Source organism: Lipophrys pholis, assembly GCF_963383615.2.
Source record: "Lipophrys pholis genome assembly, chromosome: 2".
Taxonomy (NCBI): domain Eukaryota; kingdom Metazoa; phylum Chordata; class Actinopteri; order Blenniiformes; family Blenniidae; genus Lipophrys; species Lipophrys pholis.
This window is the reverse complement of record NC_137636.1, coordinates 34,565,711-34,637,799: the sequence shown is the minus strand read 5'-3', so window position 1 is coordinate 34,637,799 and position 72,089 is coordinate 34,565,711. Positions and strand designations below refer to the sequence as shown.

At 44.0% G+C, this 72,089-nt stretch overlaps 3 protein-coding genes across 3 annotated transcripts; 2 read left to right on the top strand and 1 right to left on the bottom strand.

The window, feature by feature from the left end:
• Window positions 1-11,845: 11,845 nt before the first annotated feature.
• On the top strand, window positions 11,846-14,932 carry fgf4 (fibroblast growth factor 4; the record flags this gene model as incomplete). Its single annotated transcript, XM_080458899.1, has 3 exons — window positions 11,846-12,134; window positions 14,027-14,130; window positions 14,756-14,932. Exons 1-3 carry the CDS (start codon window positions 11,849-11,851, stop codon window positions 14,930-14,932), a joined length of 567 nt encoding a protein of 188 aa, XP_080315025.1. The 5' UTR covers window positions 11,846-11,848.
• Window positions 14,933-33,918: 18,986 nt separating this feature from the next.
• On the top strand, window positions 33,919-42,148 carry fgf19 (fibroblast growth factor 19; the record flags this gene model as incomplete). Its single annotated transcript, XM_080458636.1, has 3 exons — window positions 33,919-34,129; window positions 34,204-34,307; window positions 40,927-42,148. 3 exons carry the CDS (start codon window positions 33,919-33,921, stop codon window positions 41,203-41,205), a joined length of 594 nt encoding a protein of 197 aa, XP_080314762.1. The 3' UTR covers window positions 41,206-42,148.
• Window positions 42,149-44,558: 2,410 nt separating this feature from the next.
• Window positions 44,559-60,607, bottom strand: LOC308128277 (apoptosis regulator BAX). Its single transcript, XM_080493425.1, has 6 exons — window positions 60,406-60,607; window positions 55,206-55,254; window positions 53,854-54,015; window positions 51,608-51,740; window positions 50,384-50,488; window positions 44,559-45,707 (listed from the first exon to the last, which is right to left on the bottom strand). The coding sequence occupies exons 1-6, from the start codon at window positions 60,476-60,478 to the stop codon at window positions 45,609-45,611; spliced, it is 621 nt and encodes a 206-aa protein (XP_080349551.1). The 5' UTR covers window positions 60,479-60,607; the 3' UTR covers window positions 44,559-45,608.
• Window positions 60,608-72,089: the final 11,482 nt, after the last annotated feature.

Below are 72,089 nucleotides of genomic sequence, written 5' to 3'. Positions count from 1 at the left end.
TTGCCGTGGGTGCCGTGCCAGATTCTTACACTGTCAAAACCTACCCTTAGATATTTGATATTTGAACATTGATTTTATTTTTTAAAAATGTTACTACTCTATAAACAATACACAGTGTATTTGTTTTTTTGCCATAATATCATCCACTGATATATCGCCTTAATTACTTGTAAACATGATCAAAATTCAACATCTGTATGAAGGTGTAGAGTTCATGCTTTACTTGACAATCTAATAAAGTGGCTCTACAGCCCCTCTGTCATGACTCTATAGATCAGGGGTCCTCAATATGCAGTGAGTAACCTGTCTTGCCTGCGCCGGCCATTTAGCTGCACATTAATGTGAAATAAAATGGAATTTGTGAGGAAAAAAATGCGTTGCTCTGCCTTGTTTGTACCTCATCTCACACCGTAGTCGGAGCCAGAGCGCATATGACTTAATTACGTAAATGCGTGCTCCGCTCGGACAGCCACGCATTTCAATTTCACAACCCGTGAAACCATCCGTCATCGAGCAGCCATCCATCCATCAGTTGTCCACCGCTTATCTGGGGCCGGGTCGCGGAGGCAGCAGTCTAAGCAGGGATGTCCAGACTTCCCTCGCCCCAGACTCTTCCTCCAGCTCTTCCGGTGGGACCCCAAGGTGAGAGACATAGTCCCTCCAGTGTGTCCTTAGTCTGCCCCGTGGCCTCCTACCAGCGGGACATGACTGGGACACCACCCTAGGGGGGTGTCCGGGGGGCAGCCAAAGCAGATGCCCAAGCCACCTCAGCTGGCCCCTCTGGATGTGGAAGAGCAGTGGCTCTACTCCGAGCTCCTCCCTGGTGACTGAGCTCCTCACCCTTTCTTTAAGGGTGCGCCCAGCCACCCTACGGGGGAAACTTATTTCAGTCGCTTGTATCCAGGATCTCGTTCTTTCGGTCATGACCCAAAGCTCATGACCATAGGTGAGGGTAGGAATGAAGATCGACTGGTAAATCGAGAGCCTCGCCTTTTGGCTTAGCTCCTTCTTCACCACGACGGACCGATACAGTGACCGCATAACTGCAGACACTGCACCGATCCGCTTGTAGATCTCACGCTCCATCTTCCCCCCACTCGTGAACAAGACCCGGAGATACTTGAACTCCTCCACTTGGGCCAAGGGCTCTCCACCGTCCTGAAGAGGGCAAGCCACCTTTTTCCAGTCGAGAACCATGGCCTCGGATTTAAAGGTGCTGATCCTCATCCCAGTTGCTTCACACATGGCTGCCAACTGCACCAGTGCACGCTGAAGGTCCAGGTTTCATGAAGCCAACAGGACCACATCATCTGCAAAGAGCAGCGAAGAGCTCCTGTTGTCCCCAAACTGGACTCCCTCCGGTCCCTGGCTGTGCCTAGAAAGTCTGTTAGATGTTCTGAACGGAACCGCTGACAAAGGACAGGCCTGCCAGAGGCCAACGTGCACTGGGAAAAGGTCCGACTTACTGCCGGCAATGCGAACCAAACTCCTGGTCCGGGCGTACAGGGTCCGGACAGCCCTTAACAAAGGGCCCCGGACTCCATACTCCTGGAGCACACCCCCACAGGAAGTCCCAAGGGACACAGTCTTCTCCAGATCCACAAAACACATGTGGACTGGTTGGGCGAACTCCCATGAACCCTCGAGCACCTGGTGGAGAGTATAGAGCTGGTCCAGTGTTCCGCGACCAGGACGAAAACCACATTGTTCCACTTGGATCCGAGGTTCGACTAACGGCCGGATCGTCCTCTCCAGTACCCTGGAATAGACTATCCTGGGGAGGCTGAGGAGTGCGATCCCCCTGTAGTTGGAACACACTCTTTGATCCCCCTTCTTAAAAAGAGGGACCACCACCCCGATCTGGCACTCCAGAGGTACTGTCCCCGACCGCTATGCGATGTTGCAGAGACATGTCAGCCATGACAGTCCCTGAACATCCAGAGACTTAAGGAACTCAGGGCGAATCTCATCCCCTCCCGGTGCCTTGACACGGAGGAGCTTAGCAACTACCTCGGTGACTTCAGCTTGGGTAATGGACAAGTCTACCTCTGAGAACCCAGCATCTGCTTCTTCAGCGGAAGACGTGATGTTGGAATTGAGGAGATCCTCGAAGTATTTCACCCGACGACATCTCCAGTTGAGTTCAACTGCTCCAAACAGTGTTGGTGAAAAATTGCTTCCCCTTCCTGAGGCGCCGGACCGTTTGCCAGAATTTCCTCAGGGCCGACCGATAGTCCTCCTCCATGGCCTCCCCGAACTCCTCCCAGACCCGAGTTTTTGCCTCCACTAGGGCCTGGGCTGCGGTACACTTGGCCTGCCGGTACCTGTCAGCTGCCTCGGGAGTCCTAGGAGCTGACAATGCCTGATAGGACTCCTTCTTCAGCTTGACGGAATTCCTTACTTCCGGTTTCCACCACCGGGTTCGGGGGTTTCCGCCACGACAGGCACCAGAGATCCTGCGACCACAGCTCGGAGCAGCAGCTTCGACAATGGAGGTGGAGAACATGGTCCACTCGGACTCAATGCCTCCAACCTCCCCTGGAATCCGTGAGAAGCTCTCACGGAGGTGGGAGTTGAAGACTGCGCAGACAGAGGGCTCGGCCAGGTGTTCCCAACAGACCCTCATGACACGTTTGGGCCTGTCGAGTCTGTCCGGCTTCCTCCCAACCACACAACCACAAAGTCTATCATCAACCTCCGGCCTAGGGTGTCCTGGTGCCACATGCACTTATGGACACCCCTGTGCTCGAACATGGTGTTCATTATGGCCAAACTGTGACTAGCACAGAAGTCCAATAATAGAATACCGCTCGGGTTCAGATCGGGGAGGCCGTTCCTCCCAATCACCCCCTTCCAAGTCTCACTATTGTTGCCCGCGTGGGCGTTGAAGTCCCCCAGTAGAACAATGGAGTCTCCAGTTGGAGCACTATCCAGCACCCCTCAGGGACTCCAAGAAGCTCGGGTACTCTGTACAGCTGTTCGGTCCATAGGCCGAGACAACAGTCAGAGACCTGTCACCTACCCTCTCGTTCGCCGGGGTGAACTCCAACACATCGCGGCTGAGCTGTGGGGATATAAGCAAGTCCACGCCAGCTGTCACCTCTCACCGTGGGCAACTCCAGAAAAGTGGAGTGTCCAGCCCCTGTCGATGAGCTGGGTTCCATAGTCCAAGCTGTGCATAGAGGTGAGCCCAACGATATCTAGACAGTATCTCTCAACCTCCCACACAAGCTCAGGCTCCTTCCCCCGCCTCTGTGGGTGGTGGGCTTGCAGGAGGAAGAGGAGAGGTCCGCATCATCCTTTTGGGCTGGGCCCGGTCGGGCCCCGCGGGCAATAGCCCGGCCACCAGGCGCTCACATACGAGTCCCAACCCCAGACCTGGCTCATACAAGAGTCATACAAGGACTCTGTGTCTACGATATGTTCGCATTGGCACAAAAGAGCAACAGTGGCATCACCGCTTGTTTCATGGAACCTTGCCAAAGCTAAGAAACCATTTGCTTTAGTGTGCAATTAATATGGTTGATGCAGTTTTAAGTTACGACAAAAAAAGCAAGAAAATGGTTGTGGAGCTGTTAAAGGTGTGTTTACACAGAACAACCATAAGTTTGGCCCGAATCTCAATTCCTGACTGTGGATCACGATTTTGACCTGAATTCTATGATTCAGGGCCGAGGCATCACGCACAAATCTGCACGCTGCGGCGGGCTGCTATATATATATATGTGTGTGTGTGTGTGTGTGTGTGTGTGTGTGTGTGTGTGTGTGTGTGTGTGTGTGTATGTATGGCTCCACAAACACCCCAGTTATTCTACCATCAGCTGCTGTACAGTTCACACACTCCAGATCAGAGCACCACCTCCAGATAAATTCCATACAGTTGTGTCGAGAGGAAGATGTGGCAGCGGAGCGAACAACAAGCCCTCCAACTCAAACGACTCAACAAGAGCGAATGCTGTCATACTATATAATGCATCACCACGTGTCACAACTAATCCACACGCTCAGTCGCAAACTTCACAAGTACAGGTGATTCTTGATAATCTTGGAAGATTTATTGGCAGGCATAAAGATGTTCCAGGGATATCAGGAATGTCAGGCCCATTTCAGAACTATATTCAGATGCATTAGGTCACATTAAGAATGTCAGGAATGTGGCTGGAATGACAGGAAAATGATATTGGTAACTGTCAGATAATACTGCGACAAGAAGAGTGGAGGATTTAGTGGAGGAGTGTTCTTCACCTCTGATCACTGACTTAAAGAAACAGAATCCAGAAACAGACTTTCTGATGAACATCTTGACCTCAGGATTGAGACGACAGGATACATCAGAGGGATTTCCTCATCCCGTCACTTTTCTCACTGATTGGTGAGTGAATTCATTCGTTTTTGTTTATTTGGCCACTAACTGGTGTATTATAAGAAAAAATACAACAATAGTTCTAATAAGTTCATTTATATAGCAGTTTTTATACTTCAAATACAACACAGCACAATTAAAAACAGTAAATGGACGAAATGAGAACAGAAACAAAAGCAGCACTGAAACAACAATTATGGAATTTAAAACGTAACAAACTGTAAATCTCTCCCTGTATTTCTGTCTCTGTCTCTCTCAGTGTGTAAATAATTAGATAGTTGGTTTTACACTTTTTTTCAAGAGGCTTTATTTTGTGACCCTCAACACAAGTTTTTAAAATCCCAGGCTTAAATTATTACTACAACCACCTTGACTACTACTAATCATAATAATAATGATAACAACAATAATAATAGTAATAATGGTAGCATCAGCTAAAACATCTGCAATTAAAACAACTTTTACCAACATCGTGCAAAAAACCTGCAGCCGTTCCGGCCCTGGTGTGGCATGCTGGTCTGATTTTGGCCCTCGGGGGGAAATAATTCAGGACCCCTGATCTAATGAATGATATCACAGAGCAGTTCCCTTCAATGATACATAGTCGAAAGAAATCAAGTTATTCATCACTGTTCAATTAAAATTAGCTTCCACCATAGCCTGAATGACGTTTTCTTCGTAGGCAGAGAAATTTCTGCTTTTTTTTTTAGGTGGAGTGCCGGTGATCTTTTGGGTATCCATTTTTGCTAAACTGGAAGTAAACAAAATTTGGAAGTGTGGGATATGGGGATGCTCAGCAGTGACATTAACCTCGCTGTTAACTTTGACGGCGGCGTTAGCCGACAGCATGACTAACCATGTTTTGAACAACGCACAATTAACGGTCAGTTAGCTAACAGCCGGTTAAGAGTTTAACCGTCCGTTAAGAGTTTAACCAGTGGTTAAAATAACCGAGTTTTATGTCCTATGGGACCCCGATGTGCTGGTGTGAGTTGTGAGGTTTGCTTGAGCCAGAGTCAAAGCATAAGTTTGAATGCATTACTCCATTGACTTAACATTTAACTTAAGATCGCAGGATTCTACAGAAATAATAAATTGGTGTAAAATCTGAATGTCATTTAGGAGCAATCCAACATGGGAAAGGTGACTTGGAAGCAGCTAAAATTAAATATAAAACATATTTCAGAATGAAAAGGCATATATGCAATGATTACACCTCACTTTGATGAGAATTTTAGTATTTGAAACAATGGAGGCTTTTAAATTTAAAAAAAAATTATTCAGTAGATACTTCGAGTAGAATAAAGAGTTAAATCAGTAACAAAATGTTGTCTGAACTCTGTTAATCCTACTGAGTAGATTAACATAGTGTTTAGACATTTCTATTAAAGTGGAGTATTTAAAATGTGAGGATGTGTTCATCAACACTCAATAGATTAATAAAATACTACACACACACACACACACACACACACACACACACACACACACACACACACACACACACACACACACACACACACACACACACACACACACATAATCATTTCTTTATTTATATGTTTTTGCTTAAATGTGGCCCATGGAAGTGCACATTACTCAAGTTATGTAAAATATAAATAAGTTCAAAGAAATGATCTACTCGTTGTCATCTATTGAATCCATTTATCCCATGTTGTGTTCTGTTTCATCCATCCAACTTCATAAAGAACAAACTTGTCTGGCCAGAAAAGGACCTGGCAACAGGTGAAAACCAAATACCAAAATATTCTGCAGTCTGGTAAGTTCATTTATTGTATCCTAAATAGCAATTGGAGATTGTTGAGATTTGTTGTCTGCTGACAATGAATTTCTTTACGATTCTACCAGTCAAGAAAAAAGTACAGTGCTGAGGAGCTGGAGATCGATTTAAATAAAGGGAGGTACAGTCATGGAGGGATCCAGGGAGGTACAGTGATGGGGGGATCCAGGGAGGTACAGTGATGGAGGGATCCAGGGAGGTACAGTGAATGGAGATATCCAGGGAAGTACAGTGATGGAGGGATCCAGGGAGGTACAGTGATGGGGGGATCCAGGGAGGTACAGTGATAGAGGAGATCCAGGGAGGTACAGTGATGGGGAGATCCAGGGAGGTACAGTGATGGGGGGATCCAGGGAGGTACAGTGATGGGGGGATCCAGGGAGGTACAGTGATGGGAGGATCCAGGGAGGTACAGTGATGGGGGGATCCAGGGAGGTACAGTGATGGAGGGATCCAGGGAGGTACAGTGATGGAGGGAGGTACAGTGATGGAGGGAGGTACAGTGATGGGGGAATCCAGGGAGGTACAGTGATGGGAGGATCCAGGGAGGTACAGTGATGGAGGGATCCAGGGTGGTGCCCTCTTTTCTTTTATGATGAATGTGGGACATCTAATTGACATTGGAGAGGTAGAATGTAGAAAGTGGACTATACATTCCACTACCAGTGCGAGACGCTTTTGAACCTCCAGAAATGGTTTCAAGTAATAATCTAATTAACTGCATTGAGACGCGTCTAAATCAAACCTCTGACAGCAATTCAACTAGCAATCTTTATTAGTATTGCAAGATAACACTCGGGCTGACAGTAATAAGACCAAATGAAAGATTGTTGATGTTAAAAAGTAAAGTCAGAATAATTTGGAACCCTTCAGAGCCAACAACAAAAAAGTCTTCATTTTCTTTGCATATTTTGAAGAGACAGTTAAAACATATTTATCTTCTGTCAGTTCCATTGTAGTACAAATGTCTTTGTACTAAAAATGTCTCAAGTGTTGAAATATAATTATTTTTCCTTTTTTCTCCTCTATCATCATCCTGTAGGATTTATTTTAAATATATGTATTGTATTGTACTTATTTGAGTGTGGTCAGATTTTTTTGTCTCTTTTTGAACCTTTCAGTGTTGGTGCTGTTGGTGTTGTATTAATAGGGAAAACATTCCAAATAACCAATAATAATAATATTAACCAATATTTCCAGGCTTAATCTCTTAATCCTGGTTTTGTGCAATACCCCTCAGCCACAACAACAACAACAACAACAACAACAACATTATATATATATATATATATATATATATATATATATATATATATATATATATATATATATATATATATATATATATATATATGTGTGTGTGTATATATTTATATATATATATTTCATTCTGTTCTTTAAGCGATATCATGATGTTAACTGGGATTTTTTTACACTATAAGTGGCGGACCGTCAGGGCCTACAAGGCCTTCTCTGCAGGCCGAAGAAAAATATCAGAATCACAGACTGATGTTGATTATATTTTGTCCATTAATACTTATTAAATAATTCCACACTGTCCGCTTCTTCTCATAGCTTCTGCCCCGGCCGGCTGCGCTGCTTCCATGTTAAAACTTTTAACCAATCACAGTTCAGCCGTCACCTGTTGCCGGGTAAAGAAATCTGCCTGAAGCCTTCAGATTCAATTCTGCAGCCGTCTGCAGTGTAAAACAAGCGTCGGTCACTCTGCTGCTTCAACCAATCAGATTTGATATCTGCAACTTTTGTTTATTATTATTATTATTATTGTTATTATTATTGTTATTATTATTATTGTTATTATTATTATTATTATTATTATTATTATTATTATTATTATTATTATTATTATTATTAATACAATTTACAAAAGGTGACATTAACATAGCAAGAGGCTTGAGCTATGTATGCCTACAAAAGTCGGCCTTTCACATCAGTCGTTTCAGGTATACAAAAAAAAAAAAAATACAGAAAGAGAGAGAAAGTAATTCTATAATACAATTTACAGATCAAATTCAATACAGAGTTCTTTGGTCTTCACAGCTTTGGAGTTGGTGCAGTGCTTTACAGTGATTATGTGTGATGACAGCAGTGATTTGAATACTATGAATTTAAGTTTCTGGTTGAAACATTTAGAGCAGTGTATATGATATATGATATTTTGCTAATATTAAGATCAGGTTTATCACAAAGGATTTTTTTTGGAGGGATGTTTTTTCCATAAATACCAAAAATAACATCTTTGGTTTCAAATTGTCTGTAAATGTGGTGCACACCACAATGTCCACATTGAGCTTTCCAGTCACAAACAAACATATGTCGTTCCAGAATATGCGATGACAGAAAAAGCACAGAGGATCTACATCCAGGCGATATTTTGAAATAACACTGTTTACAGGGTAACATCGATGTCAAATCTTCAGGCATTCAGTATTTCCTGGGCAGGAGCCAAACACAGTTCCAGTCTGTGTCCCTCAATGCGCTGCGCCATACAAAAACAGATGCTGGTTTGCTGATGGACTCCCTTATGAGAAGCTCTCTCATACATTGATTATTGGTTTTATTGCTCAAAAAAGGGTCAGAGTTACCAAACACAAGTGACAGGTCATCATTCGTCGTGTGCACATAGGAGGACATCAACATTTTCACACCGGAGGGGAGGGCGTCCATCACAACGGCAAATTCTTTGGACAAAACTGGAAAGTTGTATTTATTAAGAAATTGGCTAAATGAGTAGGTGATGCCTTTTTTGTTAAAAAGTTGATGTACATGAAGAATACCAAAGTCAACCCATTTTTTAAAGGAAATAATTTTACGTTTGAAACAAATATCCTTATTATTCCAAATGTAATACTTGTGAGGTGAGAAATTGTGTTTGTGAACTAATGACCAACATAACAATAGTTGTTTGTGAAAATTGGAGAGCTTAACCGGAAGTCTTTCGATGCTATAATTACATTTTAGAACAAAGTTTATTCCTCCTTATGCTTCAAATACATGTGTTGAGATGAAATTCCAGAGTGAGTTTAATAAATATCTTTTTGTCCATTAGATTTTAAAAGATGAGTGTAATCTATTACATTGAACCCACCAGCACCTAATTTATTAATCATTACATTTTTTTCTTATAAGATGTATTTTTTTCTCCCATATAAAATTAAACAGAATTTTATCACCTTGTGTATTTATTTTATTAGAAACATCTTGAGTAGAGCTACATAGACGAGACTAGAAAGGCCTTCAGCTTTGGAAAGTAGGATTCTACCTGAGATTGATAAGTCTCTTTGAATCCACATATTAATATTTTTTTGTGTTCTTTGCACAAGACGACTAAAGTTTTCGTTTTGTCTTTGGGTTTCATCTTTCATAATAGTAACACCCAGGTATCTAACTTGTTGTTTCACAGGAATTCTGGATATTTGTAAGGCACTACGAGATTTCACAGGGAAAAGTTCCCATTTATCGAGGTTTAGTTTGAGACCAGAAGCAAATGAAAATGTATCTAAAAGTTTAATCGCATAATCTGTCTGAGAGGAATCTTTTAAGGAAAGCGTAGTATCATCCACAAGTTGACTTAAGACATATTTCTCTATCCGCTATGGTGATTCCTTTAAGTCTACTATTCTTAATAGAATTTGCCAACATTCAATATTCAATCTTTGAGTTGTTCCATAGGGTAAATTTTTAGAGCTGTTTCAGAAAGCATATAACGTACGAAAGGATTTTTGGAACGGCTCGCCAAACTGAAATAGATCTAAAGTTCTAAACACAAATCCATGTTAAACTGAATCAAATGCTTTTTGGAAATGTAAAAATAAAATTAAAATGTCTTCATAAATAAGATCGGAATAGTCTAATATGTCAAGAATTAGTCTTATATTGTCAATAATATAGTAATATAATTAGACATAAAACCATTTTGAGATTCTTCAATAACATCATTAAGTACTTTTTTTTTATTTAGTTGTGGCAGATAACTAAAATTTTGTAAACATTATTAAGTAGGGTGATAGGACGCCAATTATCTAAAATTAAAGGATCTTTTTGAGGTTTTGGAATTAACGTGATTAAACCCTGATATTGGCGACTCAGGGTCTTCGCGAATGCCTAGGGTGACGTCGGCATATTCAAGCTCTCTGATTGGATCGTCAGAGAGTTCATTTTCCAGCGCTAGCTGACTGCATCGGAGGTGAGCTGCACGAACAGAAATATAGTTGTGTTGATTTAATAGAGGTTTTATCAACCTACAATGGATAAAGGAGAAGATAAAGACATTTGGTTGCAGATTTATTGTCAAAACCATTTTTAAGATGGACTTTTCCAAGAGGTCTTTGAACGCACCGCAGCGCTCCAAGCGCATGGAGGTCCGGTGCAATTTACTTGTGCTCATAACAACTTCCTTGGCAGGATTCAGGATTATGTTATTTGCCATTATATTATTTCCAAAACCACGAAAAACTGACGTTTGTCACCCTCCTCAACCCCCAGAAGTTTTGGGAATAGCTGCCGCTTTTTTATGCAGCTGCAGCAGAAGGAGAGACTGAACTCAGATTTTTTTTCATCGTCATAAACAGTTTTCATCATAAACAGTCTTCATCATAAACAGTCTTCAGAAAACCAGCCAGGTCCACCACTGGTCATAAAGGTATTTATTCTGGCTACACGATAATCTATCTGTAATGCAAAAGCTTTTTATACATTTCTGCATGATAACTTGGTTTTGTTGCCATAAAACAGTTATTGAGGGTTGGATTGACTCAGAGCAGCACCAGTGAAGGCCGAGGTCTGAAATGCAGGGCCCGTCACTGCACTATATATATAGTGTATAAAATCCCAGTTTACACCATGATGTCACTTAAAGAACAGAATGAAATGATTTAAATGGGAGATGAAGAAGATTTGGCAGGCTGAAGCTTTGCTCCTGCATTCTGACTGTCAAAGAAACAGGAAGTGTTTCCTGTCCAGGGTAAATCCATCCTGTCCACACAGACGGAGCACAGACCTAACAAGTGTTTCAGCATGAGAACCGACTCCAGTCATGGCCAGCGCTGACAGCATACTTATCAATCTGCAAACCCTGCATTTAGTCTGACCATTGTTTTCTTTAAGGGCCTGGGACATGATTTCCCCTCGACCAGTCTTAAGTTAGCCCTCTTTTTTTATTTGCTTCAATTGGACCTGTGTTTTTTCCTGTTATTGTTCATTTATAGAACTGTCTCCACACCACGCTTTGTTAACTTGGCTGTTTCCTATTTTACATCCTCCCATACATAAATTATGATATTCTGCAGCTGATAATGAAAGTCTGACACAAAGAGCTTTTCTTCCTGATAATAGGGCCTTTATTCCTTTATTTTCTTCATACTTGTTGCTGGATTTGCCGAGATAAGCCAGCTAATGTGGCCAGTGTGTTTGGTTTGTGAGCTTGTAAGTGGTGGAGATCTTCTAAGTGTGGAGTTGTGATGTAATGTGTCTGCAGGTATAAATATAGAGGCATGGCTGCGCTGCGTCCTGCAGATCCATGTCGCTGCTGCGCTGAAGCCAATGCGCCTTCGGGTCTGGGAATGAGCGCAGCGTCCCCGCCTGCGTCCTGCTTCTTCTCTGTTCTCTGGAGAGCCACACGCCGGGACACTGCTTCAGGAGCCGGACCCGGACCCGGACCCGGGATGGGCTCTCTGGCGGCCCTGCGGACCGTCCTGGTCCTCGGCCTCGTGACCGGACTGGTGGGTTGCGCCCCGGGCCTGAACCGGACCGCGGATCGCTGGGAGGCCCTCTACTCTCGGTCCCTGGCGCGGATCCCGGGGGAGAAACAGGAGGTTGCCAGCAGGAGCGGTGACTACCTCCTGGGCATTAAAAGGTCGCGGCGGCTCTATTGCAACGTGGGGATCGGCTTTCACATTCAGGTGTTACCGGACGGGAGAATAACGGGAGTACACAACGAAAATCGTTACAGTAGGTTGGATTACTTTCAAAATACACACAAGCAACAGATGCCTTCCTTCTACAGATTTGTCAGCTTGGAGCAGTTTGATCAAATCAGAAACTAGAAGCATTAATTACAAGGAATGTTTGAAGTTAGACAGTTTGGCTGGGAACGTGAGAAAAAAAAAAATCAGTTGAACTGTAATTACAGCACCCGATCCACGACTTTGATTTCACTTCTCCCTCACTCCCGGACCAGAAAGACCCTGGAAGTGTGTCGATTCACCTCAGACTTCACATCTGGAGCCGCTGCGCTGCAGCGCGTTGCGCGTAAACCAGCGCGCGCAACGAGTCAAAGCCGCGCAGAGCGCACAGATTTCCACAGCTCACTCACACCGGCTGCAAACACAAAGACTTACAATGTGCTGTTAATCTCACTTCTTTCTCAGGATTCAGAGGACAAGTTGTCAGAATAAGATCACAGTCAAGATGAATTTATTCCCCCTTTTCGGTCTAAACCTTTTCTAAAGATGAGTCTGAGAATCCGGGACGTTTAATCAAGATCATGCAGTGAATATTTGGCTTAAACCTTTAATATGCTTTGTAAGAAAATCTAGAGGTGAAATTGACCTCTTAAGCATTTTATAAAGACACAGACTCCCGAATTTCAGTGCTTTAACTGTGAATTTTCTTGTAAACGTCGCTGGCACTTCACACACACACACACACACACACACACACACACACACACACACACACACACACACACACACACACACACACACACACACACACACACACACACACACACACACACACACACACACACACACACACACACACACACACACACACAGAGAAACAGGATTCTTGGAAGGAGACACCTTCTTCAGCCAACACCTGTATTCTTTGAAAATTATCCAGATTTTTTCTTTAGTTGCTTTTTTAAAAAAAATTTTAAACCCTGAAACAGAACTGCAAATATCAACACAGATACTTTAAACTTTCGGACTCAGGCTCTTAAAACTGTTTAAAACATCCAGCTGCATTGACTTTTTCAAACAGAGCTGGACTCCTTAACATGAACCCCGACTTTTTAAATGCTTGCTCATGTGGAATTGTTGGGTTTCTCTCTGTAAAAAGCACCGAGAAATGACTGTGTTGTTTTTGGTTCTACACAAAGTTGAATTGAATTGAACTGAATTTAAACATACTCTTTGAAATACACCGGACTTTTTTGAACCAGAGACATAACCAAGTGAATTTCTCTGAAACGTCCCTACAATCAGCAGTAGAACAAGTTGAAGAGGCTACAGTCAGACAAGAACGTGCTGTTGTTTTTTCTCTGCTGCCTCTGAACTATTTTGAGACAAGACATAAAAATTCTGGAAGATTCATTACAGAAAATGTCCTTGTGGAATTCAGGACACTGTGAGGCATATTCACATAAAGGCAGGAACAAAGGACACGCATGCACACGCACACACACACACGCACACACACACACACACACGCACGCATGCACGCACGCACGCACGCACACACACACGCACACACAATTCTCACATTTTCATATGTGACTGACAAATTCAGCACATTTGTTTAATACCTAAATTTATAAATAAGAACAGGCTTACACACACACACACACACTCACACACACACACACACACACACACACACACACACACACACACACACACACACACACACACACACACACACACACACACACTGACGACTGCTCACCTGTCATCATGATACACTGCTGCCTCAGCGTTTTAAACATTAAAGTTATACCCTTAACATTGTGTGTGTGTGTGTGTGTGTGTGTGTGTGTGTGTGTGTGTGTGTGTGTGTGTGTGTGTGTGTGTGTGTGTGTGTGTGTGTGTGTGTGTGTGTGTGTGTGTGTGTGTGTGTAGGTCTCCTGCAGATCTCCCCGGTGGAGCGGGGGGTGGTGACCCTGCTGGGGGTCCGCAGCGGACACTTTGTGGCGATGAACAGACGAGGGAAGCTGTACGGCTCTGTGAGTGAGCAAGCACATGGTGCTCTTCACTTTTCACTTTTTACATCCACAGATCAAAACGTCAACATCACAGTGTTTAGTGTTCTGGAATCGACACAATCAATCAACATCTACAGTCACTACATCCCTGATTGTGTCATACATGATATTTAGACGTGAACCACAGACGTCCACAAAACTACAGTTTCAATATCCAACAGGGTGGAGTAAAGGGAAATTCTCACATGTAAAGAAGGTTGAGTCACGTGAGGAATATTTTCTAGAACCTTCGGAACACACCACACACACACACACACACACACACACACACACACACACACACACACACACACACACACACACACACACACAGACACCCGGTGGTCGGAGCTTATTATTCGGAGAGGAAACAGCAGCCTGGTGTCCCGAGTTCTGCCCCACTCACATCATTCATCCTTTCACAATCTCAATTTTGCAAAATCTGGCTGGTAGAGCAATAATACAGTCCAATAATAAAGCAATTGTCTGATAGTTATCAGAAGGAACAATTCAGACTGAACATTCCCTCCGAAATGTTCCCAACATCTTTGTTTTGTCTGGGCGTTCAAACAATCAGCATTTACAACTTATCTCTATTCTCCCTCAGCTCCACTACAATAACGAGTGCAAGTTCAGGGAGAACCTTCTCGCCAACAACTACAACGCCTACGAGTCCATGGCCTACCCGAGGATGTTCATCGGCCTGAGTAAGAACGGCAAAACAAAAAGAGGAAACCGAGTGTCACCCGCCATGACAGTGACACATTTCTTGCCGAGAATCTAGAGGCGGAGCAGCTCCGCGCCGTGACACTCCTCCACCCCAACCTTTATGCAAGTGTATCATGGCATGTAATTACTCATTTTTAATTCAACTACTGTTTTTTAAGGTGGGTTTGTTATTCTCTCTTGGTGGGGGCTTCAGCCTTATTTATGGTTTCATCCTCTAATTTATCAGATATTCGCTGCTATAGAATGAAATCCAGCTCGTCTGTTTGGCATGAATGGTAAAATACCGACGTCATTCAGGAGGGTGGAGGTGTGCGTTTCCTCAGAATAGAAGTTTTCTGAGTCTGAGCGTTAAAAAAAAACTAATGAGGTGTTTGAAGGAGACGTGGCACTGATGGCTGAACACTCTGTGGGGGACCGGAGTCTGACTGAAACAGCTTCATCTTACTTTAGAGGGAGGAGGAGGAGGAGAAGGTAGAGGACGAGGAGCAGGAGGAGGTAGAGGAGGAGGAGGAAGAGGAGGATGAGGAGGAGCAGGAGGAGGAGGAGGAGGAAGAGCAGCAGCAGAGAGTCAGTGAAGCCCTCAGGCTCCACTGGGCTGTTTATAGCTCTGCCAGGAGGCTGAACTCTGAACTTTGCTGCCGTCAATCTCAGCCAGATCTCAGAGTCGATAGTCGGAGGAATCTTCTGTGACGTGAAATAAGAATCTGTGAGTGTGAAGTCAAGGTCAGAGAGCTGGAGGCGGCGGACGGAGCCTCGCCGGGGCTCTGCACTCACGTTTTTCATGTCCAGTGGGTTCCGTCCGGAGAGGTTCGCGGGCGTCCTGTGGCGGCGCAGTGGGGGGTTTGTTCAAGTGGAGTAAATATTGTCCACGGCAGGTGGAGAGTCAAAGTCTGTCTGCAACAGGAAACGTCACAGGAGCAAATGATCTGAGCTGGGATTTCTGCTCCTCACGTGAAAGTCTCACACTCTGACACAGAGACTCTGGACTTCATAAACTCTTTAATTGTACCAGCCGAGCATGACTCAGCAGTATTTTTTGTCATTCCACTCATGGACAGAAGGGAGATACGAGCAGATTGAATGTGTGAGAGATGATCCCTGCTATATCTGTCAGCTGAAGACACACCACTCGCTCACATGTTGAAGGACTGACAGTTCCAGAGTGGTGAGACAGCGGGACTCATCGTAGTTGTTGATGGACAAGTTGGATAGGAGCTTTGGTGTCCAGACGATGAGCAGCGTTGGAAGACAAACCGCTCAGCAGCTGTACCGATGAGTCCAGGCGTGTCTGGATCACAGCAGCGACTGAACCTGGAGCACGAGAGGCCGTTGTTCTGACTCTGTCTCCGCTTCCCGTCTCTGGTAACTGCACCATATTTAGCACTCAGACGTGAGAGGGGCTTCAGACGGAACATGAATCCCCCTCGGACAGAAAGCAAACAGTCATCTCATGTCGGCGTGTGAAACCCTGGAGTCGCGTGCAGGAGCTCAGTGGTCTGTTGTCCGGCTGCAGAGCAGCTCCCCGGACACTTCACTGAGGATACACACTCTGTCAGGGTGTCGGTACGATGTGGCTCGTCTCCCCGGCTAACTGCAGCTCGGCGCTGGCGGCCATGTTGTCCTAGTTGCTCCTTGTCACGTTCCTGCTATCTTTACCCCGTGATTTACTTTTAGAAAGGATAATCATGGGAGAAATATTCACGGACAGCTGTTGAACTGTACTATATGGTAGGGCCAGTAACCCTATATTTTTCTTTATATATTTTGTAAATATAACCTCTCAGTAACTGAAGGTGCTGGCGTTCCAGTTTCAAACAACAGAGCTGGCGGAACATTTCTGTCTGAAGGCACAAAGTGCCTCACGCCACCTTGTTTTGGTGGATAAAGCCAGGAGTCGTCAACAAGTCAGGTTCAAAAGGGTTTTCTTTTGAGTTTGAGTTCGGAGGTTTGAAATCTCAGTTTCAACATTCCACATATGTTGTACATAGCTTTACTCTGTATTTTAAATAGCTGTATTCTCTGTAAAGTGTCTTCATTACATGTGACGCATCGGCAGGAAGGCGGGTCACAGTGAGTGCACACGCTAACTATTCACTTGCAAATAGGTCAAGCAAATATCATGCAAACCGTGTCTGTGGTGGGATTATGTCATGAGCCCTGCAAACCTGCGTGGAACCTGGACCTAACGTGACTCAGGAGCAGAAGTCATTGTGTGCTGCCCACAGAAGATATGTCTCGTCTTCCTCTGAATGTCCAGCTCTCTTGTTCAGGTTGACTCTGAATGTTCAGGTGTTCTGTTTAGACTGGAGCTGTGTTCAGACTGGACGTATGTTCAGACTGGACGTGTGTTCAGGCTGGACGTGTGTTCAGACTGGACGTGTTCAGGCTGGACGTGTTCAAGCTGGACGTGTGTTCAGACTGGACGTGTTCAGGCTGGACGTATGTTCAGGCTGGACATGTTCAGGCTGGACGTGTGTTCAGACTGGACGTGTTCAGGCTGGACGTGTGTTCAGACTGGACGTGTGTTCAGACTGGACGTGTTCAGGCTGGACGTGTTCAGGCTGGACGTGTGTTCAGACTGGACGTGTGTTCAGACTGGACGTGTTCAGGCTGGACGTGTGTTCAGGCTGGACGTGTTCAGGCTGGACGTGTGTTCAGGCTGGACGTGTGTTCAGACTGGACGTGTGTTCAGACTGGACGTGTGTTCAGACTGGACGTATGTTCAGGCTGGACGTATGTTCAGGCTGGACGTGTGTTCAGACTGGACGTATGTTCAGGCTGGACGTGTTCAGGCTGGACGTGTGTTCAGACTGGACGTGTTCAGGCTGGACGTGTTTAAGCTGGACATGTGTTCAGGCTGGACGTGTGTTCAGGCTGGACATGTTCAGGCTGGACGTGTTCAGGCTGAACGTGTTCAGGCTTGACATGTTCAGACTGGAGCTGTGTTCAGGTGTCCAGGTGTGTCTGGTGTTCACAGCTGGCCTCAGCCTGCTGCAGCTCCTCTGCTTTGCATGGAGGCATCATGTTTTCAGGTGAGGTGGTCTGAGGGCTCCGTCAGCCGCCTCCACCCACCTGCTCATTTGCCTATCCAGCTGCTGCTGGAGCCACCGCCGCACTTTCAACACACACATCCTGCAAGTGTCCTGGCATGTCGCTGTCACAGAGTGAAGAAAAGACAGGACTTCTGTCTGAACGCAGTCCAGTCAGAAAGAACCAGAATTCTGGTTCTTGGTCGTCCCTCTGACCTGAATCCAGTCCACAGTGGTTCTGATTGTCTCCAGACATTTTGAAGGAGCAGTGCAGTGGCTGGATTTCTATGTGCTGTACCTCATCGCTGAGCTGAACTGTTCTTGTATGTCTATGGAAATGTGCTTACGAGCGTCTGCCTTCAGGGAAAGCGACAATATGAAACTGTCTATCTTTGATTCTGAGTCCTGTGGTCTTATGAGGATTTTATTTCTTTTATTAGTTGTCCTGTAGTTTTATACGGGCCTTAATAAAATGTTATTGTGTATGTGCTGTGCACATGGATGAAGTCTGACTTAAGAAAAGTTGACAATAAAAATATGATCCCTCAAATATATTGTTCTGTTGTTTTGTGAAGATCTTTTTATTTAGGACTTCCTGGTTCATACACGAGAATATCAAGGTTCACAGGCAACAGCACATGACCTTATGATCATAGGCGAGGCAAACAGTTTACATGGAAGACTTTATATAGTCATAATCATATTCAACGTTATACACATTCAGCTGTACTCTTTAGATCCACATGCAGACCAGTGTTGCCAGATATGGCGGTATCCCCCAGTTGCGGAACCAATTTCTCTCATTTTTTAACTTTGTTTATTTCGTGGTTCTGCGTGTTTATGGCGTGGTCATTATTACACATATAACAGTTTTAGGATTTTAATATGATTTCTGCACAGACTGAGATTGATGATATTTCTGTGTTTCCTGCATTTACACATAAACCAGCTACGACTCACCACAAACTAAGATTCCTGAAAGCCTCCAGCCACAGTGGAGTGTCTCCATTTGTATCTAAAGGGGGTAGATGGAGATTTACATCCCAGTTCATGACTCCGTGTTTTTTCCAGGATTCTGATTGGCTCTCATGGCCTCATGTGTCTCGTTACACTGCCCCCTACAGGTTTGGCTCCTCATAGCAGCTCTGAACCAGGTATGCAAGCCCATGTCAATTTAGATTTTCAGATGTAGACAGAAAATATCTGTTTTTGTTAAAACCTGGGTACATGTAAACATGGCCTCCCTCCCTCTCCCCGTGTCTCACCCGGTTGTTGTTCCCGTACCCCCGTCTAGACGTCCTCAATGTTTCCCTTGTGTCTCTACTTTTGTGTTTTGGATCCTCAGTTTGTTTTTGGACTCTTGCTCAGATCACCTCCTGGGGCCTGTACTCTAACTCTGGATTTTCTCTTATCGAGGTAACTTCAGGATTAACTCTGGTTTTTCCGTACTGCAACGCTCATTCACTTCTCACCGGGATAAATCACGCAAGGCATACGTGTGTGTGTGTGTGTGTGTGTGTGTGTGTGTGTGTGTGTGTGTGTGTGTGTGTGTGTGTGTGTGTGTGTGTGTGTGTGTGTGTGTGTGTGTGTGTGTGTGTGTGTGTGTGTGTGTGTGTGTGTGTGTGTGTGTGTGTGTGTGTGTGTGTGTGTGTGTGTGTGTGTGAGTTGATGTCCAGTATATCCATTATAGGACTTTCTTCATCCTTGACTGTTTTTATTATTTATTTATTTAACATTGTTATTTTTATTAATGGGTCGTTGTATCAAAATAAAGGATCCATATATGCCAGTATTTAGTGAACTTGCCTCTGATAAAGTTCAGGTGAGAACGTTAGATTTCTCATGCGCTGTATTTCTGCTACGGTTCCAATCCATTCCTCCTCTGTGGGGGTTCCCTTCTTTAGCCATCTCCTTGTTATAGTTTCTTTAGTGACTGCCACCATTATTTTAATCAGATATTTATCTGTGGTTTTGATCGTAGATGAGATGTTGCCAAGATATATTGGACAGAAATCATGTTTAATGTCATAACCCCTTATCGCTGTCATCACCGTTGTCACTTCTGTCCAGAAGGGTTGGCTGACAGGGCAGTCCTAAACAATATGAAAGTGACCTGCCTGGGAGTTTCCACATTCTCTCCAGCAATGTCCCCATCTTGGTTGTCCCCCTTGACAATGTTTTACTTTTGAAGTGGTAAAAAAATCCAATTATATTAATCCATGTGAATTCCCTCCATCGTTTTGAGTGTTCTAATTCTACCTCTCTCTCAACCTCTCTCTCGCTACCTCTCTATCTACATCTCTATCTGCCTCTCTCTCTACCTCTCTATCTACCTCTCTCTCTACCTCTCTATCTACATCTCTATCTACCTCTCTCTACCTCTCTATCTACATCTCTCTCGACCTCTCTCTCTACCTCTCTCTCAACCTCTCAATCTACCTCTCTATCTACATCTCTATCTACCTCTCTCTCTACCTCTCTATCTACATCTCTATCTACCTCTCTCTACCTCTCTATCTACATCTCTCTCTACCTCTCTACTCTACCTCTCCATCTCCATCTCTCTCTACCTCTCTCTCGACCTCTCTATCTATATCTCTCTCTACCTCTCTCTCGACCTCTCTATCTATATCTCTCTCTACCTCTCTCTCTACCTCCCTCTACCCAGATCAGGGTCTGTATCCTAACCCGAACCAGGGTGTGTTTCTTTCTCTCCACCCAAACTAAGGTTTGTGTCCCCCCAATACATCTCTCTGTCTAACCTATCCTTTCCTCTCTTCTATCCTCCCCTTGCCTCTCTCTCTACCTCTCTCTCTCCCTCCCGCTACCCGAACCAGGGTCATTTTCTCAGCGACTACTGAAACCAAGGTTTGCGCACCTCCTGCCCCCCCCCCCCCCCCCCCCCCCCCCCACACACACACACACATATATATCGCTGTCTATCCTATCCTTTCCTCTCCTCTATCCCCTCACCCCAATCTGCTCTCTCCAAGGCTAATTTTTAAGCAATCAGCGCCTACATGGTTGTTATAATAATGTGGCTGGTTGTGCACCCACTTTACTTTGGAATTCAATGGTGTCACTAGACCTGAAATAAAATCTTGCCCCACCAAGTATTTACATCTAGAGAAACGCCACTGCTCTCAAGATAAAAGCAACAACTTCAGAGGAAGTAGAAACAACAACTGCCAAAAATAAACAAGCCAGCACCAAAACTGGAGAAGAAATAGAGGCAAAGTCAAATTTAGAACAGCCTGGAGAGATAGTTTAGTAGTTAATATATAGTTTGTTAATCTATTCAAAAAGCCCTCTGTGAAATAGAAACTGCCTATTCCGGTTTCCTAGAAGAAAACCAGACAACCATGGGTTTCTCTTCAGCTATGGAGCTCTTCCCAGTGCAGTTTCCATCTTGTTTGTTTCTTGTTTTGAAGTGTCATGCTCTCTCATTTTAGGATTCCTCAGCTTGCCCTCTTCGTGTCTGATTTCTGTTCCCTGCCCTGATGTGTTTCACCTGTGCCTGAGTGTGGTATTCTTCACCTGGTAACAGCAGGATATATTGGGCTGTGTTGCCAGTTTGCCTGTATTGTCTTTGCCAGTTGTTACTGTGTTCTTCCTCAGTTCTGAGTTCTACGTTCCCGACCTGTTTCCTTCCGCTCATTATTTCTACCCTCGACTGATCTTCTGATTCCAGCTCTCACAGGACGACCACCTCTGCTTCCTCCCTGACAGCCCAGCTCCGGCTCTGACCCTCACCTGCACCACCATGGCTCTGCTGCAATGCATGCCACCTCCACCTTTACCTGATATTTCATAAGGAGTGCACCACCTTTGTCTGGACCTTTTAGCCCTCCCTCCTCCACATCACTCCAATACGAGCTTCCCTTCACTGGCTTCCTGTTCGAGCTACAATACTATTTAAAATCCTTGTTTACAAACAGCTCCATCATCTGTTAAAGAATGTTTGTCCATCTGATCCAGATCTCTTGGTTCTCAGAGTGCTGCCCCCTGCAGGTTCCTAGGCTTTCTACCAGTAGCATGGAGGTAGAGCTTTCAGCTCTCAGGCTCCTCCCATGAAGAACGAGCTCCCAGGCTCAGTTAGGGAGGCTGTTTGTTTGTTTGTTTGTTTGTTTGTTTGTTTGTTTGTTTGTTTGTTTGTTTGTTTGTTTGTTTGTTTGTTTGTTTGTTTGTTTGTTGCTCTCTTTCTCCGTCCTCTCATTTTCTCTCTTTCTATTCTTTAAGCTCCAACCAGAACAACAGAACGTCTCCTCCTCTGAGTCTGGTTCTGCAGATGTTTTCCTGTTTTCCTTCCCACCGCCTTTTCTGCTTACTCATGTGGAATTGTGGAGTTTTCTCTATAGACGTTCCTTGAAATGCCTGTGTTGTGCTTGGTGCTATTTGATTTGAATTGAATTGAATTGAATTGAATTGAATTGAATTGAATTGAATTGAATTGAATTGAATTGAATCGAATCGAATCGAATCGAATCGAATCGAATCGAATCGAATTGAATTGAATTGTCTGGGCTTTATTTTTGGATCCTTTCAGGGTTTGTTCAAATTATTTTATTTGTATTTAAATGAGATTATGTGCCATGATGTTTCAGTTCATGTAAAAGCTTTTTTATATACAGCTTCATATTTCAATAAAAGCACATTGAATGATTACATTGTTTTGTTATTGATCATTACAGCGCCATACACTTTTTCATGTCAATTAATAAAAAACCTTTTTCATGTTAATATTTTAGTACATTATCTTTTTAATTGCAATGTCAATAAAATGTACTCTTCTTATTCTTATCTCATGATGTCATTTTATGTCATATTCACTTCAGTTCAAGGAAATCATGCAGCCCAGTTTGAATGATGCAGAATAGAATAGAATAGAATAGAATAGAATAGAATAGAATAGAATAGAATGCCTTTTATTGTCACATGTACAGGTACAGTGAGACAGACTGTGACGTAAGATTATTACTTCAAATCTTTGACTTCCATCTTAAAACTTTACAAATTGGACCTGGCGTTGGCTGGCCCAGTGTGCTGGAGTTACCAAACACCATGAGGAGCTGATTGGCAATCATAACATTTTGTGTGAAAGATTTCTCTGAAGGGTTCAACAGCATGTAACTCATCATGTTATTCCAAAGAATCACTCACTCAAACACCCATTCAAAGTGAAGTGGCGACAGTGAAAGATCTACTTCCTGTGGGGGCATGGTTTCTGTTGCGCTTCCTGAGAGGGACGTCAGATCACTATGTGGCTTTGCTCTGAGACATTATCAGTCCATTCTTCTTGCTCCCCAACTCTTTGGAGGGTCTGTGCTGCTCCGTGGCCTTGGCCGGAGCAGGACAGGTGCTCACATAGTTTGTCTATGGATGTATTTCTGTCCCCACATTCAGCTGCAAGCAGGGCTAAAACCAGCCTCATCCCAGCCTGAAAGGCTGATAGAATGACAGCTTTCTGCAGAAACCAAGGACAGCCTCGTTAAAGGCTGTGTAGCAGCCTAAAGATAGCCCCCCCAACACACACACACACACACACACACACACACACACACACACACACACACACACACACACACACACACACACACACACACACACACACACACACACACACACACACACACACACACACACACACGTACTCTGAGGTGAGGATATTTGTACAGAACAGCTGGCGTTCTCCTTTGAGCTACTTTGTTCCTCTAATGCAGGGGTCTCCAACCTCGGTCCTCGGGGGCCCCTGTCCTGCAGGGTTTAGCTTTCTCCCAGTTGCAACACACCTGATTGCAATGAGGGGCTCATTATTTGGCTTTTTCACAACCTTGTTGATGACATCATCATTAGATCCAGATATGCTGAAGCAGGGAGAGAACTGAAACATGCAGGACCAGGGCTCTCCGGGACCGGGGTTGGAGACCTCTGCTCTAATGAGTGAAGCAGTGACAAACAAACACACTGGAGAATGAACAGTCGTTCATTCTGTACAGCTTCATCCTCTGTGGGGTCGTAAGGCACCGGAGCCAATCCCAGCTCACGATGAGTGAGGCCAGGTTCACCAGGACAGGTGAGGACAGAATGGATGTCCACCTGTGAACCTGTCCTCACCTGAGGCCTGTACTACAACTCTGGGTTTTCTGTTGTCGAGGTAACTCCAGAATTAACTCTGGTTTTCCGCACTACGATGCTCGTTCACTTCTTACCGGGATAAATCACCATGGTAACTGACTCTGAATATCTAACCTGCTCTGGAGCAGGATATGTTCTGGATAAGATCACAGTGAGTGTAAAGCTCCTCCTGACCAATCAGATCTCTTGGGAAATGACCTGCCCATTCTGAAATGATGGTTATTCAGCGCTGAGCTGCAGTGGAGAGGAGATTAGAAAGTATTGAGAACAATCTATTTGACATAATAAATAAATCCTGGTCACTGAGGCTTTGAAGGATGTTTTTGTTCTTGTTCTTGACTTGATCCAACTCTGTTTCTGTCTGTAATAATGAGCTTAATAATAATGCTCACGTTGACAAAACTGCAGATATATGAATTTATGGAACACAGAACTACTCCTGTCGTCACGGTGATGAATTGATATTCCAACAGGAAACACAGTCACACAGAGGAAACTCAGCCTCAAAACAACCTGATGTCAAATGTAAACTAAAAGAAGAGCAGTGAGGAAGCTCTGCCTGAAACGCTTCTGCTGTAAAAAAAAGTGAAACTGAGTGATCACAGTGCCGTCCGTTTATATTGTCCCATGAATTAATCTGGTATAATCTCACCAAGTCATGCATTAACTAGTCAGGAATGTTCTGGCTTGAGCTGCAGCAGCAGTGCTGCTTTTAGCTGCTGGATGTGTTTGAATTCTTCATAATCTCAGAGAATAACTGCTCCTCTATGGTGAGGTCAGCTGCTCTGCAGGGTTTCTCCCTGTGTGATTGGTCAGAAGCTGCAAGCTCCGCCCCTTTCATGTGAACGCACTGATCCTGAAGAGAAAACTGGGTTGAAGTAGTGAGTTGATAACCTGCTCCGTTGTAACGGTTATTAGGATCGAGTGTGTCTGGGGACCCAGGAAACATATCCAGGCTATATCCATTCTGGATCTTGATAACTGTTACTACGAACTTATGTTGATAAGAGCAAACCAGAGTTAATCCTGAAGTTATCTTGATGAGAGAAACCCAGAGTTAATCCTGAAGTTATCTTGATAAGAGAAACCTAGAGTTAATCCTGAAGTTACCCCGATAAGAGAAAATCCAGCATGGCCATACAGGTGACAGTCCTCTGACAGTGAATTCTTATGTTAGTAAACAATTGAATATTTCTTAGGGGAACCACATGGAGTAGGAGTCCTGTTTCATGTGGTTTGTATAAATGGTCTTTTTTATATTAAAAAGGAATTTCCAATTTATATTAATGTATTCCTTTTTAATATTAAGTTTTTTATTGCTTGTTGTTGTTGTGCAGTACATATATGCAGACAGATTGATTGATTGATTGATTGATTGATTGATTGATTGATTGATTGATTGATTGATTGATTGATTGATTGATTGATTGATTGGGCTACAAATTTGTGCCGCTTTCTTCATGTCCTACCCCATTATTTGAACTGTTTACATTTGTATTGTAATTTCTTCCAATAAAGTTTGAATGTCAGCCACTGCTGGATTGGTTGTAGAGATCCAGCTCCTCCTCACCCTGCTGCTCCTCACCCTGCTCCTCCTCACCCAGCTACTCTTCACCAGCTCCTCCTCACCCAGCTGTTCCTCACCCAGCTGCTCCTCACCAGCTCCTCCTCACCCTGCTCCTCCTCACCAGCTCCTCCTCACCCAGCTGCTCCTCACCAGCTCCTCCTCACCCAGCTCCTCCTCACCCTGCTCCTCCTCACCCAGCTGCTCCTCCTGGCCCATTACTGAATAGACATTGTGCAGGTTCCTCCCCGAGTCTCCATAAATCTAAATTGTGCCAAAAATGTCGTGCGTACATCAGCAAAGATCAGGCCAGTATAACTGAGATCACTCAGACTGTTTTTATACTGATATTAGTTTTAGAAAAGTTTAATGTTTTCCAGATTAAAGTTGACATGTTTGATGTGTGGTAATGAGTTTGATTAAAGTTCAGTAAAACGTCGTTAAAGTGATCATTATACTTTATTCCTTAACAGTCAATCCACATGGGGTCGCCAGAGGTCACGGGATGTACCCCATTCGGGAGGACATTACAATGTCTAAGACTGTAGGTACATCCTATCTAATCTTAATACTTTCTATCCCATGTTAAATGCTATTATAATGTACCTTATGTAACATGTAATTTTAAATTATTGTAAAATGTGGACATACTAACTGAGCTGAAAGGGCTCTGTACATTTAACTCTTATAGCAGCACAACTAAAGGGATCAACACAAGAGCCTAGATCAACTTTATTTACCTAAACAAGTGAATATTCAAAATCTACGAACAAAAGGAACGTCAAAACACTGATTGAGGGAAACAACAAAAAACAAACAATCACACACAAAACAAAATACTCCAATACTGATTTTTCTTGTCGACTGCCTCCTCACAAAAAACTATATAATCTGATGACAACTGAAAAGAGAATAAGAACGGTTCCTTGAGGGCCGTGGTTTCCTCTTCATCTTCTTCATCCTGTTGTTCTCTGCTCTCCCTCGTCCATGTCGGCCACACTGGGAGAGAAACTCTGCCTTGGAAAGCTTGAGTCTCACGCCACCTTCACTTCCAGTGTGGCCGTGAGAAGAGCTTCTCCCTTGAAGAGAAGGACGGGAAGAATAAAGGTGGAGAGTAGTATACAGAGTAGTAATACAACCCAATTCCACAGTATCGCCAAAGGCCTGCAGACCAAACCCAAACTGACTGATGGTGTTCTCAGGGGTATCTCCAACTACACAACAAGTCACTCCCATTGGAAAGGCCTGACAGAACAGCAGTGACGTGTTCCTCCACACTGTGGAAATGATATTGTGGTCCTTCAGCGCCACCTAGTGGTCAGTCACACCTTTGCTCTGTGGAGCGCTGGTTTCTTCCTCCAGTGGTGTTTGTGTGTTCAACGTCTTGTTACTCCGTTTGCATCGTCAAACGGTAACAACATTTTACCTTTGTTTATCTGTTGTACTCTGTCAGGAAGAGTTGATATTGTGATTTACTCCATTATATTGTTATTATTGTTACTGTTATTGTTATCTTATTATTGAAAAAGCTCCAAAGCACAGATGTGTATGCTGAAAGCATGCGAATGGCAGAAAGCATTAGACCAGCACCTCTTCGGAAAGTAGACAGAGGTTTGGAAACTTTGAAGTATGTTTTATTGTGATATCCTTATTTTGCTTGTTTATGAGTAAAACTGTACATGTTATAGGGATAAAAAAAAAAAAAAAAAAAGGCAATACATATTTATTCTGTAAACGGTAACAACATATTGTATTTTATTTAAAGGAATCATCTGATGGACTTGTCTTCATAGCTTGAAAACATATTTCATTGTTATTAGTTGGTTAAAATGTGAACATGATTTGTGTGAGATTCATTAGTGTATTGTTTGTAAAGCTACAGAGAAGCATTTTGTTTTTCTTCTGTTCTATTCTGAAGTTCTCACGGTGCTCAATGTCATTGAGAGGAAAATAAATGAATGTCCGTTTTGAAATTCTCTGCGTATTCGAGTATTAACATCCGAGTTGCAGCGACAGCGAATACACCGACCTTTAGCACTGTAAATATTAGACTGACACTATTCCCCATTCCTGGTTGCTCCTGGATTTTGAGGTCATTTTTTTCTAGAAAGAAAATATGTATTACTGATAAAGTTATGTCAGGTCATAATGCAAGAAGTGCAGGACATCAGTCAGTCCACCTATAAATGGTATCGTCAGAAGAGTATGATGAAATGGAGAAATGATAGCTGAATTTAAGACTATAGTCTTAAACACAGTAAATGATGTATTACTTGACCACAGCACCTGTAACCTGCTTTATTCACGTCGCCTCCTCCCATCTTGGGACATTTGCTCTTCAGACCCTGGTGAGTGAATTTCACTGTAATTCAGTATTAAGTGACGTCAACAGTCAACACTTCAAAATGAAAACTAATAAATTAATGACAGCTACGGCATGGGGAAGTTCTGCAGGATGACACGGAACCACCATCGCTGAATTTGCTAAAGACGGGAGACTACAGACTAGAGACCACAGACTATGTACCAGAGATTAGAGACTCTAGACTACTACAGACGACAGACTAGAAACTACAGACTACAGAGTAGAGAATACAACAGAGTACAGACTACAAACTAGAGACTACTACAGACTATAAACTAGAGACAAGAGACTACAGACTACAGAATATAGACTACTACAGACTACACGCTAGAAACTATAGAGACTACATTTAGAGGCTACGGACTCAAGACTAGAGCCTACAGACTATAAACTAGAGACTGAGGATGAGTGACTATAAGCTAGAGACGAGACTAAGGCCTACAGACTAAAATCTACAGACTAGAGACTGTAGACTGTAAACTACAGACTAGAGACAAGACTAAAGACTACAGACTACAAACTACACACTACAAACTATAGACTTGAACCTACAGACTAGAGACTACTACAAATGACAGACTATACACTAGAGACAAGAGACTAAAGACTAGATACACCACAGACTACATACCAGAAACTACATACTAGAGACTACAGACTAGAGACTAGAAACTCCAGTAAAAATACTACAGACTAGAGACTATGGAGTAGAGCCTACAACGGACTACAGACTACAAAATAAAGACTAAACACTACAGACTGGAGAACACAGACTAGAGACTACTACAGACCACACACTAGAAACTAGACTAGAGACTACAGTCTAATGACTAAAGACTAAAGACTACAGACTACAGACTACAGACTACAGACTACAGATGACAGATGACAGACTAGAAACTAAAGACAACACGTTACAGACTCGAGACTATAGACGAGAGACCACAGAGTCGGGACTACAACAGACTACAGACCTGAAAAGACAGACTAGAGACTACAGACTAGAGACTACGGACAAGAGACCACATAGTAGGGACTACAACAGACTACAGACTTGAAAAGACAGACGAGAGACTACAGACGAGAGACTACAGACTAGAAAGTAGAGTCTACAGACTAGAAAGTAGAGTCTACAGACTATAAACTACAGACTCAAGACTATTAACTACAGACTAGAGACTACTGACTAGAGACTACACACTACAGACTACAGACTTAGAAACTACAGACTAGAGCTGGGGTGTCCAAACTTTTTTCACCAAGGGCCACATATGCAAAAAATACACAAACAGCCGGGCCACTGACTCGACTTGAGGTACATATGGCCTCAGCTGGTTTTTTTAAGCAGTATAAATCAATTAGCCTACAACACTGCTTTTCATGAATGGGGTTTCTATTATTTCAGAACAAAAACGGGTGGCAGTTCATTCTCAAAACAGCTGCCTCTGATTGCATCTGGATGGTGGTCTTCCTTGACAGACCTGTATGAGAAGAGGGGGTGGATAAACAGTAAATTATATATTATGTGTTTCAAGCTTGTTATGCAAATAAATTTGGCTTGTTAACAGATCAGCTAATATTCATTTTAAAAGTGCTATCAACATAAAATGATTACATTCATTATATAATAGGGCTTAATAACACGATGAATGTGTAACATATTTTGAACTGACGGGTGCATCGTTGCGCTCAGCGGGAACAATGGAGTTGCGTTTTGATCTGCAGGATGGTTAATTTGAGTTAATTTGGTGATCGAGATGCGAAGGACGTCACTTTAGTTGGTCATTTTAGTTCTCAGTCTGCTTTTGTTCAGGGTCATCAGAGAAAACGTTTCTTAACATATGTGTGTTGAGCCGAACAGACTCATCATTCTTTTTGCGTGGCGTCTCATCAGAGGAAACTTGACTTCTTCCAAACTCCGGTAAAAGTCAGGTAGGGAGAAAAGCTGATGCTGATTCTTAAGAGAATCATCACACTGCATTTCTATAAGTTCTAATTGCAGACTCTCTTCCACTTCGTTTGCATTTATCATGAAGGGAGTCGCCAACAGCTTGATTTCGTTCTCAATGGCAGAAAAATCTTTGAAGCGCTGAGAAACTTCTGTCATGAGAGATGTGATCACAGACACATATTTCCCTTTTTTATCAGAGAGACCGACCTTTGGAAACACAGATCTGATTTGGGACAGTGTGGGAAAGCGCGCCACACTTGAAGGTGCATAACTGCGCCTCAAAGAGTCGGAGCTTCACAATGAACGCCGTCATGTGTGTGTAAAGCTGCGGCACGAGTTGGTCTGTAGGTTCTTGTTGAGTGTGTTGAGGTGCTCCGTGAGATCAACTAAAAACGCCAGGTCAGCCAACCATAAAGGGTCACTCAGCTCGTGAAGAGGTCTGTCCTTTTCTTTAAAAAACTGGTCAATCTCTGATCTCAGACAATAAAACCGCCGAAGCACGGAGCCAAGAGCACTTCTGAATGGTAGAGCAGGTCCCCGTCTTCAGCGTCAGCAACAGTTAAGAGAGTCTGAAATTGTCTGTGGTGGAGTCCTTGATTATGTTCACGGTTTTCACAACAGTGCTCATCACATCGTTAAGCCGGGCTGTCTTAGCACAGAGTGCTTCATGGTGGATGATACAGCCTCACCTCCGCTCTCCTGCACCTCGGCGCACACCATTGAGGACATTCCTCTGCGCTCGCCTGTCATAGCTGGAGCCCCATCCGTTGTAACTCCACACAGTTGGTCCTATTTAAGTCCCACCTTGTCAGTTGCATTTGACACAGCTTCAAAGATGTCTTTACCCGTTGTTGTTGTTGTTGTTGTTGTTCTTTAGACTGCTGAGATCAAGCAGCTCCTCCATAATGCAAAAGTTATCAACTCCCCTCAAAAACATTAACAACTGTGCGGTGTCTGTGGTGTCTGCGCTCTCATCACATGCAATGGATTAGAAATCCAAAGTACCCATTTTGTCTGACAGTTGATGTTTTATGTTCGCTGACAAGTCTTTGATTCGCCGCACAACTGTGTCTCTTGAAAGGCTAACGCTGTCGAATTCTTGACTTTCCTCTGGGCACATTATTATTATTTACTTTAGTGAGGCACTGCTTTATGAAGTCACCATCAGAGAAAGATTTCCCGTGTTGAGCAATGAGTTGAGCTGCCCCATAGCTGGCTATTGTGGCGTTTTCTTGAGGGGTTTTTTTGCACGGAAAAAATACTGTTGTTGAGCTCGCAAGCTAGCTGTCACCTGCGCGACTTTACGTTCTCGTTCCACACCAGTGTAGGATATGTAAGTCAGATGTGTGGTGATCAGTTAAGGTCATAAATCACCCAGATACTGTGGTGTGGTGGGGCACTTTATTTTATAGAAAGGCGGGGTTCCCGGGTGGAAGAAGTTTGTTGTTACGCAGCGTGTGCGCCGGCTTGTTGAAAAGAAAAGAGAGAAACAAAAAGCGTTTCTGAGAAGTGTGCTCGAATGGAAAATAAAGTTTGGAGTTCCTTGCTGAACACGTTGCCTCCGACTCCCGTTCATCAGCTCTACAGACGTTTGGTTTCATAGTGCCGTCGTACATTGTACTCTTTCATCACTGCAACACTTTCATTACAAATCAAACACACACACGTCCCCTGGACTTCCATAACAAAGTATTCATTTTCACACCGTGTTTGGAATTTTCTGCACTCGCTTTCTATCTTGCGTTTCTTTGGTTGTGCCATTTTTGGTCCGCTGTGGCAAAATTCTTCTTTCCTGAATTTTGTTTTGTAGACGAATGAACTGCCTTATTCAAGTCAGTAGCTCCCCCTGGAGTTCAAACAAAGAAATGCACTACCGCCAGGTTTCATGTGTGGGCCACATTCCAGTATTCTTTGGGAATTTGCTGCGGGCCAACTGGCCCGCGGGCCGTAGTTTGGACACCCCTGGACTACAGACTCCAGACTCCAGACTGGATACTACAGACTAGAAACTACTGACTACAGATTGATCCTGTGAATGGAACAGAGTTTTTACGCCGTCATGAAAAATGACTGTAGGGAATCAGCGGGTCTGTTGCTCCCTGGAACGAGGGAGACTGTCTCATCGTGAACTTTTAACATTGTCTGTGATCTTGTGTTGATTTTATAGCTGATCAGTGTGTAACCTGTTTGTGGTTTCACACTGGGTGTCTAAATATTATTGATCACTTAAATAAAGGTGCTTTTAAAGTCAAATTTCTGTCTTTATTCTGTCTTTATTATCTCTCTCTCTCTCTGGTTTCAGGTTTGTGGCTGGGAGCCACAACACACATCTGCAGTAGACGATCAATTTACAAACATAAGGTCTAACTCAAACAAGGTGTTTTGAAATGTGGTTGCAGTTTGATGATATTTGCTCTGATTACAGTTTAACTTGCCTGGTGCAGCGTCGGAAACACGATGTGATAAGAGCGGAAAGGAGTCTGTCATTTCAGTGTGAGTGACCCAGTCGCTCCAGACCACTGCATTCAGAATGATCCCAGGACTTTAACCCATCCACAAATACAAATGTGCATTTTGATGGAAGCTCTTTATGTAACCAAATTATACAACCTGAGTTTTAACGGAATTACATGGCATCTTTAGACAACCCTTTAGAGCACATGTGTCGAACTCCAGGCCTCGAGGGCCGCAGCCCTGCACGTTTTGCATGTCTCCCAGCTTCAACACAGCTGATTGCAATGAGCAGCTCGTTATCTGGCTTTGTGCTGAATGTGGTGATGAACCATCAGGACATTCAGGGGAGGGAGACATTGAAAACGTGCAGGGCTGCGGCCCACGAGGATCTGAGTTTGACACCCCTGCTTTAGAGAGTGAACCTGCTGCTCAGATCATCACCAATACAGAGATCTGCAGCCACACAACACTCCACTGCAGCACTGGAAGAGCGCCATTAAACTACCTAAAGCTAAACATTTAGTCAAGAATAACACCTGCTAAAATGGTAAGAAATAAAATAAAATAAAATAAAATTTTATTAAATTAAATTAAAACATTTTTTAAAGTGTGTGGGGGGTCACACTATGCAAAATTTACTTTTTAATGGTTTTCCAACAATAATATTCATCCCCATACCTGCAATGACGCCCCAGAAGAGAAGAAAGTCTGTCCTCTCTCTCCCTGGCTTGTTTTAGTTTTTAAAAAAATGTGTGTTCCAACGAACCAATCAGAACTCAAACCCTTTATAGTGTCATCAAGGGTTTGTCCAATCTCAATGAAGGAAGGCCCTTAGTTAATGTTTTAACTCAAAGAGAATGATCCACACTGATCCTGTGCTCCACAATAATCCAGAGATCCATAGTTTCACAGTGAATCAGTAATCCACTGTAATCCACAGTGTTAAAAGCCATTGAAAGGTCAATAGAAAGGACATCCAGTGCACAAATCAAATCCGTAAAAATTTAAGGTGGCTGTAACCTGCTGTGCCACATTCTAGTACTGTGGTAGTCTGACTGTGGTAGTACTTGTGGTAGTAGCTGTGGTAGTACATGTGGTAGTAGCTGTGGTAGTACTTGTGGTAGTAGCTGTGGTAGTAGCTGTGGTAATACCTGTGGTAGTACTTGTGGTAGTAGCTGTGGTAGTACCTGTGGTAGTAGCTGTGGTAGTACCTGTAGTAGTACCTGTGGTAGTAGCTGAGGTAGTACTTGAGGTAGTAGTTGTGGTAGTAGCTGTGGTAGCACCTGTAGTAGTACCAGTGGTAGTAGCCGTGGTAGTACCTGAGTAGTAGCTGGTTTATCTGTGGAGGTGTGTGACCCCCCCCCCCCGCCTAGGGGCCGGAGCTCGGAGGTGGGATTCGGTGGGAGGGAGCAGGGGTGTGTTGTGATCAGCTTCTGGGAAGTGGACAAGAGGAAGAGGCTTATCTCCAGCTGATAAGAGCCTGGTTTAAAAGGCTGCGTGTTGCCAGCGGCAGGCAGAGCCACACGCTGGGATTCCAACCATGATGAGACTGCTGCTGGTCACTGTGTCTATTGCCAATGTGCTTTTCGCAGCCGGAGGGGTTTGCATGCCCCTGTCGGATTCCGGCCCCCACATCACCCATGGCTGGGGCCAGGTGGTCCGGCTCAGGCACCTGTACGCTACCAGGACCGGGCTGCACCTGCTGATCGGGGGGGACGGTCAGATCGGGGGTTCGGCTGATCAGAGCGAGCACAGTAAGTGTGCCCTGTCGCTGTGCACACGCCGGACAGCTGCAGCCGTGTTCATGTGAGCTCCTGTTTCACTGCAGCTCTGCTGGAGATTCGGCCGGTGGAGCCGGGCTCCATCGTCTTCACCGGGGTGGCAACTTCACGCTTCCTGTGCATGCAAGGAGACGGAACACTGTACTCATCGGTAAGCAAACAACAACCCCAACCATAACGGCAATAACTGCAATGCCAACAATAGCAGCAGCAGCAGAGACAACAATAACAACAATAACTGCAATGCCAACAACAACAGCAGCAGCAACAATAAAACCAATAACACCAACAGCACAAACAGCAGCAAAAACAACAATAACAACAATAACTGCAACACCAACTACAACAGCAGCAGCAACAAAAACAACAATAATAGCAACAAAAACAACAGCAGCAATAAATACCATCAATAACAATAACAACAAAGGCAACAATAACTGCGTACTACGACGCAGGATTTTCTCTTATCCAGATACCTTCAAAGATTAACTGGGTTTTCCTCACAACGACGCTCGTTCACTTCTCGCCAGGATAAACCACCCCGGTAACTTACTCTGAATGTCTAACCTGCTCCGGAGCAGGTTATGTTCTAGATAAGTGGTCAGAGCTCCGCCTCCGGACCAATCAGATCTCTTGGAAAATGACCCGCCCATTCTTAAGTGATTGTGATTGATGACATTTACATTGCAGATGAATTGATATCATATAATCTCACGCATTGAGTCACGCATTCCCAAGTCAGGAATGTTCTGGCTTTGGATGCAGCAGCAGTGACTGGTTAATGTGTTTTAATTCTTGATATTCTCAGAGATTAATTGCTCCTTCAGTAATCTGTAAACTGCCCTGCAGAGTTTCTCTTTAATGTGAACGCTCACCCGTAGGAAACAGAGAGAGATCCTCAATATGTTGATCACAGTTCGTAGTACAGGCCTCTGCAATGCCAACTACAGCAGCAGCAACAAAAGCGAAGCAGCAACAACAACAATAATGCCAACAACAGCAGCAACAACATCCATAATAATAATAATAATCATAACAATAATAATAATAATGATGATGATAATAATAATAATAATAATAATAATAATAATAATAATAATAATAATAATAATAATAATAATAATAAATTTTATTTCTAATTCACTTTACATTTGTTAAACAAATCTCAAAGTGCTACAATAAAAACATATTTAAAAATGGATTAGAAATTAGATAGAAACACAGGGGGCTTTTCCACCGGAAACAACCAGGTGATAGTTCGGAGCCAGGGCCAGATTTAGCACCAAATCTTTGTCTTTCCACTGCCAAACAGGGGCTAAACTGGTGTTACGCTGGCCCCACTTCATTGCTGGGCCAGACCGGGGCCTGCCTGGAGCCAGACACATCATCAGCTGGGGGGCAGAGGTATCACTACCTACAAGGCGGAAGCAAAGTTGAACCGGCTTTCTGAAATCTACAGCGAACACGGAGCCCCGGAGTGGTCATAGAGAGAAATATTAAAATAACGCGTGGGAACGATATAATAAGTGGCTCCCTGAAGTTAATAATACCAGGGAATGACATAATTTAATCGTGTTGGCGGAGCCGTGACTCTCGAGATGCTGCAGAGCTCCTCCGCTGTCAGTCAAGTGCGCCGGATATATAACTTAGAAGTAGTTTTCCGTTGTCATTTTTTTTAGGCTTTTCATGGTAACATGATTGTAACTAACGTCACTTCCAGGTCTTGTATGGCGTTATGACTGCAGGCTGAGGTCTGCATGAGGCTGCATTGTGCTGCGCTATGAGACGCTCCATTATTATTTTCTACCCACAGAACTTCTTTATAATGAAGCGATACTTTTGGTTCATCAGCAACTACAAAACAAACTACATACTACTGTCAATGAAAGCTTGGAATTTTTAGCCATTAAATGAGCCTTTTATTGGCTTCATGTGAAAGAAAACTTTAATCAGCATGTGTTTACGTCGGTTGAAATTATAAATGGCTTTAAAGCTGCCTTCTATCATTCTACACCTCCATTCCTCCTGATGTTGAAGCATTTGATTCAGACGTCCAGTGAAAGGAGCAGAAGTTGACCATGTAATGCTGAAATGTTGAAAAATAAGCCCAAAGCTCATCCATGGTATGTTTTATTTTTTTTCTCTCTATGGTCACTCCGGGGCTCCGGACTAAAACAAGACGGACGTGAAAAAAACAACAATAGAGATACGAGGAGACGCAATGTTTTCTGGCTCTTTGGTCTGCATCCGAGGTTCAGGCCAAACTATACGGAGCGATCCGGACCAAACCGATGAATACAGTCCGTCTCCTGGTTCTTGTATGAGCGCTGTCATCTCTAAAATGGTGAAATCAGTGACGTATCACATTTTGGAGTGACGCAATGACATGGCTGTTCCTTGGCTGCGTTAACGGTGGAAAAAGCACCACTTCTTTGGTGGTGCTCATTTAAGAACTGGCCCTGAACTAGCTCCTGGTTCTTTTTGGTAGAAGAGCCCTAACAATAAAATCATAGAACCCACAACTCAGCCATAAGACTGATATAATCTGAATAAAAATGACTTTAGATGTTTTATTTAAAAGAGTCCACTGTCAGAGGAACCCTGAGGTGCTCAAGGAGGGTGCTCTAGAGACGGGGTGCCGCAGCGTGGAAGGGCCTGTCCCCCATGGAGTGGAGCTTTGTTTTGGGCGGACAGAGACGGTGACTGTCTGTACTGTGGAGCGTTGTGCTAGTGGTGTGGGGGGGTTGGAAGCTCTGTGAGGTAGGGTGGAGCAGTACCGAGGAGGCATTGGTTAGTGAGGAGACATATTTTATAGTCGATTCGTTATTTGATGGGGAGCCAGTGGGAAAGGAGGACAGGAGTGATGTGCTCATAATTACGCACCCTCATCAGGACCCCGTTGCAGTATTCGAGCCTGGGGGAGACAAAGTCATGGGACAGCTTTTCAGCGTCTGCAAGGGAGAGGAAGGGGCGAAGTTTTGAGATGCTGCATATGTAAGAGAATGAGATCTTACAGACGTGTTGGACGTGAGTGTCAGAGGAAAGTTGAGGGTCAAATTTAACGTCCAGATTTGTAACAGATTTGGCTAGTTGTGTGTATTGACCAAGGGGAGATCAGGGAGGAATGAATCTGGTGGCAAGTGCCAATAAAGATGGCCTCAGTTTTGGAGCTGTTTAGCTGGAGAAAGTTGTCAGTCATCCACGCCTTTATCTCCTCCAGGCAGAGAGCCAGGGAGGGTGGTGTAGCTGTTGGAGAGGAGGGGTCAGTTCGAATGTATAGCTGTGCGTCAACAGCGTACCTGTGGAAGGAGATGCCATGCTTGGTGAACAGGGTGGGCCCAAGAATAGAACCCTCGGGAACTCCATAGGAGATGGGATGAATGGTGGATTTTGAATGTCCAATGGCAACGTACTCTGTTCTGCGTGACAGATTATAACAATGGCAACAATAACTACAATGCCAACAACAGCAACAATGACATTAAAAGTACCAACAACAAGAAAAACAACAATAACTCCAATGCAAACAATAACACCAACAGCAGAAACAATAATAATTGCTCAGGACCTCGCACTCTGGCCTTTGGCCTCTGGCCCATTTAAATAATGCTAAACTATAAATTTTTTAACTTTTCAACAAAAAAATTACTTTTATTGTGAAAAAATGTGGTGGTGGTGGGTTATATTGAAAGCCAACTAAGCTCTAATCCAACTAATTCCTAAATATCAATTTTTGAGGTTTTTGCTGTAATCTTTGATAAACAAGGACTTTCATTTTGAAAAAACTGGGGACTTTCATTTTGAAAGCCAGCTCATCCCTAGCCTAGCAAAACACTTAATACCAAATTTGAAAGTTTACATTGTCATTAGAAAAAACAAGGACTTTTATTTTGAAGGGGTTTGAGGCTTTGGTATGGTAGCATGTTAGCAAGTCTGCAAAACACTTGTTAGCATGATGGCTATTCCACTAACCGCATGCTAGCAAGACCACAAACTGCATGTTAGCATGTTAGCTAGTCCACAAAGTGCATATTAGCATGTTTGCTAGTCCACAAACTGCATGTTAGGATGGTAGCTACTACATAAACTGCATATTAGTTAGTCCATAAACTGCAGGTTAGCTTGTCCACAAACTGCATATTAGCTTGTTAACTAGTCCACAAACCCTTCATTAGCATGTTCGCTTGTTAAAGTTGCACATGATAGCATGTTAGATAATCCACCAATTAGCATGTTAGCTAGTTTTTGTAGCACAAGATAGCATGTTAGCTAGTCCACGAACAACACTTTAGCTTGTTAGCTAGTTTGTGTCTCGCACATTAGAATGTTAGCTAGTCCACAACCACACATTAGCATGTTAGCTTGTTTATATTTCATCTTTAGCTGCTTCCAAGTCGCCTTCCTCATGTTGGATTGCACCTAAATGAAATTCAGATTTTACACCTATTTATTTTTTCTACCTGTATGCTGCGATCTTAAGTTAGATCTTAATTCAATTGAGTCGATTATTCAAACTTATGCGTTGTCTCTCGTCTCTCTCCTCCGCTGCTGCAGCGCCGGGACTTTTACAGCCAAATAACTCGGTCTTCGGTCTGTTGCCATAGTGACTTGTGGCATCAGGACTCCATTGATGATGGCTTTTTTATTGTGGTTATGCACACGCTTAACTCAAGGTTCACATACTGAGAGTTGAATGAACTAAATAAGATCAGCTGTCTGGAGTAAGTCGACTCAGAGTTCAGGGAGAGACTCAGAGATTGTTGAACCTCCTTTCTGGAATTCCGTCACAACAGCAACACCTCCACTAACAGCTTAAAAGATTAAAATGGCTTCAATGAGTTGAGTGGATACAGGACGAAATAACCAAAACAAACAAATGGCTCAAGTTAAAGCCTTTAAATAAAAGAAAAATATCTTAAACCACAAAACAAAAACAGGTAAAATATAACAGGTGATATTGTCAAATCAGATTAAATAGATACAAACGTTAGCTGAGCAAAATCTAAACTAAAACTGGAAAAAAAAAATGTATGTATTGTTGTGGATTGTGGCTATTAAACTTAAGAAATGTAACAAAACACCATTCTTGTTAGCATAATAAACTTTATGAACCATGTTCTCTTCATTTTGGTGGTGAAAAGTGCTCAAACGTCTGTCCAGTCACTTTGCACTGCAACATACTGAACATGTCCCACATAAAGAATTAAATGACGAAACAGGAGAGGAAAAGCCTTCTAGCAGATTTTATTTTCATAATATAGATCAATAAAAAAAACATGGCTAAATCTGGTACAAAGAATCTTTTCTTTAAGATTGTTTTCTGTACATGGTCCCTGAAAAATAAACACATATACTAGACCGTTATTTGAATGATAAAGAGGAGTTATTTAAACTACGTTCCCTTTATTTTAAAAACTCCTCCTGTCCTCCGTGTGTGAAGAGAATAACAAAGTTTCCCTGGTATGGGATTTATGGATGTTTGTGTCTGATTCTGTTCCTGATAACAAGTAGACCACCATCATTGTTTCCCTTCCTGTGAAATAAGAACTTATATTTCTGTTAGTTGTACTTTTGAAATGGCTCATTCTTGCTCATGTGGGGTTGTTTATTTTGTTCTGTTATCGCAGCAATAGAACTAAAAGTAAAGTGAGGAGGAAGTTTTCTGTTTCATGCGAGTGAGAAAACAGCGCAGCCGCCCAGCCATTCATTTGAAGAGCGAGCCGAGCACCAACCTTTGTCCGGTGGCGAGCAGGTCGGCTGTGTTTGCAAAGGGAAGAAGCTGAATGAAAAGATCTAACCTTGGCCTCTGACTGCTCAGAGTAAACAGCACCTCCCACCTCACAAAATCCAGATATTCATGCTTGTTTATCACCCTGAACTTCATCTTCACCATCCCAGCGTCCATATCAGTGCAGAAACCCCACGAGATGTAGAGAGTTCTTTCAACTATGGGACAGATTCAATAAAAACGGAAAGTCAGAACCCGGGTCAAAAAGAGTTCACCTTCATCATCTCTGCTGACATTCTTTTCCTACAACTCAGCAATCTCCTCTCCTCCCAGTCGAATCCCTGATCGATGTTTTCATCCTCAAAGTGGAAGAACGGCGGCTGAAGAGATTCACTAAACTACTGCAAGTATTTAAACATCCAATCAAACGCTCATGTTCACTCAGCATCTAGTGTAGTAGCTGCTGGCACTGTATGAGAGGCAAACTTTAACCCTTTACTGGACTGTAAAATATATGAACTGAACATTTAAACTCATATATTGTTAAAGGACATTTCTATATTTCCAAACCTGAAGGCTCGCAAACAGACAAAACTAATCAAAATCACACAGATTCCACAGTTTCTGGCTCTAAAATTCCCTTATTGACTCACCAGGCTATGTATAAAAACACTCATCAAATAAATGGCTGAAAGGGTTAAAAACGGTTACAGTGCCAAAACTAAACTGAAAAAATATTCAAACTGAAGTGAAAAAATGTCATCGGTAAAAAGATGAAGTAAAAGTTTTAAATGTGGATCATCTGTATGAGCGGAGTTCTGTTGTTTCTGAGGCTGAAGCGTGCTGGTGCTGAAGGTCGCAGACCTCCGGGTCAGGCCAGGAACACTTGTTGTTTTCTGAGTGGATCCACAGGGAATCTGGGCAGCGTGCCGATGAGAGACAACAGAGATAAACTTTGACGGGGAGCCACAGTGAAGAGAATCGGTGAGTGTCGGTGGGATTCACCAGGCTGACGGAGCCGTGTGGCTGCCTTGTGTTTCAGCTGTTGTTCAACAGAGACCACTGCACCTTCCGGGAGCTTCTCCTGCCCGACGGACACAATGTCTACTCCTCCGCCGCACACAGAGTCCTGCTCAGCCTGGGCCACCGCCATGCCCAGCACTTCCTCCCCAGGACCGGCACCTCAGACCGGACCTCCTCTCCCCAGCCTGCCGCCCCCCCGCCGCCCGGCGCTACTCAGACCCAGGAACCGCTGGACGCCATGAGCTCCTTCGGGAGACTGACTCAGATCATCCACAGTCCCAGTTTCCACAAGAGATGAGAGGACAGCAGCCTGGAGCTCCAACCGAGTCTGAGCTGCCCCTGCCAGAGTCCTTGTTCAGAGTCCTGGTCTAGTGTCCTGGTCCAGACGTTCCTGTTTCAGAGTCCTGGTCCAGACATTCCTTGTTCAGAGTCCTGGTCTAGAGTCCTGGTTCAGACATTCCTGGTTCAGAGTCCTGGTCCAGAGTCCTCGTCCAGGCATTCCTGGTTCAGACAGTCCTCCTGGTCCAGACTGCTGGTCTAGACAGTCCTGCCGGTGCAGACTGTCCTGCTGGTGAAAACAGTCCTGGTCCAAACAGTCCTGCTGGTCCAGACAGTCCTGCTGGGTCCTGCTGGTCCTGGATTCCTCAGTACTAGATGTTGTGTTTACTTTGACATTCTAAAACGAGAATGAGAATGTTTGGGATGCTGACAGTGACACTGTCTCCTGCTGATGACGAGACTGTGTCTCCTGCTGATGACTACACTGTGTCTCCTGCTGATGACGAGACTGTCTCCTGCTGATGACGAGACTGTCTCCTGCTGACGATGAAACTGTGTTTCCCGCTGACGACGAGACTGTCTCCTGCTGACAATAAGACTGTGTCTCATACTGACAATGAAACTGTGTCTCCTGCTGATTACTACACTGTGTCTCCTGCTGACGATGAGACTGTGTCTCCTGGTGACGATGATAGTGTCACCTGCTGACGATGAGACCGTGTCTCCTGCAAACGATAACACCGTGTCTCCTGCTGACGATGAGACCGCGTCTCCTGCTGACAATGAGACCGTGTCTCCTGCTGACAATGAGGCCGTCTCCTGCTGACGATGAGACCGTCTCCTGCTGACGATGAGACCGTGTCTCCTGCTGACGGTGAGACCGTCTCCTGCTGACGATAATACTGTGTCTCCTGCTGACGATGAGACTGTGTATAATAAAGAATAAAGAAAATGTACAACTGTGTGTTTTGGGGTCATGTGAATGCCTCGTACTGGGAACTGGGATCTTTCGACTGGTAATCCTCTGATCCCAGCTGCTTGAACACGAAGAATCAACTCGGAGACAGAAACTGCTGAGTGAAGAAAAATCACTTCACATTTTTAGAAGATTAATTAAGAAGGAACTTAAATTACTTAGTCAGAGAACTAAATGACTTTATCTCACTCTGTCATGTTTTTTCCATTTAACACTTCAGCAGGTCTGCAGACCACCAGAGTCACAAGAGTCACTACAGAGTGACTATAGAGTCACTGGAGTCTCAAATGGCGCAGTTCCACCGCACCTTCTGTTGCGGAGTGGTACGGGTTTTAGCAAGGTCCGATTGAAAAGTTGTGGATGGTAAGGAAAGAACCCACAACCCCGGCTACGATTTTCCGCTACCCCTCCCGTGAGGTACCTAGCACTGAGGAACGGGTCTGTGAGGAGGAGCGGCAACGCAGCCGTCTGCTGATTGATCGTGATGATCGTCACTCTCGTCAATACTTAAATATGTCATCAGCAGTAAACCCTCTGTTGTTGTTTACATACACCGCTTTGTGCTCACTGATTGATTTGTTAACTAGGTTTATTGAAACGTCGACGCGCGACACATCATTGCGGTCTATTAACGAGATGTGTCGCTCGTCGACGTTTCAATAAACCTAGTTAACAAATCAATCAGTGAGCACAAAGCGGTGTATGTAAACAACAACAGAGGGTTTACTGCCGATGACATATTTAAGTATTGACGAGCGACACATCATTGCGATCTATTAACGAGATGCAGACGCTCCTCTCAGTAACAGGAGGAGGAGCTTCAGCAGGCGCTGGACGCTGCTGTTCACAATGAGAAAGTTTAGCCTGAGTCACAGAGAACAATTTGGACGGCCAGCAGCCGCTTCCGTGTTCTTCGCTGGACGCGTCTCAGTCATTCACAACCCCGCCTACATCTTTACCGTACTTTGTGTGGTGGGACCGCACGACACAGTTGGGCCTGGGTGCGCTTTGCCGTAACGTAACCCCCCGCACCGCCACGTACTGCGCGGTGGAACAGCAGCTTAACGGTTCACTAGAGCCACAGAGGAGATGTAGAGCCACTATAGAGTTACGACAGAGATGTGGAGCCACTATATCAGGGGTCCACAATTAGTTTCCCCCGAGGACCAAAATCAGACCAGCATGCCAAACCAAGGGCCGGAACAGCCGCGGGTTTTTTACATGATGTCAGTAAAATCTGACGTTACCATTATTATTACTATTATTATTGTTGTTGTTGTGATTATTATGAGTAATAGTAGTCAAGGTGGTTGTAGTGCAAAACCAACTATCTAATTATTTTCACACTGAGAGAGACAGAGACAGAAATACAGGGAGAGATTTACAGTAGATAAAGATTTAAATATCATAATTGTTGTTTCAGTGCTGCTTTTGTTTCTGTTCTCATTCCGTCCATTTACTGTTTTTAATTGTGGTCTGTTGTATTTGAAGTATAAAAACTGCTATATAAATGAACTTATTATTACTATTGTTGTTGTAATTTTGTTAGAATACACCAGTTAGAGGCCAAATAAACAAAAATGAATGAATTCACTCACCAATCAGTGAGAAAAGTGACGGGATGAGGAAATCCCTCTGATGTATCCTGTCGTCTCAATCCTGAGGTCAAGATGTTGCATCAGTGATCAGAGGTGAAGAACACTCCTCCACTAAATCCTCCACCCTTCTTGTCGCAGTATTATCCCACAGTGGCACCTGCTTCAAGGTGCCTTTACACATCGGCCCAACGAGTTACGAATATCATTTTCCCCATCATTCCTGCCACATTCCTGACATTCTTAATGTGACCTAATGCTTCTGAATATAGTTCTTAAATGTGCGTTGTTTTCTGTTTTGCAGCTTTGGGATTTTGGAGGGTAGATGGTATTAAAGCTGGTAGCAAGTTCCACTTTAGATGAACCACGTTGCTGACAGCTCCGGTCTGCGTACTTATCAAGCATGGGCCGGTAATCTAAAACTAAACTGTTCAGTCCAGTCAGAGATGAACCGACAGTTTTCCTGGTTGACTTTGCGCTTTTTCACGCTGCAGGTCATGTTGTTTCTTTGTTTAATTTTGACTTATTGCTTTTCCAAAATATTCAAATTTTCTGAGACGCTGAATTTTGGGTTTTCATTATCTGTAAGCCATAATCATCAACATTTCAAGAAATAAAAGCTTGAAATATTTCACTCTGTGTCATGAGCCTATATCATTATGGGTTTGACTTTCTGAAATGAGCGACAAAAAATATTGAACATTTTCATGATATTCTCCTGTAGACACTACAGAGGGGCTGTCGAGCCACTTGGGAGCCAAATACCATCTGAGGCGCTTGCTGATCAATGAGTGACACAATGTGGGTCAAATATTGTATTGTAATGTATTTTATTCACAGAAACCAAGTCCAATCAAATATAGAATATATATTTACATAGTGTGAATTCCCCTTTAATGCGCTCTTTCATTTGGAGACATAAATACTGAGGAGCTCTCCAGCAGCTGGGAAACGACTCATCAGAGGGAGTGACGGCGCAGAGTTTCTGAAGCTCAAGCCTGCTTCAACGCCAGACGGGAAGCTGCTGGCCACTATGCTGGTTCATACATACGGAGTTTCCTGGTTAAAGCAAGCAGTCGTCATGGCGACGGGTCCACATGGAGGAAGACACCCTGAACCAGACTGTGGTGGAAACACTTGGTTTGTTTCCACCACACTTCCTCAGGGTACATGAATCCTAATTTCTGAACATGTGTCACTTCACAAAGTTTAACCATCACAAAACAACCTTGATATCATCCATTTAAAAGTTAACCTTGTAGCATTAGCATCGAAGCCTAAATGAAGGCGAGTTCGTAAATCTTGTGTCCTGAAAACCGAGATTGGCACCGAGGACGTCACAGCTTTCAGCTCCAAATGAAAAGTATCAGCTACAAAGAGAGAAGACAGCAGCTCGGGGCAACTTACAAATACAAAATTGTTTTGTATTTGTTCACGCCATAAAAAGATATTTGATTGAATGTGGACGGTTTTATAATGTGTGCCGTAAAACAAATGGAATCTTGTTATTCTGGGTTAGTTTGGATTTTTCTGTGTGGCTCCTGAACCACGGTGGAGAGTTTAGGGGACAGAGATGTCACAGTGTGGACGTTTTGAATCAGACAAAAGAAGAGAAGCTGGGGGCTGGAGCTGCTGGATGAGGACCGGGGGAGGGGAGGGGGTGCTGGCACTCGTCGTGTTCATGGAGACCTGAGAAGACGGAGGCTGATTCCCCTCCTGATACAGTACTACGAGTCTCTTCTTGAAGAAGTGGAGTGAAAGGAGTGAGTGTATTCAATGTTTTGTCTTTACCAACAGCCCACATGAGTCGAGCAGCCGAGGTTGACCCCTGCCAGCCGGCCTGTGACGATCTCAACGAGTCTTCCTGTAGTAAACAAAGGAAGCAAGCAAGACGACTGAGGCCAGCACCGTCACCGTCCTCCACCGGGAAAAGCTTTGGATCACTCCCTCCTGAGGAGACCAAGAGAGGACGGTTAGGAGCTGGGGGTCACAGAGAGGTCATAAAGCAAATCAATCAATCTTCACATGGGAACCAAATGCTGCAGTTTACTTTTTGTCTTCCTTTCAGAGGCCACGCTTGAGCAGGATGTTTTAATTAAATTTCTACATACAAACCGAAAAGAGAGACATTCACTGCTGCAGTTTACCACTAGTGGGTGTTTTTGTAATTGAACAGCAGGATGGGAAACAGCTTCTTCTCTCCTTCCTTCTTCAAGGTAAAAGTCCACTCAGTATTTGAATGAAGGAATGTTCTCCGCATACAGTATGCAGATGATGATGTAGTAAATGGTAAGAAATGCTCAAACTCCTGACTTAAACTTGAAGTTTTTCCTGTTCTGGTGAGGACATGTAGAAAACTCTGGATGCTGTGTAAAGGTCCCATATTATACAGTTATTTAAGTCAGGAGTTTGAACATTTCTTACCATTTACTACACCAAATCCAGCTTTGGTCCTGACTGTCAGTCAGTCGGAGTCTCTGTCTATACCAGCCAAAACCTTCTTTTACTCCCCGGTGTTTCCATCCACACATCACTACGAACACGACTCCCAATGATGTAATACATATGCCAGGCCTTTAGGTGGCATTGTAGCTCTGCCACAGAAATACACCAAAAACAGAGAAGACATGGAGCAAGAAAAAAAATCCTCCTTTTCAAGAAATCAACATGTGACCATATTAAAGCGACAAGCATCAGAAGCTTCTGCAGCGCCATCTGGAGGAGGTAGTCCGCCATATTGTTGTTAAGTGACGTCACGGAGATCTCGCATCTTGTCTGTCCACACATCAAAGCCGAGGCGGCGTTTTTCAAATCCCCCCACTCTGAAAGCCGTTTTCAAAAACAGGCTCCTTAAACGCTGCGCCGTGTGGCTGATCGGACAGAAACGATGGCGACACAAAGCGGCAAAGTTGTGTGGGCGGGGCCTAAAAGTCCCTCCAGTGAACAGGCTGATTCTGTCTGTCCATGCCGACTCCATGGACAGACAGGTAGCGGGTTCATGTCCCACGCCGGGCGCCACCTTCTCGTGGGCTCACCACCTGCAGGAAGGTTCTTAATCGGTGCAATGTGATCTGGGTGACGGTGCTAAGACTGCCACCCCGCGACCCGGAATCGGATAAGTGGGAGTGGATGGATGGATGGATGGATGGATGGATGGATGGATGGATGGATGGATGGATGGATGGATGGATGGATGGAAGGTATACTGGAACAAATCCCGGTGGGCCGACGCCATCACTCCCAGCCCCCAGCACCAGGACTTCTATGTATTTCTGTCGCGGTTTCAACATCTGCTCTTACTGGCCGCAACGACGCTGAAGAAACTTGCTCACCAGTTAACGGGGAAACCAGTTGATCAATAACACTGGTCTCTCCGGTGCGTAAACACTAAAATCAGCCAAGTTTTCTTGTAAAACAACAATTGGATCAAATGCTTAAAAACTGGAACTTTGCTCTGTGTTAGTAATTGTGTCAACACAAGTTCTACTGGTCAATAACTGGGCCCAGCAGGTCCAGTATGGGGTTATATTTGTGCTAAATTGTTGTTGAAAATTGCGCAAAGAAAAACTTAAGATTGAGTGATCAAAAAGGATTTCTGCGCTCAGTTTCTCTCCGTGCTCGTGCACAGATTCTTCCTCTTGCGACAGCAGCTCAGCCCGTCTCTCTCGCTCTCTCAATCCCTCCACGTCTGCGCTCAACTTCTGCAGTGCGCAGACAGATTGTGCAAAAGCCCAATGATGACAGACACAGTCGTCAACCAATCGGAGAACTCGGGGCGGGCGTTGAACTCTGATTGGTGGCTTCGGGTCCCAGAAGTGCCTCGTATAACCGACAAAGAAGAAGCACCGCCCGGAGTATTTCTCTACAAATCGACCGATTGTTGAAAGCAGGGCTCGCGGGATTACTTTTCACAGGTGAGATGGAACATTACTATTGTTTACATTTTGTAAAGAAACCTATTGTACTGTATTTATGTCCACCAGTGAACTCGTAGCAGCTGCTGTCATAGACTTTGTTTACCGTCTGTAAACTGTAAACAGTTTGTATGGTTTGTATCACTCAAGCTATACAAGCAGCCTTGTATAAGAAAATGAAAAAGCAATATGAATGATTGATTATTCATTTTTTGATTAATAAATAAAAATTAAGTTTAATCTTAAAATGAAAAAGTATTTCTGATAATAGATTTCAAATTGATTTTTGAGCCACATTCGCTTCCATAATTGTCAGCGTTTATGCATCAAAATGGGAGTTTTGTTAAAGTTTTTGTTTTTGTTAAGACTCTCTCAAATCTCCTTTCCCTTTGAGGAGGAAGGATTCACTGCCAGTCATCTTCAGCTTCCCTTTCGCCTCCAAGGTGTATCTTCATAAGACGATTAGCATTCAGCAATATAAATATTCAATCGTCAATCACAGGGCAGGGTGAAATACTTATTTCTATGTTATCTGTGTGTGGCAAATCTGTGTGTATATACGAGATATATGGATATTGGTTTTAAGCATGTGATTGTACACAGGTAAACTGCCATATGGATAAAATGAATGATTTAAAAAAAATCTAGATTTTGTTCTGATCAATAACTTGTCGATTGTGTTGTATCTTACATATGGGTTTATAACGTATTCATAGTATTTTTCAACTTATTAAAACAGCTGAGTAGTGCACAATCTCCTGCCTCTCCATCAAATGTGTGTGTATTGTGTTTTTCCTATCATATATTATGCATTAGAGCATTCTATTATTGTATAGCCCACTATTGAGATTAAAATACGGCCATCATGTGTCCATTATCACACCTACATGTATGATGTTTGCAGGAAAGAAAACCAGGTGAAAATCAGTTCAGTAGTCAGGCAGTTATGACTGATTAAAGTCGCTGACACTTCATCGCTCCTATCAAACAGATTAGACAGAGAGACAGAGAGACAGAGAGACAGAGAGACAGAGAGACAGAGAGACAGAGAGACAGAGAGACAGAGAGACAGAGAGACAGAGAGACAGAGAGACAGAGAGAGAGAGCGACAGAGAGACAGAGAGAGAGAGAGACAGAGAGACAGAGAGACAGAGAGACAGAGAGACAGAGAGACAGAGACTATTATTATGATGCACTTCTGGGATCGGACGCCACCAATCAGAGTTCAACGCCCGCCCCGAGTTCTGATTGGTTGACGACTGTCATATTTGGGCTTTGGCACAATTTGAGTGAGCGCACAGCAGAACTTGATCGCAGATGTGGAGGGATTGAGAGAGCGAGAGAGACGGGTTGAGCTGCTGCCTTGAGCTGCTGTCTTGAGTCGCTGCCTGCGCGCAAGAGGAAGAATCTGTGCACGAGCACGGAGAGAAACTGAGCGCAGAAATCATTTTTGATCACTCAATCTTTAGTTTTTCGGCGTCGACCCACTGGGGTTTGTCCCGGTATGCCGGCTGGCCAGTTCACCACTGGACACGTCGTATTTCCACTAATAATTAGTATCGGAGATGTTTACGCCAGGGAAAGAGCGTAAAGCGGATTGCTGTCGTCAAAACAGTTTCTTCCCTCTGTGCTCGGCTAGTTTTGCCTGGCGCCAGGTCCTGGATGAGTGGCACAAAACAATGAATCGCAAAAAATGAATGTGACTGGAGAGAGGTGAAACTGAAGAGTGAGAATGAAGGAGGAGCCGGATGTTCCAGCTGACTGAAATACAGTTTGGACTTTATTGTGATTCACATTCAAACCAACAGATTCAATTTTAAATTAGACCGTTCAGATTCAGATTTTAAGAATTCAAATTCACATCCTGCTGGAGCCATATTAATCCCACAGACAGGTTTCTGGACAATTGGGCTTGTTGTGTGTGTGTTCCTTCTTTTCTTTATCTATCTAGTGCAGTTGTAAGAGTTTCTACAGAGGCTGAGAGTCGGGCTGTTTTTATTGAGGTGTGTGAATTTTATGTTGTGTTTGGGCTGAAACACGGATTCAGATCTGGCAACCCTGGAGTGCTTTCTGGTAATATGTGCTGATATTTACGACGGATTCCTAGAAATGCTGTTTTTTTAACCAGAATCTGACCCAGAAGGAGAAGCTCCCGAAGAAGTTCAGACTGGAGCTGCAGCAGGATGTTTTAGAATGATTAGTAAGAAATATTGTGTGTCTGGATGTGTTACCTAGTTTGGTCGTTTGTTTGGTTAAAGTTACAAGCAAGCAGCTAACACTAGCTCCTGCTAACTGCAGGGCCAAATGTTACGGGTTTTCTTATTATACTGAATTCATTCAGTCATTTTTGTAAGTTTTTTTCTCCCTGCCGGAGGGTGATAGTGAGCATCACCGCCAGAGGGAGGGTTATTCCCCCACATGAGGGCATGAAGGGAGAATCTGTGATCGGCCTGTTTGAGCACACATTAGCTAAAAGGTGGAGAAAGCAAGAGAAGGAGAGGACAGACTTCCTTCACTTCTGGGGCCTCATGCAGGCTATGGGGAGACAGATTACTGCTGGAGAACCACTATAAAGTGAATGATGCATAATAGGGGATCTTTAAAGAAATGGTGTTCTCAGAGGCTCACAACCCCGTTACCACAGAAATGAGGTCAGAACCCCCTAAACAGGACACTGGACTGGGGACAGAGCTTCATGATTGAACGACTCACCCAGCCTCCTTGGGCCACCAGCCACGTGTACAGTCGCTCCTTGATGACCTTGAGGACCCAGCTGATGACCGTTCGGATGTTCTCCAGATGGTTGGTAGTCAGAGCCTTGGAGAGAAAAGCAGCTTTCAGCTCTTTATGTTGAACTGCAGAAATGTTACGTGCTGACACCACCTTTGTTTCCATTTAAAAAGAAACACAGTGAAGAGATTTACTACCAATTAAGAAAAAACTGATTAAAGCACTAAAGTAGTTTCAATAACACTGATCCGTTCATTTGAATGACTCTTCAGCTCAGACTAAAATTAAAGATGTTCCACAGGGTTCTGTCTAGAACTCTACTCTTCACATTACACCTGCTTCCAGTCGGAATCTTATCAGGGAACACTTCAATAGATTTGTGTATCTGCATAAAAGTGGAAATTGATGATCAGTGAAACCAGATGATACTGATCAACTTGTCCGGAAGACATTAAATCCTGGATGAGCTGGAACTTTCTGCTTTTGAACTCCGATAAAACATACGTTATTATATTTGGCCCAAAATATCTGAAAGAGAAATTCGATATACTAACACTGTATAGTATTACTTTGATCTCCAGGAACACTGTGAGGAACCTGGGAGTTATTTTTGACCAGGACTGATCCTTCAACTCCCACATTTAACAAGTCTGCAGGACTGAACCTGGACTGGACCAGGACCATGACCATGACCAGGACTAAGACCAGACCCAGTCCAGCGCCCCTCGTCACTGAGCGAGATAAGCAGGATGGATGGATCAATTCAGATCACATTCACCAGGGTTGATGTCCTAAAAGGAGAGGTTTGGTTTGACCCGATATACTCATATATATATGCTCCGTTAATTAAATAAACAATTTATTATAATGTAATTCTAATATTTTTAAAATGACATCAAGGACGTGTGCAGAAGAGAGGAGTCTTATGTGTGGAGTTCCATCCCACACAGCCCGTTCGCCTGGATCTTTTTCTTAATAAAAGATCCTCCTGGATCACTCCCGAGGAGCTCCAGGTGAGCTGAAGGTGAGCTGAGGGTGAGCTGAGGGTGAGCTGAGGGTGAGCTGAAGGTGAGCTGAAGGTGAGCTGAGGGTGAGCTGAAGGTGAGCTGAGGGTGAGCTGAGGGTGAGCTGAGGGTGAGCTGAAGGTGAGCTGAAGGTGAGCTGAGGGTGAGCTGAAGGTGAGCTGAAGGTGAGCCTGTGCCCTACCTTGTAGATGAGTTTGTAGGCCAGATGGAAGAGAGCCACCACACGACCCCAATTGATGCCGTCTGCAAAGATGCTCCTGGCCACCTCCATGAAGATGTCCTGAGCACAGTCACCCTGAACCTGGTTGATCAGCCTGACGGAAACAAACAGAGCAGAGATTTGACCTCACCTGGAGCCAACAGGTATCAGAGCTTCAACATGACACCCACGTCTATCTGCTGCATCAACATCCACCAGAGCTCTGGTTTGGTCTGCTGCAAGAACAAACACACATTCCTCACCCCGTCTCAAAACACTGATCTCAACAAGTTGTAAACAGAAACTCAAAAAAAGGTTAGAAACATTATTTTGGTCAATTATTTCTCTCCATTAACAAAGTCATATTATCCAGATTTTCAACACTTCCACATGCAGGCTTCCTGGAAGACAGGCCCTGTGCAGTCTGTTCCTGTCTGATCAGAATCTGTCTGTGGTGCCTGTAAACCTCTGGAAAAAAGTTTCTGGTTCCTCAGTGAAACAAGGCTGAGGAACTGGTCTTCTGGGGGTGTGGTCTTCCTGGGACGCCCACTTTTGGGCCTGTCTTTCTCCTCTCTCAAGGAACCTAGCTGACACTAGGTAATGCAGCTCTGAGAACCAGAACAGCAACTTCTTGTTGCCTGATCCTGGAGGGACCAACGAGGAGCAACACACACTCTACAAAGTCGCAGGACTACTAACACAAGTGCTGTCAATTAGGTGCCTGAACTGACTGACACACACCTACGACTAGGCCTGTCACAATAATAAATCAAATAATTGCACGATAATTAAAAATGAGCTCGATAATTTGTCATTTAACAAAGACGTCACTGTGAGCGGCGCTCTCACAGTTGCCAGATTTCTGAGCCTTCCAGTGGAAAACCCGGGTAAGGCTCACTGTAAACGGGCCTTAACATGGAGGGGGAAAACAGCCAATCTGGCAACAGCAGCCACCAGAGTCACACCGCCGCAAACGTCATCAACATGCGAAGCATCACGACAAAAACAAATAGAAGACAGCAGCTCTACGTCAGACTATGTCTCCACGATTAATACTTCATCTTCGTATGGTTACCGCTACTTTTTTTTCATTTTTTTTTACATGCTGTGAGCCCTGCAGCGGAAGAACCGGCTTTTTAAAGGTTAAGAAGCTTCATGCTGCTGATATGTGGGTGATGCGTTCAGGTGCATCACGTAACTCCAAAGCTCACAGCAACATATTGATAAAAAAAGAATTATGAACTTGTTAATTTTTGGAACTATGAACTGAACTAGTTCATATTAAAATTTGTAAACTGAACTTTGAAGTAGTTCATGTAGAAACTGAACCTTCCCAACACTGCCTGTCAATCACTCTTGTGTGGGAAGGGGGGGGGAACCTGGCTCACCTGAGTGCAGCATGAGAGCCCAGTGAGGAGGAGAGGGAGAGAGGGAGGTTTTGATTATTTATTTTGAATATTTGCAATGTTTTATTTCATAATACAATTCCAATTTTAAATATTCTTAAGAAATAAAAGTTTATCTTTAAAAGCGTATACTTGCATTATTATACCATTATTAATATATTAGTGGAAAAATGGTATAGAAATGGCAATATTATCGTTTACCGCAATAATTTCTGGGACAATTTATTGTCCAGCAAAATTTGTTACCGTCACAGGCCTACCTGCGGCTGACACACACCTGCGACTGACACACACCTGCCGGCACTTGAAGCTCAAAACAAGACTGAACACCAACAGCAGAATATTGCAGGGGATTTTGGAACATTGTTTTGAGGCATTACTCCCACATTTTGCTGTGTTGCTCATTCTAGTAAAGCAGAATCATTACCCGTTATACCGCGTTGTAAAGTAACTCATTAGGCTTTCCAACGACATGTAATACTACACCAATTAGTATTACTAAAGTGGAGAAATGATTGACTGAAATAATGTTTCCAAACTTTTTTGAGTTTAGTTCGCTTACAAACTAAAGCTCACGTTCATTTTGTGAAGTTTAGGTCAAATTAAGAATCTACACTTTATAACAGTAACTGCTTCACTACAGAGGCTCGACAGTGGGCTTGTAGAGGCTCTACAGAGGGCTTATAGAGGCTTTGCAGAGCGGTTGCAGAACCAGACGTTGCAGACTACAGGCAAGTGTCCGTTCTGGCTGGTGTGGAAAAGCTGGTTTTCTTCATGAAAGTGCTTTGTGTTGATCTATAAATAAAGCTGAATAGTTCTCACCGCTGGAGCTCAGCGTTCCTGTTCATCTCCTCTGCGATCCTCAGCAGCTGCTCTACCACCTCCTTTATCTGAGGGTCCTGCTGTTCACCGGGGCGTCCTCCCAGATCCTCAGAGCTCACGTGTCGATCGGGGTCCTGAGTGTTGATACGCTCAATCACATACCTGCAATACCAGAGACACGCTGCACATTCACCTCTGCAATGCCCACAGGACTCAGTATGAACCTTCTGAAGGAGGAGCCAGACCACCACAACAGAGCCTCACTCACTCAGTAAACACACATCAGATCACCAACATGTCAAGTACTTTGTCTATGTATCAAGACAACACATTCAATATAAAGAAAAATTACACTTCTACATGAGTCGGTCTAATAATGACATCCTAATATGACGGGCATGTGGTTATCTCAATGTTGCTCAAAGTAGACCAGATCCGCATTGAAGGTTTCAAAGCTGCTTTTCAACCTAAAATCTTCTCCTAATTGAGACAAAGTTGACAGACATGAAAAGAGATGGAGCTTCTCTCTCAGGATCTGCTGACTGTCAAATCTTCATCTCATCTGTGATGTCCAACACTAGAAGGAAAAATAACTGGCTGCACAAAAGCACCCAGGTTGAGGAAGTGATCCAACAGAGCACATGGAGCCTTCCAAATGAGCCAACCAGCTGGAGTGTTTCATCGCTCAGCATCTGACATGTCGTCTGTCCATGAATGTGGATCAGGAATATTACTCGTATTATTTGTTTTGTTTCTATTTTGGCAGATTATCCTGCATCTGTTGAATGCTGTATAAACATCAGACTGATTCATGATGCTGTCTGCTGTCCTCCACCTCATCCAACTCACACTGGCCTGCATGTTGATCACAGGGAAACTTTGTCTTGTGTTCAATAATATGCAGCTTTTCAACACTTCCACGAGGTCTCGTAGGGCCAGAAAACTTGCATTCAAAGTTTATAGCTTTTCATTGATTTTCCTCCATTTGAATATTGGATCATAGGAGCTGCATTCAGAATCTGCTGTGTCTGTGTGAGCTGGACTGGCTCCGTCCACACATGCCCATCTTGGGAAAAGGAAGAAGCACTTCCTCTGGTGGTGCCATGTGTCGGAGCAGAGCTGCCTAATTGTGGGAGGGTCAAAGGCAGGGCCTACCTTGATTGGCATTGGCTAAACCCCTGATGACACTCTATAGGGTTTGATTTCTGATTGGATGGTTGGAGCAACACACTTTCTAAAAACTGAAACAAGCCGGGGAGAGAGAGGACAGACTTCCTTCACTTCTGGATCGTCATTCCAGGTATGGAGATGATTATTACATAATATGAGCCTTTTAAATGGTGAAGACATACCCTCTCAGGACCACCGCTCCCTGCTCCAGAATGGGATCATCCACAACGTCTGGAAGAGTCACACGTTTAACAGTTAATACAGGGCAGTTTCTCATTTCATAGTCGGAACAAAAACTGGTGCAGATCCTCTCTCCTTCCCATCATTACTGGTCTTATGTTAAATAGCTGCAAGACCAAGAATTTGTATAATACACCACAACAACTTGTTTGACAATAAAAGCTCTGTTTAGAAAAAGACTGACTTAAACATCATAACCCCCAAAATATAGCTATTAATATTTATAATATAGCACTCCAATATCACTGGAGAGGGTCTCATTCTCAGAGGTTAGGCCCATCACAGCACACAGGGGGTCAAACAGACGGACGGGGGTCACAATCAGCACACCATTAAATCCAACTCAGCCCAGGAAAAGTTGTGGATGGTACGGAAAGAACCCGTAGCCGCCGGGTACGATTTTCCACGACCCCTCCATTGAGGTACCTAGCACCGAGGAACGGCTCTGTGAGGAGGAGCTGCAACGCAGCCGTCTGCTGATTGGTCATGATGATCGTCACTCTCGACTTGCCCACAATACTTCAATATGTCATCGGCAGTAAACCCTCCGTTGTTGTTTACATACTCTGCTTTGTGCTCACTGATTGATTTGTTCACTAGGTTTATTGAAAAGTCGACGCGCGACACAACATTGCGGTCTATTAACGAGATACAGACGCTCCTCTCAGTAACAGGAGGAGGAGCTTCAGCAGGAGCTGGACACTGCTGTTCACAATGAGAAAGTTTAGCCTAAGTCACAGAGAACAACTTGGACGGCCGGCCGCTTCCGTGTTCTTCGCTGGACGCGTCTCAGAGTCGTTCACAACCCCGCCTACATCTTTACCGTACTCTCTGTGGTGGGCACGACACAGTTGGTCCTGGGTGCGCTTTGCCGTAACATAACCTCCCGCTCTGCCGTGTTCTGCGCGATGGAACAGCGGTAGGGTTTTGATCAGTTGATTTCTTTAGTAATAAATCTAGAGTGTGCAATGCAAAGTGAATGCTAAATTTGGTAACTTTCTTCAGATTAAATCATGTGTGGCGCTGCATTGGTCACAAGACACTTTTTTATGGCCAGTCTGAAAAATCAAACCAAGTTAATTCAAAAGCAAATCCATATATTTAAATTAAATATTAAATGAATTAAATACACCAACTACTTGTCTAAACATTTTTGACATAAACCTTTTTGGACGGCAAAGCATATAATAGTTCAAGGACCTAAAGCAGTTTCCTGAACCTCTCACTCTCAACAACGCAGAAGGGTTCAGTCCTTGACGATGAAACGCTTCCTGTAAGCTTGATGGTCAAAAATTAAATAAGTGCTTTTACTTTTGTTGGACAGTTTAGTCAAACAAATGTGAGATTTAACCTGCGGAAAATTCAACTTTACTTATACATCACCAAATACAACGCAGTCATTTCTAGGTGCTTTTTAACAGAGAAAAGAGGAAAAATCCAACGAATCCACATGAGCAAGCAGAATTATTTGCGACTGTGGAAAGGAAAAACTCCCTCTAACAGGAAGAAACTTTTGCAGAAACCAGACTCAGAGCTTTTTCTTTTTTTATAATTTCAGCTAAGAGTCACTTTGTATGGATTTTAATTCTGATAGATCAAGAGGAAACAGAAGAATAGGATAGCACAAAGGAACAAAAACAAATGCCTTATTTGCTGATATACGTCCAGGATAATCCCACACGGCTGAACCCTCCCTTTTTCTTCCCTGCTTCCTTTATAAACACAGTCCGGTGCCTCAGTCACAAGCACTACTGTGTCTGTATCAGTCACGTGACTTTGTCTTAAAGCGATAGGCGCACCGACACGGGGTTTCGCTCTAAACTCGACGCATGTGCCGACGCATTAACGTTGTCGGACCCATCATTAGTGATGGGTTAGTGAGAGTTTAATGTAGGGCTGGGCGATATGGCCTTTTATCAATCACGATACACGGTATATATCTCGATATTTTGCCTGAAATCAGCACTTTTAAAGCATGCAATCACACTAGTGTGATGATTCTATGTCTACATTAAAACATTGTTGTTCATACTACAATAATATTTGTTAATATCGAATTTAGATGCAATAAGAGGGAAATCACGAAGTGAAAACCAAATCTATCAAACAGTACCATCATGAAATGTTTTTTTCTTTTCTTCTCGCACTTGAATAAACAACGTAGGTCGAGACAGAGACCAGACCTGACGAGACAGAGACCAGACCTGATAAGACAGTTAATGTAGGGCTGGGCGATATGGCCTCTTATCAATATCTCAATATTCTTATTCCATATCACTGTACATGACATATCTCGATATTTTGCCTGAAATCAATACTTTCGATGCATGCAATCTAGGGTTGTTCGGTATACCGGTACTGCATTGGTATCGCGGTACTGACGCCTTTAAAACGATACTATACTGGGCCCGGCATCTTTTTTTTTTTTTTACTTCGCCGCGGAGCGTCACTGTGTTGTAATTTGCACCGAGGAGAGTCGTCAGTCTCTCTACAATCGAAAGTGCAGAAAACAGCACTCCGGTTTCTTTTCTGTTTTTTCTTGCACTCTGGTTTCTCTGAGACAGGATGCGCGAGCGCTCCCGCGCTCCGACCCGAGATCCGCAACTGAATAAGCGCTTCATACTCGACCTACACAACTTCAAAATAAAAGTCAAAACAACATATTTTCAAAACAATCTTCTCCAAACCGAGCTTGTACTTTGAAAAGATTTCGGATGCGCATGCGTGACTGACTCAAACGACCCGTGGAAACTCCGTAATGAGAAATAAGAGTCCATCACAGAGAGAGAGACAGAGACAGAGACAGAGACAGAGACAGGGGTTCTGGAAGTGCTATATGGAAGTACTTTGGCTTCAAAAAAAAAAGAGCACGGTGTCTCCATCTACACCGAAGCTCCACTGTGCAAACAGTGTTTGAGAACATGTCTGGCCAAGGGTGGAGCAACGCTGCTGTGGGATAGTTTGCCCAACACTTGCTTGTTCAACATCGTTCTTCCTGAATCCAAACTACCACCATACGATAGATCCCTGTGCTTTCTCTTTGGAATTAACTTGTCTTCTTCCATCTTCTTTGTCTGTTTTTCACTCCCCGCTAGCTCTATGCTAAGCCAAGCTGTATGATGTAGCTCTGGCCAGAGGACAGGATGTCTGTAGGAGCCGTTTTAGCCGTGGTTCCACCGCGCAGTACGTGCCAGAGCGGGGCAGGGCAGGAGGGCCACGGTACGGTTGTGAAGGATGAGGGGACAGCAGCGTCCAGCTTCTGCTGAATCTCCTCCTCCTGTTACTGACAGGAGCGTCTGCACCTCATTGAAAGATGGCAATGTGGCGCAGTGGTTAGCACTCTCGCCTCACAGAAAGAAGGTCGTGGGTTCAAATCCAGCCAGTTTGCATGTTCTCCCTGTGTACGTGGGTTTCCTCTGGTTTCCTCCCACATTCCCAAAAACATGCACTGGGGGTACCAGACCCCTGGCCCCCTCAGCTCCCCTTGCTCTGCGTGGCGGCTACCGATGGGTCAAACGGTATGAATTTCCCCTCGGGGATTAATACAGTGCTATAAAAATTTTAAAAACAACAACGGGAGGGTTGTTGTGGCTGATTAAATATCGCAGGCAAGTCGAGAGAGATTGTCACTACTAATCAACAGACAGCTGCATTGTTGCTCGTCCTCACAAACCCGTTCCTCAGCGCTAGGTATTTCAATGGAGGGGTGGCTGAAAATCGTTGCAGGTGGTCGCAGGTTTTTCCGTACAATCCACAACTTTTTGGGTGGGACCACGCCAAAACCCGTCCCGCCTCGGCACAAAAAGTGCGGTGGGACCGGAGACTTTGTCTTTAATACCGGCAGCTCAAAGCTACAGTGTGAAACTCAAATATTCATGATATAGTCATTTGTGATGAGTTCGTAATGAGTTAGTAATGAGTTAATAATGACTTAGTGAGGGCTGGATTAATAACCTTTTAGCTGAAAAGTTTCATCCCTGTTAGCGTAAAGGTCAAGTTATACTCCATAAGAACAACAAGAAAGTTCGGCGAACGAAATGACGTCATTTTATTCGGCCAGAAGGAATTTAGCTCGGCTGTGCCAACCATCCGGGCCGAAATATGCCGGTGCCACACTGCTGAAACCTCAGCACTGAGGTGTGCTGCACATGCACGTTCCAGCTCGCTAATGACTGCATCAGTCATATTTTAATCATGTTTAGAATGTAACGTCGCCACTGTCTGAGCCCCGCACCTCGTTAGCATGTCGGAAGGCGGCTTTACGTGATGCACCTGAACACATCACTCTGCTCCTGCAGTTAAAACCAGACCAACATGGCGGCTCAAGACACAAACTTTCAGAGGAATGTATTTCTGGAAACATTGGAAGAGAGAAATAAGCCGTGTCTTTAAACTGAAAACTGCTTCACGGATGAGTGCTTGCCGTGAGGGGGCGTGGCCTACAAGTTACCACAGCTTCTTCACCGAGGATGAACTCTCCTGGCAAAAAGGTCAGCAGCTGGCTGACGTCACTTTTCTTCTTGCTCTTAAAGCAGTCTGCAGGGACCTTTAGAAATAAGTCATTTGTCCTATTTTTAGGTTTAGCAAAATTTAAAGAAGATATGTGCCGCAAATAAATGTTATTTTTGTTATTTCATTTCAACTTAATTTGCATCCCTCACAACAACATAATGTTGATATAATCCTGTTCCTCTGTGTAAATTTCTAATTTTTCGTTTGCCATTATGGATATTGAATCTGATGGAGCTCTGGATGTTTGCACAGAAACTTTTGCAGACTGTTGTCATGTTTCACAGGCTGCCTGACTTCAAGACGCTGGATCCTTCTTGTGGTTTGGAGCTGAACTTTGTCCTCCAATAAACCCTCCATGTCTGAGGGCGGCTCACCTGGTGGAGACTGAGGGAAAACAGCCTCCACCGGTGATAGAAGAGTGTAAAGTGCCCGGAGTGGAGCTCCTCTGAGCGGCTCCTGCTGTTTTAAACACTTCCGGACAGAAAGAAGTGAAAACTTTTTAACCACAACATTCAAACTAACTCCGGAATCTCACCATCGAGTTTAGAAGGTGTGGATTTATTGTGGGGTTAATAATCCTCCCCGTACTGGTCGTTCTGGAGAATAAATCGCGTGTTAGTGTAAAAGTACCTTCTCCCCCCGCAGCGCCCCGCGGCTCCCCGTCCTGCGGCTCTCCGTCCCGGGATCCTCGGCTGTCGGCCATGTGTCCGGACCCCCGTGAGCTCACAGCCAACAAGTACCCTGGAACTTTCTGATCCGAACATTTACTGCTCGCTCGGCCCGGTGAAACGCTGCAGGCTGCCCGGGTGTGTCCGCTCAATCTTCCTGCACGGAACACGGAAGTGACAGAGCGGCGCAGGCACGCCCCCGCTCCCCGAGGAGGAGCAGACCCCCCCGGGCAGGAGGCACAGCGCAGCCCGCCGGGCCATTTATTTATTTAATTTGTCAACCACTTTTTAAAATAGTTTTAGGATGTTAGAGTTAACGGCATCAATCAGACTGAGTACTACGGAAGAGTATTAGGGCCACTGAAGAAAAAAAAATTGGAGGTAAAAAAAAAAAAAAAAAAAAAAATTCATGCACTTTAGAAAAAGTCGAAAATCAAAGTCAAGATTTTTATTTTTTTTCATGGATAGACGTCTGTCCATCCCTCATCATTTGCCCGTGGATCTGAAATCACAATAAATCACTTAATTCTGACTATATCAGGTTGCTTACTGGTTATTGACATGAGATTTTACACACGATTTCCTTGATTAATAATGACACATTTTATAGGCACCCAGGATCCGTACCTTTGTCCTTAGTACTCGACAGAGAGCTGCAGTCTGCACTGTCTCTGCAAAGTCCTAATACTGATTATAACTGCATGGTGTTCAGCTAAATCCTGTTCTGAAGCATCTTTTCACCACTTCATTAAACCGCCTGTGGTGCATTTTGAAGCAGTGACACGCGCTGGCATGTGGATCGACGGACTTTGAAGAAAGATTTGTTTTTTCTCCATGAAAAAAAAATCTTGACTTTGATTTTCGACTTTTTCTGGAGGCCATGAGGTTTTTGTTTCTTTTAACCTTAGAACTTTTTTTTTCTTCAGCAGCCCTAATACTCTTTCATAGATTACAACCCTGCCTTGTACAGTTTTGATTGACATTTAAAACTCTTCTGATGATGGGACGGATTTTCAGCAAGTTAGGACTGGAACATTCCACCAGGATTAAAACTTCCGCACTGAACTGGTTCCGATCTTGCTGATCAGAGAGAAATCAATCTTGTGCCAGCAGGAAATTAATTTGAATTCTTTAAATCCGAATCTGAACTGTCTGATTTAAAATTGAAGGCTGATGCACCCATCCCCCTATCCCCAAGGTAACAGCATATAAAAGATTACTGTAACTGATGCTGTGTAAGGGTATTGAATTAGTACTGAAGTGTCCACTTCTTCTTAACCCCGGAAGTGTTTTGTGTGGCGGCCATGATAAGGACCGTCTGAATTCTCAATAAGCAAAGGAAAGGAGGCTCGTTGCTTCCTTTAGAGCCTCCTTTAGCTTAGGAACCACTGATGCATCCTTTATCAAAGGAGGCGAGCTCATGCTGACCCACAATTCCTTGCGGCGACAACATTTTAAAGGGACCCGCTCATCGGAGCGTTCAGGGAAACTCAGGATGTTCGGTAAAAGGGAGCAGATCATGTAAGTTACTAAAGCAATAATCTGCCTTGAACAACTTTAAATCATCTAAAACCCAAATGCTTTTGTAGTCCCTTTTCAGAAACTTGTAGTTTTTTCCCCCACAATAGCAGACGTCACTAACTTGCGCTGCCGTCGCATTATTATGACGTCACTAAGTGAAAGTGCTGTCCGACTACCACACCACCATGATCGCCTTTCACTAACTCCTTTAGGAAGCCTCCTAACACCTTTCCTTAACCCCGTGACGTCATCCAGGGGGTTAAGGTAAAGACCATAGATAAGGAGATAGGAGGGACTTTTCGGACGTACCCTGAGAGTCCTTTGGTTGTTATGACAACACAGGAAGTTCATCTTACGATTGTTAAGTGAATTTATTTACAAAAGTAGTGTTAAGATATTTGTTCCGTGGTAATTTTTTAATAATGTTGCTCAGGTAAAAACAATTATTATTACCTAGTTTTTTGTTTGATTTGTTAATAAATTTGTACTGAATGTCATGTGACTCAGTGCAGCGCGGGAGATGAGCGAGCGAGCGGAGAGATCGGGCAGGTTAAGCGATCAATACAACATCCCGTCTGCCTTTTTTGTGTTTTCTGTTGGTCATCCAAGCGAACACGGTAATTATTAACCTTTATTTGTTCTTAGAAAACTGTATGATCTGTTAGAGAGAACCAAGAGATACAGGTAATTGTTTGTGTTGTCTTTATGAATCAAATGTGTTATTGTTGTGTTTGTGTTTATGGTTTTCAGGGCGTACCATCAAGCACTACTACTTCTGTGAAGATTAAACCTTGTGGACATCAGTATGAATTGTGGACTCTCAATGAACAAGACAGTTACAGTGAGAACGTGGCCTAATCCATCCTCCAGAGGTGCGTCTTCTTCTGCGGGGACTTCGACGCGTGCGGCAGCTCTGCTCCATCCTGGGCAGCGAACTTCAGGTTCAGCGTGCAGTTCAGCATCTTCTATAGCAGTGGATTACTGTTTCAACGTGGGGTTCTGCTTCATCCTGTAGTGAACCGTCGGGCTTCAGTGTGCAGAGTTGCTCCATCCTCGGCAGCGGACTTCAGGTGTTCAACACGCACTTCTGCGTCATCCTACGGTATGCTGCCTTCCCCGCGGTGGACTGCAGGTTAAAGTGTGCGTCTTTAGGTTGAACTGTGCCGCTTTATATTCTACCTCTTATAGTGGATGGAGCGTCCTTCATCAAGGTAAAAACAAACTGAATATTGCATAAAGAAAAAGGTAATAAACAGGCTCCGGACTACGTGTAAGAGACTGATCTAAAACGGTTGTGTTATTTATGCTTCTGTTGACATTGGTTAAGTTACTCATCCATTTGATTTAAGACTGTAAAGTTAAAAGAAAAGGGAAAAAAGTAAGGTTTAGTTGAATTCATGTTTAAGTTTGCACTTTTTAGTTGTAAGGATCTGAATATCAGGGTAATTTAAGTTCACTTGAGCCACAGTGTTTCATGTTCTGTTGCCTATGTATGCACATGTTCTACCTCAAAGGGCAACTTGCTTAGACTCTGCGCACAAAAAATGTCGGTCCATAGTGAAGTTGTTGCACAGTGTGGTGAGTCAGATGAGCGGACAGAGAGGATCACAAAAGATGCTCATCTTGAAACTGAAGAAACTGAAACAATGCCAAAAGAGCTTAATTTAACTGAAGCAAATTCATCTAAATTAAGAAAATCTTCCCATGAGCGACGTTTAACCCCAGAAATGCTGGAGCATAGAGAACAAGAATCAGCTAAGAGAGAAAAGAAGTTCAAATCAGTCTATGAGGAATGGAAAACCCTTGCCAAAAAGATTTGTAGAGTTAAAACATGAGTGCTCTGAAACTGATTTATTGGATATGATGGAGGCAGTCGAAAAACTAGAGACTGAATTGAAAGAATTACACAACATAAGACTTCAAATGTAACCTCGCCATGAGATCAGCAGGAAAGTAGACGCATGCACAGCTGTAACATCGGATTTATTGGGGCTAATGAAAGTAAGCTTCACTGAAGAGGGAGAGGAGTTCAATGTATAGGCAGAGAAAGCAAGGTTACGCGTGCTGCTCGATAATGACTATGCTACGTCCATATATGGATCCTCAGTCTCCAAAGCGGCTTCGATAAGCCACACCTCCAGCTACTTCTCAGAGAGTCTCAGTATTTCGGCTAAAAGAGCAGAGACAGCTGCACGGTTAGCAGCAAAGAAAGCCGAAATAGAACTGGAAGCTGCAATTGATGCTCAACGTCAGCAGCTAAAAAGACGAGAAAACCAAAGAGGCATTGGAGTCACTGAAGCGAATCTCACGGTGTACAAAGAAGAGGAGTTAAAAGTCAAAAGTGATAGCAGTAGCCTTTCACACAGTGAGGCAGCATGTGCTCAACTGCTTAAGCCTTGCATAAAACATCAAGAAGTTTCAGAACATGGAGAAATCTTAGCGCAGACACTTCAGAATTCGATGGTGCTAACCCAACTCCCCGTACCAGAACCATCTGTTTTCCATGGTGACCCAATTAAGTTCACAGAATGGAGCACAAGCTTTGAAGCCCTTATTGAGACACAATGCTCAAATCCTGCAGAAATGCGCTTCTATTTACAAAGGTATGTTAGTGGAGAGGCAAGATTCACTCTGGAAGGCAGCTTCTACAGAAAGGATGAAGAAGCGTACCAACAAGCTTGGGACAAACCAAACGCCAGGTATGATCATTCCTTTGTATTCCACCGGGCTTACAGAGACAAGCTTGACAAATGGCTAAAGACTGGTGGAAAAGAGTATGTTAAGTTAAGAGAGTTTGGCGATTTCCTCCAAACATGTCGCGATGCCATGCCTCCCTGTCAAAGGTCTTCAAGTTCTGAATGACTGTGAAGAGAATCAGAAGCTGCTTGTCAAATTTCCCGATTGGGTTACATCTAGATGGAATCGCTATGTCACAGAGCAAAGATAAAGACTACCAAAGCGTTAAAGAGTTTGCTTCATACATCTCAAAAGTAGCTCACATAGCTTGCAATCCGCTGTCCTCACTCCATGCACATGCCTTCTGAAGAAAAGCCCTTGAGAGAAATAAAGAGACCAAAGGCAAACACCTTTGTCACTAACATAAAGGCCTCAGATGTTAGTCACACAACCAGAGCCATTGATTGTGATGATAAGCCAAAAGATTCAAACAAACCAAAGAAATTCAACACACCAGTACACAGCCCAAACCAATTTAAGTGTATATGCTGTGGAGAAAACCACTCAATACATAAATGTCAAAAACTCATGGAAAAATCTTTGGAAGATAGGAGAAAGTTTATTCAGGACAGTAAACTATGCTTTGCATGCCTGAGGAGGGGGCATATCTCGAAAGGCTGCCGAACAAAGCCATGTGTGGCGTATGCAAAAAGCACCACCCAACTCTGCTGCATGAAGACCATCCACCCCCAGATAAGCGTTCTACACAAGGTGGAGAAGCTACGCCCTTGTTATCCTGCTGTGTCAAAGGAGATGAAGGTGGGAGCACATAAATGATCGTGCCAATATGGATATCATCGCCCAGCACCCCAGACTCTGAAATTCTGGTGTAAACCCTACTAGACACACAAAGCAGTCACACATTTGTGGATAAAGAGGTATGTGAGAGAATAAGGGCTGCAATGGAGCCAGTAAAACTAAAGCTCTGCACAATAATGGGTAAAGAGTCAATCGTGAAAAGTCAAAGAGTGAATGGACTTAAAGTAAAAGGCTTCAATTCCGATAAATTTATCGACTTGCCTCCCACCTACACAAGAGATTTCATTTTCTTGAACATGCACACTTCCCCACTCATGAGACAGCCAGCAAATGGAATCACCTCAAAGCCATAGGTCCTGAAATGCCTTCTTTGATGGATTGTGAGGTAGGGCTACTGATTGGTTCTGACTGCTCTATGGCGATTGCTCCTCGAAAGGTCATCACTGGTGGTGCCTATGAGCTGTATGCAGTCAAAACAGACTTGGGTTGGAGCATTGTGGGAAGAACATCTAAGTGAACTCACAGACCGTAACTGGCTTGTGTCCCCGTATATCTGTCAAAGAAGTTCCACCTATGGCACCCGCCGCTGTTATAAAAGTGCTTGAGTTTGACTTGCGGATACCAGACCAGGTGAAGAGAGCATCTCTCAGGAAGATATTCAGTTTCTGCAGATCTTAAAGGGAAATATTCAGCAGAATGAGCATGGTCTCCTCGAGATGCCCCTTCCCTTCAAAAGTCGTCCTCATCTCCCTGACAACAAAAGGCTCGCATTAACCAGGCTAATGCACCTTAAAAGAAGGCTTGACAGAGATCCGAAATTTAAAGGTGATTATGTGAAGTTTATGGAAGGCATCTTAAAAGATGGCGATGCTGAGAGAGCAGACAAGCTTTCAGAGTCTGGTCATGTGTGGTACATTCCGCACCAAGGGGTTTACCACCCCAGAAAACCAGACAAGATCAGAGTGGCTTTTGACTGCACAGCCAAGTACCAAGGTACTTCCTTAAACGACCATCTGCTAACAGGGGCTGACCTTACAAATGGACTAACTGGAGTACTCTGCCAGTTCCGAAAACATCCAATCGCAATCGCATGTGAGATGGAGAAGATGTTCCACAGGTTCAATGTAAACCAAGGGGACAGAGACTTCCTCTGCTTCCTGTGGTGGGACGACAGCGACACAAATTCAGAACTCAAGGAGTACCGAATGAAGGTCCATCTTTTCGGAGCATCATCTTCACCAGGTTGCACCAACTATGGTTTGAAGCATCTCGTAAGCCAGAATGAGAGTGAGTATCCCTCGGCAGCTAGCTTCATCCAGAAGCACTTCTACGTAGATGATGGCCTTATACTGTAAGTGTGGCATCTATAGATGCGGCAGTTAAGCTGATAAAAGAAGCCCAAACGGTGTGTGCTAAAGAAAAACTGCGTCTTCACAAATTCACCTCTAACCACTGAGAAGTCCTTGAGTCCGTCTGTGCCACCGAACTTGCTGCTGAGGTGAAGAACATAAATCTTATATATGATGATCTTCCAATCCAGAGTGTGCTAGGAGTAAGGTGGAATGCAGAAAATGACACCTTCAGTTTCAAAATCTCACTTGACAAGAAACCAGCCACACGACGTGGAATCCTCTCAGTGGTAGCATCAGTGTATGATCCCTTAGGTTTCTCAGCCCCATTCATCTTAACAGGAAAAAGAATGTTTCAAGAAATGTGTCAAAAGGGCATTAACTGGGATGAGCCGCTGCCACATGAGTTGGAGCCCAGATGGGAGAGCTGGGTGAAGGACGTAAATTATCTTCATGAGATTCAGATCCCAAGATGCTTCATTCCAGAGAACTTTGGAAGAGTCCTGAAAGTAGAACTGCATCACTTTTCAGATGCGAGTACTCAGGGCTATGGTCAGTGCTCATATATCAGACTGGGAGGTGAAGACAAGGTGCACTGTTCCTTAGTCATGGGCAAGTCAAGAGTTACACCCTCAAAAATCGTCACCATACCAAGGTTAGAGTTGACTGCAGCAGTGGTTTCAGCGGCTGTGAGCAATGTGTTAAAGGAGGAGCTTGAGCTCAGAGTTGATAGAGACTATTTCAGGACAGACTCACGAGTTGTTCTCGGCTACATCAGCAATGAAGCCAAACGGTTTCATGTCTTTGTAGCGAACCGCGTTCAGAGGATACGCAAAACCACAGATCCAGAACCGTGGTTCTATGTTGACGCCAAAGAAAACCCAGCTGATCATGCCTCAAGGTGGCAGAATGAATCAGTTCAAGCTGGTCTACTGGCGCAAAGTTTCTATGGGAAGCAGAAGTTGTTGTAACACCAGGAACTGGGGAGCTGTTGGTGGGAGATCCTGAGGTGAAAGCTGCCCAAGTGCTAATTACAGAGGCTAAGAGGCATGTCAGTTTCTCAAGACCAACTGTCCCAGCTCTCAAAATGGATGATTGCTGTGAACGAAATCCCTCGAATCAAGCGGCTTGCAAAGAGGGTCAAGCAAACAGAACCACTAAATGTTGAAGAAAGAAGGAGTGCTTCACTTGCTCTTGTTTGCCTGGCTCAGCAAGACACATTTAAAGATGAGCTGCACACACTTGACCAGAGGTCTGGAAAATTGCTTCCTAACCATATACTCTACCAACCACACCTCAAAGATGATATACTGAGGGTGGGTGGAAGATTGAAAAGAGCATTTGCACCACTTGATTTCAGACAACCAGTAATTCTTCCACAAGATAGTGTTGTCACACGCCTCATTCTTGCACACTATCATGAAATGACACAACATCAATCTGAGGCAAAAGTGGCTCACTCCAAAACGAAACATGAAAGTTAATGAGATTGTCAATGTGAAGGAAGAGGAGCTTCCTCAGAATGAATGGAAGCTTGCCAGGGTTCTTAAAGTTCATGACAATGATGATGGACTGGTACGGAGAGCAACAAAACAGATTGGAGAGCAGAAGTTAGGAAAGAATGGTGAACGCCTCAGTAAACCATCCGTTCTGGAAAGACCCATTCAGAAGTTAATGGTTCTTGTAGAAAGCAGCTAATAATTCTGCATCAGACCAAGATTATGCCATTTTTTGAGAACTAGTCCACTGCTAGAGAAAGATATGAGGATGGTTATTTAATTCCTTTCAAAGGGAACAGTTGAATGTTTGACTGTTGTTAATTACAATTATACAGGTCAGTTTCAATGGGAAATTTAGAAACCTTTACCAATCATATTGTCCTGGTTTTAATGAGTTCTGAAGGTTATTGCAAGTTACTTAGAAATTACCCTTGATTTGATTCATGGAGTGTAACATTATGTTAGGCTACTGTTGGTGTTTGGTTATCAATGGTAATTTGGTGGGAGTGTAACTGACACTGTGTAAGAGTCCTTTGGTTGTTATGACAACACAGGAACTTTGTCATCTTACGATTGTTAAGTGAATTTATTTACAAAAGTAGTGTTAAGATATTTGTTCCGTGGTAATTTTTTAATAATGTCGCTCAGGTAAAAACAATTATTATTACCTAGTTTTTTGTTTGATTTGTTAATAAAGTTGTACTGAATGTCATGTGACTCAGTGCAGCGCGGGAGATGAGCGAGCGAGTGGAGAGATCGGGCAGGTTAAGCGACCAATATTACATCCTGTCTGCTTTTTTTGTGTTTTCTGTTGGTCATCCAGGCGAACACGGTAATTACTAACCTTTATATGTTCTTAGAAAACTGTATGATCTGTGAGAGAGAAGCAAGAGATACAGGTAATTGTTTTTGTTGTCTTTATGAATCAAATGTGTTATTGTTGTGTTTGTGTTTATAGTTTTCAGGGCGTACCATCAAGCACTGCAACTTCTGTGAAGAATAAACCTTGTGGACATCAGTACGAATTGTGGACTCTCAATGACCGACAGTTACAGTGAAAAGAAATCTGAAAAACAAATAAGCCTGCAAGAAGCTGGAACTATTCAAAAATGTGGACAATTCCAAACACAAAACAATAAGACTGTAAGAAAGGCCTTACATGACACTTCTATCCTCTTTAATAGAGCCCCAAAAGCCATCCCAATCAGGGTCTCTGTCCCCTTACAACTGTTTGAGCATGACGTCTTATGACGCTGTGTCTGCGATTGATTTGATCCAGTTATTTAACCGAGGGCACACAGTGCTCTTCCAGTGTCTGAAAATGATTCTGGATGCTATCACAAGGCCGACTATAACGATTGAAAAGACTCCTTTAGAGATATTCAGCATTTGAGATCTGTCTCCAAATAGACACAGTCATGGAGTCTGAGGGACTTCTGTCCCTGACCAGGCATTTAGAACCTCCAAGACTTTAATCCAGTAAACCTGTAACCAGAGAACATTCCCAAAGGCAGTGTAAATAGGTCCCCACCTCATTTTTACATTTCCAACACAAATTGTCTGCCATTAGTTTCATTCTGTGCAGTCTGGTAGGAGTATGACAACATCTATGTAATAGCTTATACTGTATGAATTTACTTTAGACTTTAGACTTTAGACTTTAGACTTTGCTTTATTAATCCCTTAGGATGACTCCGTCAGGGAAATTTGAGTTCCAGCAGCTTAAAAGAAGAGGAGCAGCACACAGAGGATAACAAAGATGAGTTACAGGAAGAAAGGTAATTCACCTTAACTTAACTAAATATAGAAGTGGCAAAAAGAATTACACTCCTAGCAAAATATAGTACAAAACCATAGTACACAAAATATAAGATAATATAACTCTTAGTTAGACTCCTAGCAAAATATAATACAAGAAATATAAAATAATATAAACTCTTAACTAACCTTAACTTAGCTAGATATAGAAATGACAAAACCAATAAGACTCCTAACAAAATATAGGAGTGAAAGTGGCCGAACGTTAAATTGCACTGTGGTTACAGAAAGAATTATTGCACAAGTATGATCATTTGCAGTGAATAGACCATTAGATATTGCACAGTTTGCATTATGGTATGTGAGATGGAGGATGGTGAGGTGGATAGCGGCTCCTGCTACTTCCCTTCAGTCCTCTGTCACTCCCCCCCCCCCCCCCCCCCCCCCGTCCTCCCCAGTGAGGACTTGGTGGTTACTGCGGCACCCAGCCAGACTCCGATACTCCTCCTCTCTGTCCTCCCTGATGCATCCAACGATGGCTGTGTCATCCGCGTACCTCTGTATGTGACACAGCTCTGAGTTGTAACAGAAGTCTGAGGTGTACAGGGTGAAGAGAAGAGGGGCCAGCACTGTGCCCTGGGGGGCTCCAGTGCTGCTGATCACAGTGTCAGATGTGGTGTCTTTCAGTCTGACATACTGTGGCCTGTCGGTGAGGCCACCAGGTAGGGGTCCACTCCCATGGTGTTTAGTTTATCCTGGAGCACAAGGGGCTGGATCGAGTTGAAGACACTAGAGAAGTCCAGGAAGAGGATCCTAACTGTGGCACTTCCCTTGTCCAGGTGGGAGTGGGCCCGATGTAGAAGGTAGAGGATGGCATCCTCCACACCAACATCTGGCTGGTAGGCGAACTGCAGGCAGTCCTGGGCATGTTGCACCTGGGGTCTGAGGAGGCTGAGGAAGAGCCGCTCGAACGTCTTCATTCAGGTGTGATGTGAGTGCCACCGGTCCGTACTCGGGTGTTGAGGTGTCTGGGGGGGATGTGTTGTTGGGAGAAGGGGAGGTGGCAGCAGTGACTGTGGGGGTCGGTGGGGGGAATGGACTGGTTGAACCTGTTGAAGAAGTCATTCAGTTCGTTCACCCTCTCCATTGTCCCCCCCTCAACTCTGGTCTTGCTGTTGTGGCCTGTGATGGTCCTCACACCTTCCCAGACCTCCCTCATGTTGATCTCCCTCAGCTTCTGCTCCATCATTCTCCTATAGCTGTCCTTAGCTTCCCTCACACAGTGTTTCACCTCCCTTTGTGCTGCCTTCATGGCCTCCCTGTCTTTGCTCCTGAAGGCAGCCTTCTTTTTGTTGAGGACAGCTTTGACTACCCATGGCTTGTTGTTCGGGTACCAGCGGACAGCCTTATCAGGGGAGACCACATCTGCGCAGAAGTTCAGGTAGTCTGTCAGACAGTGTGTTATCCCCTCTATGTCCTCGCCGTGTGGGTTGATCAGCACCTCCCAGTCCGTGGTGTTGTAGCAGTCTCAAGGGCACTTTCCATCTCAGGGGACCACCTCCTGATGGAGCGTGTTGTGAAAGGCTGCTTTTGGACCATGGGGGTGTATTGTGGCTGTAGGTGAACCAGGTTGTGATCTGACTTCCCTGGTGGGGGGAGGGGTGTGGCTCTGTATGCATCCCTGACATTAGCATACAGCAGATCTATTGTCCTGTTGTTCCTTGTAGGACAGTCAACAACCTGGTGAAAAACAGCCAAGGGAGAGTCCAGAGTTGCGTGGTTGAAGTCCCCTGAGATGATTATGAATGCCTCAGGGTGTTGTGTCTGCAGTCTCGCTGTGACAGAGTGGATCCTCTCACATGCGTTGGCTGCGTCCGCTCTCGGTGGGATGTAAACACTGACGGACTGAACGTGACTGAACTCCCTCGGCAGATAATATGGCTGCAGGCTAACGGCTAGCAGTTCAAGGTCCCGGCAACACCACACATTCTTTACAGAGAAATGTAAGCGGTTGTTTACGTACA

What these genes read in the sequence shown, in the direction of transcription:
- LOC308128277 (XM_080493425.1), bottom strand. Translation starts at nt 60,478, where the DNA reads ATGGCCGACAGCCGAGGATCCCGGGACGGAGAGCCGCAGGACGGGGAG. An exon ending in AGGAACGCTGAGCTCCAGCG is followed by an intron (nt 51,741 to 53,853) that starts GTGAGAACTATT and finishes TGTTTCCGTCAG; the next exon opens with GCTGATCAACCAGGTTCAGG. An exon ending in TGGTGGCCCAAGGAGGCTGG is followed by an intron (nt 45,708 to 50,383) that starts GTGAGTCGTTCA and finishes TGGTCTCCTCAG; the next exon opens with GAGGGAGTGATCCAAAGCTT.